Source organism: Bidens hawaiensis, unplaced genomic scaffold, assembly GCF_021521415.1.
Source record: "Bidens hawaiensis isolate Kalapana, Puna unplaced genomic scaffold, B.hawaiensis_p1.1 tig00004020_1, whole genome shotgun sequence".
NCBI classification, from domain to species: domain Eukaryota; kingdom Viridiplantae; phylum Streptophyta; class Magnoliopsida; order Asterales; family Asteraceae; genus Bidens; species Bidens hawaiensis.
In genome coordinates, this window is record NW_027491236.1 from 1,496,183 (window position 1) to 1,557,130 (window position 60,948).

Consider the following 60,948-nt stretch of genomic DNA (forward strand, 5'->3'; position numbering starts at 1 on the left):
AATGTGGGATTTAGTTTCCATTCCCATTCTTTCATTTAATGAAACGAACATATCAATTCATGGGATTTAAACTCCCATTCCTTAGAATTTCTTCCAAATCCTTGAAACGAACAGGACCTAAGTATTTGGAAGAGCACTTGTGCGGAAACCCATCTGCCATCCGGTTTAAGCGAATTCCACTAACTCAAACCTATTTATATGATACAAGATAGAAAAAAAAAGACATCCGCATAACAGTATCTGAGTTCCTAAGCATACTACATCTAATTTTAACATTCAGTTAAGTTCAGTTTCATTTAGAATGAGAAACCGACTCCTCAAACAGAAATATGATCAATGATGATTTGTAGTAATTTTATAAAAGCACATATACAACAAAATACACCATTCATTGAAAAACGGGTCAAGATGGAGATTAGACTTATGATATAGAAGACACAAAAGAACATAAATACAAACATCGGAGCTGCAGTATAGATATGAAACCTCACACTATTAATAAAAAAGTGGGTTATTTTAAGTCCACAAAGAAAACTTCTATACAGTTTAACTTGTTTCAACTTAAATTAGGCAACGAGGTTAAGATGGGCCATACAACTCATTTTAAACCGAACCAATTTCACATTTAGTAAAATGGCCTGATTTGACCTGAACTTACTTATGTCATAACCCATTTTAATGATAACCCTATTAATTGAGAACTCATTTTCTTTATATGAATTCATTTATTTATTTACTAGGTTAGAGCCCGTGTTTCAGACGGGTGAAAAATATAATAAAATAAAAAATTATTATATGTAATACATAAATTCAATTGTTTCATATAATAATTTTTATTTGTGACTTTTTTTATTAAGTTTTTGATATATTATGCACTATATGTAACATTTCGAATTTTTCTAAACCATATTCGTTTACTCATAATCCGACCAGGGAATATTTTAGATTATTATTTTTAATCAAGAATTAAATATTTAAGTTTCCTAATGTTCAAAATATGCCCTCCATGTTTTATTTATTTATTATTCTCTAATTCTAATATAAATAGTTCAATAAATAACCAATGTTCAAACTATAGGGACTAAATATGTCAACAACTGAAACCTGCCCCCTCTGGACGCCGGAGCGCCGCGCGGTGGCCGTGGTTCCTTCTGGCCGCGCATCGCGGTGGAGGGCCTGCACAGGTTCTTCGCGTAATCTAGTTTCCTAACTCGTTTTTGGTATAAAATCGATTATATTAGGCATATTTGAGATAAGTAAGGACCAAGTAATCATAATATAACTAAGATACAATTCCTAAATCGTTTATTATAGACCAAGATCAAATCTTTATGAATATTTCGATGATTATTTCCTTTAAATCACATATACTTGCTTAAACGAGTAAAAAAGCCCATAAATAGTTCGTTTTTGTAATCTCTATATAAACAACCCTTAATCTCCTGCCATAACACTTTACACAAGCCGTCATTAGCCTCTGCCCATCTCGTATCCTCTCGGTTTTTGCATATTTGTTGAAGATACAAGACTTGTTCGTTGACTTTGCTTGCTTTAGGACCTTTGACTTCCGTTTCTCATCAATCCTTTCACTTTCCGGGTGAGTTACTAATGTGTTAAAAAGTAGTTTAATATTATTAACTAAAATTACGCTAATCTAGACACTAAGTAATAAATTCTAGACTCTTAAACTTAACTAAACTACTAACCGGCAAGTGAACCGGTCGACTCTAGTACAGTTAAGTAAATCCGGATATCGAACCCACGAGACTCTTTTAATTACGTTTACTAGCTAATTAGACTCAACTACAGACACGACTTATTTAATTGTTATTTGTTTTAGGGGGGTTTTACTAATAAACTAATTTTAAACTAATTAAGAAAACTAAAGACGACTAAACTTAGAACTTGTACTTAATTCATATGATGATGAGATAACTACCTAGGTTAGAATCCCCTAAATTTCAGTTGTTAATTAACCGGGAAAATATTAAGTTATGGACTGGGATCTTAAAATAGACACTTAAGAGAAAACCCGAACATGACCCCTGACCCTTCTCAAGAGACACTGATGAGTTTCTAATAAGTTTTAACGCACACCGGTATTAAAAATCAAGTTTCCTTACGGTCACCTAATTATTTATGACTTAGTTCCTTATATATGAAATCCTACCTTACAGCGTGGAAATCAAAGACAGTTTAATATATTTAATTGATTCAATAGACAATAATTAAATAATCAAACCTAGACGGACTCTTTACGAAGAACTAAATCTAGCAAGATTAAATAATAAAGATTTATCAATAACCTATCACCTTACAAATTTAGGTTAGCAGTACACTTAGGTTTAATTAATTAATAATTATTATTATTATATATCCATATGCATCAATTTAATATGATTAAACTTTTTACTAAATCATAAAAACCATAACGATAACTAAATCCCAAATCAAAACACAACGTCAAAATAGTTTCATCATAAGCCTAGGCAGTCTATAATGTTTAGCCTAACATCATAAAATAAAAAAAAACAATAATAAAGGAATTCATGGCGGAAAACAAAACAAACAAAAGATTAAATGTGATAAAACCCGGGGTCTTCGTTCTTGATCGATACGCACGCCACCGTATGATTCCAGGCCTTCAAATCCTCCAAAATATCACCTCTTAAGCTCCCAAATTCGTCCAAGTTGGCTAGGGTATTCAGGTTATGATTAGGGTTAAGTTTATGGGTGTTTATATAGACTTTCAAGGCCCATAAACTTAAAATTAGTAGAAGATTCTTGAAATTTAAGCCCATAAACTTAAAATTAGTAGAATATTCTAGAAATCTGAGCCCATAGACTTAATATTTGTAGAAGATTCTAGAAAACTGAGCTCAAAGTGCCACGCGACGGGCCTTCTCCTGTTTTGCTTGTTTTCACCCTTTTTTCGACATGATTGAAACTCGAAACCTAAAATATTCAAATAAATTAGTAATATACAAATTCTAATAAAAATCAAACGAAAACTAATAAAATATTATATTAAATATGCAAGGGATTTATATATATTTAGCCTTATATTAGTTGTAAACATAGGAATCGTTCATATATATTCCTTAGTCAATAACCTTCAATCAATTTCGGTGGTTGAAGGGTGTTGACAGGTCAATTCATTTAAAACCCGTTTAAGGGCATAATAGTCAACAAGTTTGACTTTACGTTTTCTCATAGTTCTGGTCGGATTCAACGTTCGGTCCAAAAGACTTTTATTCTCGTAACGAAATTTTAAGGCTACTGACCAAAACCCGACTTCCGACTCGCTGTTCGGATTCTGGTCAGTACCAGCTCGCTTAAATCTTAAATATAACATAACTTGAGTTCTAAACGTCCGTTTGGATTGATTCCAGCGGCTACGAGTTCGTTTTCACTTATATTATCATATATCAAAGTTTCAGGTATTGATCATTAATCTCGTTCACGCGTAGTGGATGACTTGCTTAATCTTTAGTTCGTTTGTCTTAATTGTTAATCACTTGCCTTTAATCTAAGGTGAGTTTGATCATTCCCCTTTTTATACACTATTTTCAAACGTTTTAGGGACATATGCGTACCTACTCATATTTTCTATCCTATATATATACACAAACTCGCAAACATAATCATTGTGTGAATATCAGTTGAATGCTATTTGCAAATTGCTACATGTTTAATTGTTTATTTGACAACATTTGGAGAGGTCCAACATATCCCCTTTGTATAGGGTTCTCATTAGTATGATCATACGACCGTCTTAGTAACTGGAGCCTGATTCTCTTGGCGAAGGTAAACGACAATCTTAGTCATTGTAATCAATGCCCGAGTCGCTTGGCAATGATTCATTGGCACACTATCAAGTCTTTGGATGTGATTTGGTTATGTACATGGTTTGTTAAGGTTTGATTGATTATTGTAACATCTCGGATTTTTCGAACCCGTATTCATTTACCAACGAAACATTTTTAGATCTTTATTATTATTAAAAATCAAGTAATTATGAATATTTAAGTTTCTAATAATTCACTTTAGGCCCTTGTACTTCAATCAATGTTCAAAACCAATTTATATATACTAAAACTAGTTCAAGTAATGCCCAAATAACAAAGTATAGGGACTATTATTGCCAAAATTGCAAAACCCACCCTTGGTTCACTGGAGCGCCGCGCGACCGGCTTCCCACCTGCTGTCGCGCGCCGCCATGAGACACCTGCACAGATTCATTAACTTTAGTTCGTTCGTTAACTCGTTTAAGGCATAAAATCGTTTATTTTAAGCATGTTTGAGTGAATTAAGGACCAAGAAATCATAATATAACTAAAATACAACTTCTAGTTCGTTTACCCTTGCCCAAGATCAGATCTTTATGGATCTTTCGACGATTCTTTCCTTAAAACGTATTTACTTGCTTAAACGGGCCAAAAAGCCTATAATTAGTTCGTTTTATGTTTTCCTATATAAACAAGACACAACCATCTTCTGTAAACTTTAATCAAACCCTAAAGATCATACTCCAGCCGTCCTACCTTCTGCCCAGCTCGTAAACCCTTCGGTTTTTGCATGATCATTAAAGATTCAAGACTTGATCGTTGACTTTGCTTGCTTTAGGACCTTTGACTTCCGTTTCTCAACAATCATTTCACTTTCCGGGTAAGTTGTAAACTGTAAAATCGTTCATACATATTCTCTAGTCAATAACCTTCAATCAATTTCGGTGGTTGAAGGGTGTTGACTGGTCAATTGCTTTAAAACCCGTTAAAGGGCAAAACAGTCAACAAGTTTGACTTTGCGTTTTCTCATGCTTCTGGTCGGATTGAATGTTCGGTCCAGAAGACTTTTATTCTTGAAACGTGATTTTAAGGCTACTACCCAAAACCCGACATCCAACTCGCTGTTCGGATTCTGGTCAGTACCTGCTCGCTTAAATATTTAATTCAACATAACTAGAGTTTTACTCACCCGTTTGGATTGATTCCAGCGGTATTAAGTTTGTTTTTATTTATAGTTTCATATCACAAAGTTTTAGGTTCTGATTAGTTATCTCGTTTGACGCGTTAGTGGACGACTCGCTTAAACTTTACTCGTTTATTCGTAGTTATAATCGCTTGCCTTTAATCTAAGGTGAGTTTGATCATTTCCCTTTTTATACACTGTTTTCTAACATTTTTGGGACATATGCGTACTTACTCATATTTTCTATTTTATATATATACTCAAAATCGCAAACATAATTATTGTGTGAATATCAGTTGAATGCTATTTGCTAATTGCTACATGTTTAATTGTTTACTTGATAACATTTCGAAGAGGTCCAACATATCCCCTTGTATAGGGTTCTCATTAATATGATCATATGACCATCTTAGTAACCGGAGCCCGATTCGCTTGGCGAAGGTAAACCGACAATTTAGTCATTGTAATCAATGCCCGATTCGCTTTGCAAAGATTCATTGGCACACGAGTACAAATTGGTTTTGGTTTGTTAAGGTTTGATTGATTATTACCACATAGATTGGTTTGAGCATTTAAGAATTATTATTTATTATATAACTATTTGTTGTGTCAAAATTGGTGATCATCTCACTCAACATATTTGTTGACAAAACTCCATTTTCTAAGCATATACAGGTTGCCTGTGTTGAAGTGCGGACACTTAGAAAGACCATAGGGTTATATTGAAGACAAACTTAAATTTTATTGATTGTATTTATTTGTTTGAATTGTTGTTGTATTTGAATATTGTTTGTTATTTGAATTAAATAATTAATTAGATATTATCACATTTTATATATGATAGTATCTTCGAGCTGTGAGCAATCGGATCACGCCCCGGCATTTCCGCCTTAGGTTGGGGTGTGACAATTATTACCACATAGATTGGTTTGCGTATTTAACATTTATCATTTATCTATCATATATATATATATATATATATATATATATTGCTGTTGTGTCAAAATTTGGTGATCATCTCACTTAACATGTGTTGTTGACAAACTCTTTTATTTTCTACGCATATGCAGGTTGCTTTGTATTGAAGATTGAAGTTGGACACTTAGACAAGACTTTAGGATATAATCAAGATAATCGTTATTTGAGCTTCAATTTATGTATTTAAATTGTTTGTTATATTTGGATATTGTGTGTACACTTTCAATAAAATAATTAATTAGATATTGTCACATTTTATGTATGATAGTATCTTCGAGCTGTGAGCATTCGGATCACGTCTCGACATTTCCGCCTTAGGTTGGGGTGTGACACTATAATTTTAAGTTGAAAACCAAATCTTGATGTTTGATTTATTTCAAATAAAACATTCATACCGACATTGGTATATTAAATATTGCGTGTATAAAAATAATATTTATAACAAAATATTGTCACAGATTTGAAAACTAAATTTACAAAGATTAAGTTTGGTTGTAAAAGAAAAATAAATAAAAATAAATTATATTTTAAAATAAAGAGAGAAACAATGAACAATCTTAAATGGTTGTGTTAAAGAGATATGAGAATACAATGTCATATTGTGAATTATGAAAATGTTAACAATTAAATATAATTTTGGTTTTATACTTGAAGAGAAATCACATTTATATATGTTAAGTCAAGAAATCAAACACAATTACCATTTAGTGGAGTTGGTAACCACATTTGGTTTGAAACACGACATCTTGGGTTCGAAACCTGTATCACACAATAATATATTTTTCAAAATTTTATAAAGCTTTACAGGTCATGAGTTATAATAGGAAAACGGGTCTTGGGTCATTGATGACCGTCGTTCGAGCCATGCAAAAACCTAATTAACCTAAGTAGCTAGGGTAAGTCAGGTATCGTATCCACGAGGAGTATGTGGTCAGTGTAACATGTAATCAATTTCTAAAATTATGAAATAGCTATTAAGAGTGCTGATCACACTAGCAATGATTTAGTTTTAATGTCAAACAAGCAATTATTTTAAAGTTCAAACAATTCACAAAAGCACACCACACCCGGGGTTCAAGCATGTAACAAACAGCAATCTCATGTCATTTAACAGATTAATTATTAATAATCAACTATGGTTAATCAACTAGTTAAACCTTAGGCATCAACAATCGCTAACACACGGCACTGGTTATCAAACGGTCCCTGCCAGTGTGACTCAACTAAGGGCAATTGTATGCTTTATCACATTCAAACTAATTAATACAACCCTATGAACACGTATCACAGCAACTGGCAAACTAATCATTCTGATCAAAATAAACCTAAACCGACTGAGTGCACAATAATACCAAACATCAATTGTTCATAGATCGACAATCAATAATACAAATATTTAGTTAACAAAACATGAGAAAAATTGAACAAGTACAATATTCTACATCCCGGGTATGACTCGACGAGACTAGCCACTCATTGACATGTTGATTCTTGATTATGATGATGTGTACGGAAGCATCTCCAAGAAACTGTAGTCAAACAGCCATATGTCAACTTCCTTTACGCTGCCCTAGGTCGCTGTTTTTTTTTCTTTCTGGTCCTCCCCTCGTGCGTTGATCCCCCAATTTGATATATCTCAAGTTGTTGGGTTCCAACCCCCCTTTGTTTGTGGGCCGTTTACGGTTTTTATTTATTTTCACGGGGCCAATGAACTCTCAATTATGCATCTTACTTAGTTTAGTCCAATGGCCCATCTGACTAAAAATCCATCCATAGTCCGAAACATATGTGAAGAAAATAATTAAATGCACAGCATTCACTTCAATTCAATTCAATTTAATAATCACATACTTGACTCAAGCATATCTCACGTCAATCATCATCATCATCATCTTATTATTATTATTATTATTTTTATTATTATTATTATTATTATAACCCCGAATCACACGCGAATCGAACCCGGTCTTCCCGAGACTCCAAGCATGCTCGTAAATGTCTCAACTTAATATCTTTAATGCTCAATGACCTGAAACACACAAACACGTCTGAAGTACCATAATTCACACAATAAACTAAATAAAACTATACAATTAACATACTAATATATAAACATAATACCCGACCATCAGTCATGATATAATAGGAAATATTGACACGACATCTACTTGACATCCTATGTAGAGTGCCCAGTTAAATGGTGTACAAGTTGTGTTGTTTTAATAATATAATACTTAGATTAGATTAGATTGGATGATTATGATTGGTTAATGGTTACAAATGATTATATTCTTATTAAATGGCATTTAAATTACTTGTTATATATATCTTATATTAAACTAAAACAATATGCCTCCTTTTTATTGAATAACTTTCCTATTTTCTATAAATAACAATAGGGATGAGCTCGGTACCGTACTGGTACCGAAAATCCCGATCCCAAAAATCACAAAATTTTGGTACCGGCACCGAAAGTTTCGGTTTGGTACCGGTACCGCGATGGTACTCGTATTTAAGGTAAAATTCGGGAAATACGGTACCGTACCGATCCTGAAAACTCAAAACCTTGGTACCGGTACCAATCGGTACCATACCGAATTTTGGTCATCCCTAAATAACAAAGCATTTTATCAAACACATTAATGTGGTTAATTTTAGAATTTCTTTTAGAATTATTTTATTAGTTAGAAATTTTAAGAGACTTTGTTATTTATAGAAAATAGAAAAGTCATCTAATAGGAAGAGGGCATATTGTTTTTCTTTAATATAAGATATAGATTAGGGTAAAACATTAAATATACATATTTTTTTATAAAAAAATATATAAAAAAAAATATTTGTGCCCCCAAAAATTAAGTGGGCTGGTCGCCCACGTTGCCCTATGCCCGAGCCGGTCCTGGTCGCTTATCATCCAATCAAACTTGCCGAGCTAGCTTGCCTCCCATACGAACTTTTTAGAAATTAGAAGTAGCGGAGGTTTTAGAAGACATGTAGCGGGACCAGACTACAAGAGTGTACATGAGGTGATCCAGTAATTTCGTATTATCGACTAGCGTGTGAGGTCATGAAAATTGTAAATGAAACCTGGCCTATTAATAAAGTTATATGGCAGATTGAAAATTGTAGCTAAAAGATATTGGTACGTTGGAAGTACAACATAAATTATATATAAATTTCGCCTTAGTCCGTAAACTTATATATATGTATGATATCTCTAAAATCACTTATCATAATTAGCTAAAAGATTGTGAAGGTGAACTGTAACCAGCGGATTAAAACACCTGATCCTTATCTTCTTCTATATATTAATCATTATTATATTGCATGCTTTCTGCTGTACGATCTGTGAAATTTTAATGTTTGTTATATTCTTGTTTAAGTGACAGTATGGAAAAGCACATTTCACTGGTAAGAGCGAGAGAACTCCTGCATACTAATGTGTGTCATATGTGTCTAGAAGTAGTTCAAGATAATTAAAATTTGTATTTCATGGTCTTAATAGGGCCTTGTTCAGTTTTCGGTTCACGGGGTGCTTGGTGTCTCAATCTGGGTTAGGCAATTTGTGGGTCGTATTCGTGGCTAGTTAGTATGACTTGGAATATGCATAGGTGGTGGATGTTCGAAATCTAGTGCCGATATTGGGTTTGTTGGACTATAGTCGATATATGCTTGTTAATTTGTAGTATCTATTTGTTGTGTGGTTTGCAAGTTCTTAAATTAAAGGTGTGATTTTGTATGCCTACTTCTTTATAATCTTTTCTAAATAAATTTGAACATCAAAAGTCATTCCATGACAGTTATGTGCTACTAAGGGGTAATTGTATTTGATCGTGTCGTTTGGCTTTAGTGGCGTACTCATACTTTTAACCACGGATTCACAAAAGAAGTTGTTTTTACATTATGTTGAACTAATCAAACAAGAACACTACATGGGCCAGATTATCTATATATGTTGATAGAAAGCTTGGTCCAAAGAAAGGATATAACAGGCTTCCCTCTAATTAATTGTGGATGACTTAATTCCCTTCTAATTCTGTTCTTTGTTTGGGAGGCTAGGCAATTGACTTCTAGAGTATCAGTTGTAGACTTGTAGATGACTTTTAATTATAATGTTGTGCAACAGAAATAGTATAGTTTGCCGTATGATGCATGAGTTATGTAATTTTGTTTATAATATCATAATACTTTTAATTAGAGTGAACCGTGGTTTTCGTCCATGTGATTTGTCTAATATGCGGTTTTAGTCTAATAGTTTCAAATTTGTGATATTCGTTCATGTAGTTTCATTTCACTTGCAATTAAACCAGAATTCACTAGTCCTGTTAAGTCTAGTCATTAAATCTATCAACGCTTCATTCATGTGAGGGACAGTTTTGTCCTTTTTTTTCCCAAAATTCACCCCATCCCTTGTGAATTAGGGCCGGGGTTTATTTGGGGAGAAAATGACAAAACTGCCCTTACGTGAAGGACACACTGAGGGTTTAACGACCAGACTTAATGGGATTAGTGAATTCGATTTAATTGCAAAGAAATAAAATCACAATGACGAAAATCACAAATTTAAAACTATTAAACTAAAACCATAAATTTAGACAAATAGTATGGATAAAAACTACAGTTTAGTCTTTTTAATTAAGAGAATCATATTTCAATAGTGTACACTTTATGGCTATGCATGACTTTGTAATACGTGGTGAGGAAGGAAGTTGACCCCAATCTTAATCAAATAACTGGATATTAATTAAGGGTGGATATGCAATATTAATAAAAATACAAAAACCTTTAATTAAAAACAGGCTGTCTAACTTAGAAAATAATCAATAACTGAGATTTCGAATAAACGAATAAAATAATGAAAATAAGTTAGGTTCACCGGTTCAACAGTAGGACAGGATTCGACCGTTTTAAACAAACCGGTTCAAATTCGTTTAACTGGACCAACTATATTACTGGCGGTCCACACCAATACTGAAAACACTAGATGGATAAGAGAGAAACCTATACCTACCACACCTTAATTAATTTTGTAATATTATATGATCGATCATTATTAAATACTTATCATTTATAATTTGACATCACCTTTCACATGTAACAGGTGCAGTATTATTTGAAAATGACAATGGGGTAATTAGTCAACGTGTATGGCAGCCCATCTTCTTCTAAAAATCAAAGGCATCCCGTGTCTCCAAAAATACGAATATTCTAACGTTATAAGTGTAATTTCCATTAAAACGTGTACTTAATTAAAAAGTTATCGCTTTGCCTAGAAAAGATGTCAAAACCCCACTTAATCCTTATGTTTAAACGTGTAACCAACCCCCGAATTGACCGTATATCGCAATAACAGCACGACGATAAGGGTATTTTAGTCATTTTAGTTAAAACAAACACATACATGATGTGTATATATAAACCCCATATATTGCCATTTGCCAGCATATTATTATTATCTTATCTTTCTTCTTAAGCATTCCAATATATTATCGATGTTCATGGATCCAGAACATGTGATAAACCTCTTTGATTCCTACTGGTTCAGTTATGAAATTTTGAAGAGAAAACCGAATGATTGGCAGGCGAAAACATCGGATATATCAGAGCCTAAATTCTCAAGCTTGAGATCAATACTTGTAAGATCACAAAGTGAGGATATTGGAAGCAGCTTTAACTATGGTTTTAACTCCTTCTTCTCTCCCAACTCAATCCTCAAAACCATTCCTTCTGGGAAACTAGATTTCACAACACAAAAACAAGATCAAGACCAAGTAGTTGAAGAAGTTATACAACCAGAAACAGCAAAGGTTAATGATGATCATGAAATGGAAATAAAAAAGAAGAAGAAGAAGAAGAGAAGACATGGGATGAGCAAGAGCTTATCAGACCTTGAGTTTGAGGAGCTAAAAGGGTTCATGGATATGGGATTTGTGTTTTCTGAACAAGATTCTAAAGATTCAAGCTTGGTTGAGATCATTCCTGGCCTTCAAAGATTAGGAGAGGAGAGAGAAGTAAGAGAACAAGATGATGATGGTGATGATGATATTGATAATGAAAGGAGGCCTTATCTTTCAGAAGCATGGGAGGATTTGGATAGAAAGTTAAAGAAGAAAGAGGATAAAAGAGTTCCACAAATGATGATGAAGTGGGAGATTCCTGTTGCCAAAGATGAGATTGACATGAAAGATAATCTAAAGTTGTGGGCTCATACTGTTGCTTCAATTGTTAGATAACCATGCTTGTTTGTTTTTTGTTTTTTTTTTTTGGATCAAAATTCTTTCTTTTAATTTGTTAATATATAGTTGTAGTGATTTAGATGAGTTCTACATAGGTTAATATTTTTCTTGAATATGTAAATATAAAGTCAATTGTTTTCATCCTCTACAATATTGCTACATGATCTTAGTAACAAGCCTTGAAGAGTCATCTTGGCTTCTCTTAGTTTTCAATTTAGTATGATCAACCCCACCAATATTAATATTAATCTAATTCCGGAGATGGTGGTGGTAAATGTTATTATGGAAGTAATCATACTAGATCTCATGGTGGTGGTGAGGGTGTCATGTGGTAAACGTGACAACCAAGATGGATGGGAATAATGGAGGTCGTGCTATAAAAATGGAGACAATGTTCGTTATCAGATGTTTAAGATTCAAGGTCACTCAGATCTCCAAAGCCAACAAGGAATCATTGTCTTTGAGTTCCAGAAAATTCTAGGTTGCTCGTGAAAGACCAAAGCCCCACTAATTAAGCCTAGAACTCCCAAAATAAATCTTGACTAATTAAGGAAGGGTATTGAAATTGGCGGAATGCATTGGAAATGCGTGAGAACTTTCAAGGAAATTAATATCTGGAACCATGTACTTAAAGATTTTTCTATTTCTTAATAGCATTTTGAACTATAGTTAATACCCGACTGAATCTTTCTAAGATGGAATGCCAATAATTTATGCTGATTTTGACGCTTTAGGTCTGACTCATTCTGAAACACTAACAAGAAGGAAACTCATCATTAGAAAAACACTCTATTGAGTCATCTTTTGAACTTGAGACATTATAATTCTAAGACTTAATCATCTCCCTCGTACCATTTAACCAGAAGCCCAATTTCATTACACATAAAATTTCACCAAAATCTTATCTTTGAATAATTTCTAGTATCATATTTATAGAGAGCAAACATTGTACCATTAGATCACTATGTAATGGGTATACTTACAAGGATTTAAACATACTACTCTGCAACCTCTAACTGCTCTATTACTCATTTGTCGTTCAAAATAAAATGTACTTAGATATCAGTATATCTACGGACTCTAGAAATGTACACTCTATAATATGAGTTGTATAAATAGAGTATTGTCACAATATTTGTATGATTTCTAAAAAAATCACCTTTAAAAGCCACTTCAAAACCACCTTGTTAAAAGCTCTTGTAAAACCATTGCGGCACAATGTACGTGTTCTTTTACCACTAATCTTTGGATTCCGCCGCAAAGTCTTTTTGAATTGTTATAGACATTTGAATCGCAAAGTCTTTGGATTCCAGGGCCGGCCCGTAAGTATAGACAACCTAAGCTAGGGCTTCATGCCTCCAATTTTTTAAGACCCCCAATTTATAAAATATAAATACCCGACAATCTATTTTTTGTGATATCTATTTTTTTTACCTGAGCAATTTTAAGCCGACCCATTTTGAAAAAGGGCCCGAACTTTTAGTTCTCTCTGGGCCTAAAAAATGGTTGGGCTGACTCTGAGTATCACCCGTCTCAAAGTATTATGGAGCATATATTTAATGTTAGAAACTTGGGAACTATACTAGTAATTCGTAAAGACCAAATGAAGCACCTGACTAATTAAAGTCTATGTATGTGTTTATGGGTAAAGTTAAAATATAAAGTGAAACAAAAATAAGAAGTATGAGAATGATTTGTGACCACATAAAAACTCTTTAAAAATAGATTTAAAAAAATTATAACTAAAAATATAAATAAAAAACAAAAAAATTTAAAAAACTAAAATGTTTCCCCCATCATTCCCGTTTATAAAAAAAACCCCGACGAAAATACACAATGCCGAGATCAAAGACACAATGACGAAAATGAACAAAAGACACAATTATAACTAAAAAAAAAGGTACAATAGATCGCAAAATATAATACAACGCTGAACAAAATATAATACAACGCTAAACAAAATATAACACAATATTTAGTAATATAACACAGCATCAAGACAAAAAAATACCACAATGTCAAAGAAAAAAGACACAATCAATGACGAAAATAAACATAAAACATAATGATATTTTTCACTCAACACTGTTGTTCTTTTTTTTTTATAGAAAACGAGAAAGACGGTGGAAACATTTTTATGTTTTTATTTTTTTGTTTTTTTATTAAATTTTAAGTTATGTTTTTTTTATTAATTTTTTTAAAATTTTTTTAAAGAGCTTTTTATACAGCTAAAAATTATTCTCATCTTACTTATTTTTGTCCCTTTGTAAATATCTTAACTTGACCCAGTGTTTGATATAAAATAAAATAAATAAAAAATTATTAAGTACGTATTATTAATTTGGAATTAAAATTAAGTTAAAAATAAAAATAAAAATAAAAATAAAATATTATTACAAGAGAGGCTTAAGGATAAATTCCCGGGTAACGTGTGGCTGCATTATTAACTTCCGATATTCACACAAAAATGGAGTGGTGCTGTTACAGTGCTCCCACAAGAAACCCAACATTCTGCTCTTTCAAGCTCGTCACTTACGAGGTAACCAATAAACATAAAACCCTGATTTCAATTCTATGCTTCAAGTTCATTCATGATTCATGTTTAGTGATTACTTTAACTGATGCGTCTGTGTTTTCTAGTACTTCTGGATATCTAATTCCTGACACGATACGATCTAACACGAAATTTGTAGCTTTGAGTTTAATCTAAACGAGTTCGGTCCGTTTCAGGTCGAACACGTTTAGCTAAACAGGTTGAGTTTGGGTCGTTGGGCTCGTGATTGACTTGTGTAACCCGTTTATTGTTATAATTGTATTAATATGTGTTTTATGTATGAAATTGGATTATTTATGACTCTATGTTTACCTGATTATTTATACACATATGTTATCTTTTTTGCAAGCTTGTAGTTTTATAGATTACTAATATGCAAAATGAAATTTGATTAAATGGGTCATGTTTATGTCAACCTGCGAATACTCGTGTCATGTTCGCGTTCATGTGTAATGTTTGGGTTCATATAATCTTTTTAGGTTGGTGTCCGACTGTCGGTTCAACCTGCCAACATGTTTAACACCCATTTTGTAATTATGGCTTCAGCCCTAGCACATTAGAAGAGAAGCATATGAACTTTCATTAGTGGCTTGTTTTATAGTCACTAGGTATCGGGCTTCGGGCAATAGGAAACTCATAAGATATCATAAGCGCGTATATCCATTACTTGCAAGTCCAACGAGTATGGAACATGGTTTTAGAATCAGATATGTGACTGAGACTATCAAAACCGACCCGCTACCAGCCCTAAGCGTGTTCTTAACCATCAACCTATTGCATACAAGTGCTTTTGTCATGAAGCTATAACAGGCTCTGAAAATGGTTATTTGCAGACGGTTTCATCTTCAGTTGTTACTACAGGATTTTATAGGAGTCAGGTGTCACCGGCTGGACTTTGTAACCCATTTCTTAAAGCGAACGACCAACTTAAATCCGTCACTCGTCAACAACATACGTACAATCTGCGAACGTACAAACGGGCCGAAGTTAGGAACCAAGGTTGGGACTTTGGCAGATTTGTGAAGACATTGTTCTTCTTTAATGGACCTCCATCACCTCTTAAGGTTGGACTTTTAGTATACGGGCCGGGTCACGTCAGAGCGGGTCAAAACGGGTTCTGACCAAAGTTTTTCGTTTAACAGATCTTTGAAAGCCTAATTGCAAATATTTCATCTTCCGAACCTGAACCCAACAAGTCTATGGAAGCTTCCGGAATAGTTTTAGTGGCGGGTGCCACCGGGGGCGTTGGCAGACGAGTAGTGGACGTCTTGCGAAACAAAGGGTTGCCCGTTAGAGTACTCGTATGTCGATTATATATTTATATATAGTTTATATATAAATCGATCGTGTTTATTCTTTAATTGTTATAAATATCTATCTTGTTTTTCACAGGTCAGAAATGAAGAGAAAGCAAGAAAAATGTTAGGCCCAGATGTTGACTTGGTAAGTACAAATATTTTGCAACGCTTGGCCCAGGCCAGCAGCCCGTTGACTGCGTATTAACTTTCCATAAAACAACTTCAGGTTGTTGGAGATATCACTAAAGCAAGCACTCTACTTCCTGATTACTTTAAGGGAGTTAAGAAAGTGATTAATGCAGTTTCAGTTATTGTTGGTCCAAAAGAAGGCGATACTCCTGATCGGGCCAAATACAGTCAAGTATTTTCCAAGTCTGCTGACTTAATTTGTATTTTCTGGTTAATGTCACACACTAATGACAAAAAATGTTGCTTTTCTTGCAGGGGATCAAGTTCTTTGAACCCGAGGTGAAGAACACATTGCATAGAAACACAAATATTTGGAGTTAATATTTATTTGATATTTTGATATGATCCTTTTTGTTAATGCAAGCAGATTAAAGGTGATTCACCTGAACTGGTGGAGTATATTGGAATGCAAAATCTTATTAAGACTTTAAAGGATAATCTTGGATTAAAAAGTGGAAAATTAGTCTTTGGATTTGAAGGTATTTGTTAATAATCTCTCCATATTGGCAAGAACTGTTGTTTGACTTTGACCTTAAAAGTCAAAGTGAGTAATATTAATGATTTTACTTATTTTCAGATGGTTCATCCCGAGACCTGCCTTGGGGCCCGTTAGATGACGTTGTGATGGGCGGAGTTAGTGAAAGTCAGTTCCGAATAGTCCCAAATGGTGGTGAAACCGGTGGACCGACGGGTCTCTTTACAGGTTTGTTAAAAAGCTTGTAATTTTTGTGACCTCAAGCTTAAATTTTCATTTATTTTTTAAAAATGGTAGGTACTGTTTCTACTACAAACAATGGAGGTTTTACTAGTATCAGAACAAAGGTATTTCCCATATTGTTTTACAATGAGTTAATAAATGAAGCAGTTGGTTTGTTTAATCGTGTTTTGTTTCTAGAACTTTGATGTTGCGGAGAATCTGTCTGCATATGATGGTTTGGAGTTGCGCGTAAAAGGAGATGGGCGTCGTTATAAGCTTATTGTTCGGACTAGCCGTGACTGGGATACTGTTGGTTATACTGTTGGTTTTGACACCATCAAAGACCAATGGCAATCAGTAAGTGGCAACACACTTAAATCTTGTAACTTGAACACAACCTGTTTAACCCATTTATCTAAACGAGTCAAACAGGTTGGTTGGTTGTAAATGTGTTGTAATCAAATTGTAAACAGGTAATGAATGGGTTGACGGGTTGTAAGAAACGGGTAAAATAGGTTGACTTCCATAATTAAACGGGCTGATGGTTGCCATGTTTTAACTTTTAAGTAAACAAGTTACACAGGTCAACCCAAACTGGCCCATTTAATTAAACGGGTCAATCACTCAATTGGAACACGACCGGTTTAACCCATCATGTAAACGAGTCAAACGAGCTGGTGAGTTGTAAATTTGTCATAATCAAGTTGTAAATTAGCTAAACCAGTCATAGATGGGTTAGACAGGTCAAAATGTTTGATTAAACGGGTTATATTTAATTAAACATGTTGAATAGGTTAACCCAAACACGACCCGTTTAACCCATTATCTAAATACGTTAAACGGGTTGGATGGTTATAAATGTGCTGTAATCAACTAGTAAACGTGGTAAACCAGTAATAAATATAGAAAATGGTTTCTTATTGATTTCATCAAGGTGAATTACATCATAAATAAGAGAAAGGATTCCATAAACAAGGAAGGGATTACATATTAATAATAGAGAATCAACCAAATAATAAGCAATATCCTATAGAATCAATTAATAATAAGCAATATCCTATATTCCTCCTCAAGATGGAGCATGTAAGTTTGCAATGCCAATCTTGTCAAGAAGAAAATGAAGTTGTTGTGACGAGAGACCCTTGGTGAGGAGATCAGCGACTTGCATTTTGCTGCCAATGTTCATCGGAATTATCTGTTTAAAAGTAACCCGTTCACGAATGAAATAACAATCCATTTCCACATGCTTGGTACGTTCGTGAAAGACCGGATTATTAGCAATATGGCGTGCAGCCTGATTGTCACAAAATAAGGCCGTAGGAGAGGACACGGGAACCTTGAGTTCTGTAAGCAACCAACGGACCCATATTATTTCACTAACGGTAGAGGCCATGGCTCTGTATTCTGCTTCAGCAGACGAGCGTGAAACAACAGATTGCTTTTTTGTTTTCCAAGAAATAGGTGACCTACCCAATAAAAGAATATATCCGGTACGTGAGCGTCTAGTGTAGGGGCAACCTAGCCAATCAGAATCACAGTAGGCTGTTAAGACAGGATCCCCTGCACGAGAGAGCAGAATGCCTTGTCCGGGTGTTGTCACACCTCGCCTTCGGGCCTAGGTGTGTGACTCACAGTTGGTACCACTTTTGTCAATTTATCAAGGTTTGCAGCGGAAAATGTTATTTTAAAATATTTTCTTTCATAACATAGGGAATTAAATACCCTTGTTTGTTTTACAAAATTAGTTGTTTTAAAACAAGTTTAATATATATATATGCCTCAAAACAAAATTAGCTGAGCCACCAGCTGTAAACTAGGCCTAGTGTTCTTCTATCTCCACTGGCATATCCATCATTATTCCTTACTCCTGGTTACCTGAAAACAGTTTCAAAATACGTCAGCTATATGCTGGTGAATACGCTGACTCGATAAAACATTTTCACAGTTCGTAATCACACAACACCAATAGTGTTCAACGACTCAGTGGGTCTCAATCCCATCTCATCGGAACTAAACATACGCACAAACCACATAATCGGACTTCACTCACCCTAGAAGTAGTCACTTGCCTCATGGTCAGTATGTCTGTAGTGTGCCCACTACAATACATATATGTAAGGATCCAGACACATGTGTATTTTAGTCTGAGTGTTTAGTACTACCTTGTATCAAAATGTTTTAGAGGATTTGAACCAACCCTCATGCAAATACTTTCATAACTCTTTACATATGGATAACAGTCCATAGTTTATAAGAGTAAATATCTTTTTTTTTAAAAAAAAAATACAGTACATAGACATATTCACGTCATAAAACATTTCACACTATAAAAAGGTTGGACGTATTCACCTTTTGTTGATTTCAAGATTTCTCACCAACAGATGTCTGATCTTTATCTCGGACCTATAGTACGAGAATAACGTTCTATAAATAACTAGATCTATGATCTAGCTTTAGACCTTAAGTCTATTTGCATAATCTTTACCTTGATATTCATTTCATTTTATAAAACATTTATATACTACGTTTCTTTATCATGAAGAAACGTATATATATTTCATTTCTTCATCCATAAGATATATCTTTATAATAAAGAATAATATTTTATTCATAATCTTATCTTATGAAAGCTACATTTCACTTATTATTTGATCAAGGTATAGATTATACCCCCGAGAAGGGTCTAAGCCATATATAATAAAATAATCATGCAGAACCCCTACCTTGTATTGGCTTATCTATGAAATGCTTAAACTTCACGTGGGCAACGCTCCTACTTGCACGTTCTTTTATACAACGAGCGTATCGGGAATGACGGGATTTTGGCACGAAAACCGAGGATAAATGTGTGTGAGTTGAGGTGTGAGGGTGGATGAGGAACACCCCATGGCCGATCTATTTGTAGGAAATTTTCTGCAACTTCGCGATACGCGAAGCATCTTCACGATACGCGAAGATGCACTAGGCTCGCTGAGTCACCATGTAGGCTTGCCACGTGTCACCTCGGCCTGCCACGTGTCACCACGTGTCGATTGTCGATGGCTTGCAACTTCGCGATACGCGAAGATGCAAGACCAGATTCCGCGAAGATGAAAATTTTCAAATCTTTCATTTTTAGTCCCTGATCTTTTGGTAACTTGCCATATCTTGATTTTGTCTCATCATCCAAAAATACAAAGGCGGCTCTTAAGCGGCTCGCGGCGATGCGAGCGTGCGCTATCAAAGCGCCACATTGCGCCTATCGCCCTTCACCCGTACGTGTGCGCGTCGGGTGCTTCGCACCCTCCGCTAGGACTAGTGAAAGTGGTTAGCCATACAAGAACATTATTATGGAAAACTCCTTTCTTATAAAGTGATTTCATTTCTTTCCCACTTTCCATGTGGGATGGAGTTTTCCTTACTTATTCCCTTAGCATAAAAATGCTTTCTTTTCTTTACCATACATTTCCCATTACTTATCTCATGCATATTTTAGTCCTTTAACTTTATAAACTTGTCAAATTTGTACCAAAATTTTGTGGATGTTACAGGTGTGGTCTTCAAGTATCTGAGAACCCGATGAGCAGCTTCTAAGTGATTAACTCTGGGATCGGTTACAAACTGACTCAAGATATTTACTGAGTACGTGATATCGGGTCTGATAGCCTGGAGATAGAGAAGTCGTCCAACCCAACGACGATATTGGTTTGCATCTACCTTCGGATGGCTCTCATCTTTATCCAATTTCAAGCCTTGTTCGATAGGAAAGGAACATGGTTTGCAATTCAAATTCCCACTATCCTTTAAAATATCCAAGGTGTATTTTCGTTGACTAAGAACGAGACCTTCATTTGTTTTAGCCACCTCGATGCCAAGGAAGTACTTTAGCTGACCCAGATCCTTGACGCTAAATTCCTTGTCAAGTTTTTCTTTGATTTCTTTAATCTTCTTTAGACAATTTCCAGTAATAATGTCATCAACATAAATCAAAACGACCACCGTGATGCCATCGACCTCAAGGGAGAACAAAGAGTGATCAGCATGAGACTGTTTGAAACTCAAGGTCAAGAGAAACGCGGCGAATTTGTGATACCAGTTGCGTGACGCTTGCTTCAATCCGTATAGCGACTTTCTCAAACGACAAACTCGGGTTTCATTTTCTTTGGAGAAGCCTTGAGAAATCTTCATGTATACCTCCTCGTCAAGATCTCCATGCAAGAATGCATTGTTGACGTCAAGTTGATGAATTATCCAGTTCCTTTTCACCGCCACGGCTAACAATGTTCTGACCGTAACCAATTTAGCTACGGGTGCAAAAGTATCATGATAATCAACTCCTTCCATTTGGGTGAATCCTTTCGCAACCAATCTAGCTTTAAACCTTTCAACTTCACCATTTGGTTTGAATTTGATTTTGTAGACCCACTTCGAGTCTATGGCTTTCTTTCCTTTTGGTAGTTGTTCCAAGGTCCAAGTACCATTTTTCTCTAAGGCTTTAATCTCCAATCTCCCTTTGCATAGCTTCACACCAACGAGGATCCTGTGCAGCTTGCTTAAAGTATTTAGGCTCATCATTCTTAGTGATAGCCGTTAAGAAAGCCTTATGATTAGTGGAAAATTTATCATAAGAAATGAAGTTCGAGATCGGGTAGTTTACCTTGGAGGCACCTTGATTGGATGTGGATGTCTGGTGTTTGATCGAGGGGGGGACTTGTAGGATGAAGTCTGTGAATTTGGATGGTTGAGTCTTCATTCGGTTAGGTCTAGTGTTGGTTTGGACTTCCGTTTCTTCATCGGGACCAGGACTTTGTTGATTTTCTTCACTTTCTTGATCCGTCTCATTTTTGATAGGATCTTCATGTGTAGTGTTTGATTCAACAATATCGGGTTGAGGTATTGGGGTTTCATTTGGGTCAGATCCCTGGTTCGAATGGGTTACGGTTTGGCCCAATTCAGTACTATCTACCTGGGCCTTTGTTTGGTCCACGGTATTTGGGTTGGTTTGCACCGTGGGTTGTGTGCAAGTTTGTTCTTCAAAACAATGGCATTCATGAACAATAGTTGGTTCATCAATTTCACAATCATCTATATTATAGGTACTCTTAAAAGGAAAAATTTCTTCATGAAAACGAACATCTCTACTTATTATAACTTTCTTGGTTTCAAGATCAAGGATTATGTAACCTTTCGTCCCAACCGGGTATCCAAGAAAGACCCCTGGTTTTCCCATGTCTTCAAATTTATCTCCTTTCGTGTTGGTGTTTTTGAAATAAGCAAGACACCCGAAGACCCTTAGAAAATCATAATCCGGTTTTTTATTCCAAATTGTTTCAAAAGGGGTTTTATCTTTTATGACTTTGGAAGGAAGCGGTTAATAACGTATGTCGCGGTTAAAATACATTCGCCCCAAAATCTTTTAGGAAGATTTGCACCAACTCTCAAGGCGCGTGCCGTATCAAGTAGGTGCCTATGCTTCCGTTCAACAACTCCATTTTGTTGAGCGGTATGAGGACAAGAGGTTTCTAACAAAATTCCCTTTTCACAATAAAATTCTAACATATCGTTAGAAGTGAATTCCCCACCATTGTCACATCTTACCCTCTTGATTTGTTTTTCGAATTGAACTTCAACCATTTTATGAAAACGTTTGATACATTGGTTAGCTTCACTTTTATGTTTGAGAAGAAAAGTCCACACCGCCCTACTAAAATCATCAACGATGGTAAGGAAATAGCTAGCCTTTGTGTATGATGGTACCCGATAGCCTCCCCAAATATCACAATGAATTAGTTCAAAACAAGCAGTGTTCTTAACAAAACTGGAAGGGAAAGGCAATCTAGTGTGTTTTGCTCTAGAACAAGAGTCACAAAAATTACTAAAATCAAACGTACTACTTTTGAGAAAATGTATTCTAGCAAGTTTTCCTTTTGAAGCGTGACCAAGTCTTCTATGCCATGTCTCAACCGTGGTAGCCATAGCCTTTCTCTCTTGAATCATCTTCATCCGGTACAACCCCCCTTCGCATCTACCCGCTCCAATCAAGTTCCTCCTCTGGAGACCCGGCATAATACAAAAGTTAGGAAAGAAAGATATGCAACATTGAAGGTCGCGGCTAAGACGACTAACAGAAAGAAGGTTGCATTTAAAATCTGGAATATAAAGAACCCCTTTCACTTTGGCTCCTCCCGGAAGAACATATTCCCCTTTCCCTTTAACAGGAACAGAATCACCGTTTGGAATGATAACGGGCGGCTCAAGGGGAGTGTCCCTTTGATTAGTGAGAATATTTGATAAATAGGTAATATACTCGGTGCAACCCGAATCAAAGATCCACTCACCTTCCTCGTCTTCTTTATGAGCTATATTGGCAACCGGTTTTGTATCTTCAGTCTTACCTTCTCCACTAAAATGCCTTAGGAATAGTTGGAAGTCTTTGTTACTCAAACCTGGAATCGGACTAGAATCGGTTTCGACACATGCAGCTTTAGACTTTGGTTTTTCTCCTTTCTTCCCAGGCCACCATTCCGGATATCTGACCAATTTAAAGCAACCCTCACGTTTATGACCATCTTTATCACAAAAAGTGCAATGTTCATTCATTTCCTTTGATGTCTTCATGTCCTCCTTTTCTTTATTCCGACCGTATGGAGTTTCTGAGTGGAGGCCGACCCACCCTTCTTCACATGAGTTTGAAACGCAGCGGAGTCTACACCTGTTCTTTTGCCCATGGAGACGGCCCTTTGTTGTTTGTCATCTGATACGAGACGGAATGTTTCTCCCAAGGTGGGAGTTGGTTTCATGGCCAAGATCGGAGTTCGGATTGTTGAAAACTCATTGTCAAGCCTGAGAAGAAATTCATACAGTTTCTCTTTGTCCTTCTGATCCGAAAACCGCTTACTCATATCTCACACACAACCGTTGCATGAACATATGGGTGTAGTAGAGAAAACAGAACTCATCTCATCTCATAACGTCCTCAACCATGTGTAGTATGACGAGACTGAGGCACCGTTTTGCCTTGTGTTGGACAGCAGTTGCTTTACCTCATATGCTCTCGGTGCATTCTCTTTTCTGAAACGTTCTCGAAGATCGTTCCATATTTCTTGTGCGGAGTGGGCATATTTTACGGACACCCGAATCTCCTTTTCCATGGCTGCAGTTGCCAACCTTTGATCATCGCGTCGCACCTCAACCACGCCATGTGATTCGGGTGTGACCTTTCTGGTTTTTCAAGGGTTCCGTCAACAAACCCGATCTTGTTTTTGGCGAACAGGAAGTTTTCCATCTCCTGTAACCAATCGGGATAGTTGCCATCATTCAGAACGTCATTGGCATGGACTTGTCGTGGGTAGTCGGATGGGTGAAGATAGTAAGGGGAGGTATGGTCATTTGTTTCGTTGTTTGTTTTGGTGTTTTGATTGACGGGTTCGTCGCCGGCCATGGTAAAGGAAGATGGCGGCGGCTGGTTTAGGGTTAGAGTAATGGATCGAGCAACCGCTCTGATACCATATAGAAAATGGTTTCTTATTGATTTCATCAAGGTGAATTACATCATAAATAAGAGAAAGGATCCCTTAAACAAGGAAGGGATTACATATTAATAATAGAGAATCAACCAAATAATAAGCAATATCCTATAGAATCAACTAATAATAAGCAATATCCTATAATAAATGGGTTAGACATGTAGAGTTGTTTAATTAAGCAGGTTGGTAGGTCGACATGTTTAGTTAAACATGCCAACCCAAACACGGTCCTTTTAGTTAAGCAGGTCAACCGAAACACGATCCGTTTAATTAAAGGGGCAGCCTGAACAGTTTCCGTTTAACCCATTATTTAGAGGAGTCAAGCGAGTTGGCCAGTTGTAAATGTGCTGTAATTAAGATGTAAATGTGTTAACCCGTCATAAATGGGTTGACGGGTTGTGTTAAATGTAGACAAGTTGACTTGTTTAATTAAGTGGGTTGGCAGGTCGACATGCTTAATTAAACAAGTTAAACATGCCATCCCAAACACGGCCCGTTTAATTACATGGGACAACCTGAATTACTTTGTCCTACTAGTGAACTTTTAGATATTTATTTATTTTGGTAACTAATCTGAATTACTAATTGAATATTTATAATATGGTAGGTACGATTACCATTTTCTTCGTTGAGACCAATCTTTCGGGCAAAAACAGTTGCTGATGCACAGCCCTTTGACCCAAGTCAGATCATATCATTGCAGGCATGCCTCCATAACATGTTTTTATTTTCATCTCAAATGATTCTTTTGATCCATATAATCTTATTTCGCTTAAAAAAATATTCCTTTTGTGTTTTTGTTCATTCATTCTTTTCCAGATAATGTTCAGCAAATTTGAATATGACGGGAAATTGAATCCAACATTTGTAGAAGGTCCCTTTCAGCTTCCGGTATCAAGTATACGCGCATATATAGCAGAATCCATCCTTCCAAGGTTTAATAATATTTATTTTTGTAATGTTGTGTTTGGATAGAAACTAGAAAGTTAGTTACTAACCAACGGCGGGCTGTTGATGACTGCACAGATTCGTGCACGTGGGGTCCGCTGGAGTCACCAGACCTGAAAGACCTGGACTTGATCTCAGTAAACAACCACCTGCTGTCAGATTGAACAAAGAACTTGGATCGATTCTAACATTTAAGTTGAAGGTAGAATTTATTTATGCCAAGTATTCACACATTTGGATCTTGATTTTCAAAAATTGTGCCTTGTCTCTCAGGCCCGCTTTTTAAAACCAAGACATTTTAGATTGAACAAATAACCTGTGATTATTATTAACATGCATGGTTGGTCGATTTTTTAACAGGGTGAGGATTTGATAAGGGAAAGCGGAATTCCATATACGATAGTTAGGCCTTGCGCTCTAACAGAGGAACCTGCAGGAGCAGACCTTATTTTTGATCAAGGAGACAATATAACTGTAGTTTTCTATGAACCACCTCTTTACACACACATATCAAAGTTATTGCTAAAACAAAAAAGAAATCTAAACCATTAAATTTTTATCAATGGTTTATATTTTTTTAATGATGTGCTTATTGCATATAAGTGCGTAGCTTAGTACATAAAAACTCATCAAAGTAATGTGGTCATTTTTTTTAATTAATTTTGTACCGTTTAGTTACACATTTGTATGTTTTATTACCTACATAAGTGTATATACATAAACAAACAAGCAAATAGATTTGCTCATGCACGCACACACACACATGTGTGTGTATAAATTTCTTAAAGGCCCGAAGCATTAAGAATGTAGTTTTTTAAAGTACATGTGGTTATCGATTATGCAGGGAAAAATATCGAGGGAAGAGGTTGCTAAAATTTGCGTTGCTGCTCTGGAAAGCCCGTACGCGTGTGACAAGACCTTTGAGGTTGTATATCTCCTATCATCTTTAGTTCTCATCCTATTTGACTTTTACAGTCAAGCATGCCATTTTTCAAATCCAATATTCACTTGAATTTTGTATTATCTCAAGATTTAAAACTTTTCTCACTGTTAATGTTTTTAAATGATTCAACTTGCCACCTTCTTTGTTCGTTAGTTCGTAGTAAACCAGTATCATTTTTGGATTTGAAATGTGCTACCTTTGACCAAAAAGTCAAAATGTATTACATGTGTGTTCATGTGTCAAGACATCATATTTTGGCTGCAGGTGAAATGTGTGGTTCCATTTAGTGAGCAATACACAGTGGATCCTGAAAATCCTCCTCCTGAGAAAGACTACAACGAATACTTCAAGACTTTAAAAGAAGGCGTTACAGGGAAAGATTACTTGGAGAAAACATATGCTTCTGTCTAAAAGATGTTGATAAATAGATGATATGATATGGTATTTAATATTTATCTCTATGGGCATACACCATATACAAACAAATAGCTACGTTGAAACTTTACGCTACCCTGTTAATCTAGGGACGAAGGCTGTATCATAAAGTTTTATAATTACTTGTGATGATTTTGATAAATGTGTGCATGCCGGACTTCTTCTTGATCTTGTTATCAGTAAAATGACATTGTGAAATGAACCAAACTTTGAATATCGAGTTGAGTCGTGCATGACTTTATATGATTTGAAGTGCTAAAGACCAAATTTATATGGAAAGAATAGAAGATTAATACAAGATATAAGATCATTAAACACGATGAAATTGATAGAAACAAATCAAATAATTTTTTAAATTTTTTATAAAGCTGATTAAAAGTGTAAATAAAGTTTATGCTTTTATAAAATAATTAAAAACAATTTACATTGGAAATTTGGAAATTGGAAGTAATAACTAGAAGAAAATTTCTGCCAACATGTAATAGAGTCATAAAATTATCATCAAATACATTTTTAGGAAAACTGGATTTTAATAATCCAAACTTTCTATTATTGGCCGATAATAATTCCAACTTAGTTTATTCCCATCAGTTGTTCCATATCTAAAAATGTTGGCTCTCAATGGTCCTCCGTTAAAAAAACCTAACGGTGTTAAGTTTTTTCCGAATTTTAAACTGATTTTTTAGGCTTTTGATCGAAAAGAGGATACGAGTCGATTAACGTAAAACTTAACTCGAAATGATGCTTCAAATGGCTTGATTAGTGCTTCAAATCGGGTGTTTGAACTTCAAATTAACAAAAATTCAGTTGTTTGGAGTACCGTTTCGAGTTAAGTTTTACATCAATCAACTAGTATCCTTCTTCCGATCAAAAGCCCTTAAAAATCAGTTTGAAATTAAAAAAAAACTTAACGCCGATAGTTTTTTTTTAACAGGAGGACCATTGAGAGCCAATTTTTTTAAATTTGGGACCACAAATAAACTAAGTTGGAATTATTATCGGTCAATAATAGAAAGTTGGGATTATTAAAATCCAATTTTCCACATTTTATTGTATCTCAACCAATGGCAATTGAGAATTTGATGTAGCAAATACACTTTGGTGTAAGTCTCAAAACCATCTGAGAACTTTACATAAAGCTTTTATTTGAAAACATGTCCAAAATGTTTGAAAAAGGCTTGATAAATTAAAGTGGTCACTTTTTGCTTTCTAACATGTCAATTCTCATCAAACGGTTTTTTAGGATAATGATTGAAAGTTAAAAACCGCCAAAATTTTAGAAAAATGTCAACAAGTTTGGTTTGGACTATGGATGTGTCGTGGAGGGCATGCACGCTTTTTTGAAAGGTTATATTTATTTTGACATGAAAAAAAATGCATATTTCTTTCCATTAAAAGAGTGATATTAAACTTTCTTCATCTTCCAAGATTAATATCAAGATCCAAATACTTATATGCCATTCAATGTAAATTATGTGAACACCTCTTTATGTGTGGTATTGTTAAATAACAACACAAATCACCTTGTTAATCCATATATGTTGTTAAGTGTAATTAATACCTTAGGCAAATGGAGTTTGGCTATATTAGACCTACTACTATATATAACGTGAACTAAAATCTAAATTGGTAACCAACACACCATGAATATAGTTTGTTAGACCAACTCAAACACAGTTACATGTCGAGGCCCCTTGCTTGTTATGTAAGAAAGATAAATATTAGATGAATTTGTGAGTAGATGAGAGAAGAGTGCCGCCTGTGAAAAAAGAGAGGATAGAGATGGTCTCCCAGTGTGGAGGCATGCAAAATGCATGAATGCATTGTAGTAGGAGATAAAGAAATGAGAGGTTTATCAATTGCAAGTCTACACTCGTTTAACAATGAACTGCAAAACATGACCAATGTAATAAATGCCATACAAGGCTTATGACCATCTTACAAATGATAGCATTGAAACCGTCTTGGAAAAGAAAAATTATATAAATATATATACAAAATAAATAAGTAAAGAAATAACATTTATCATCCCCACTCGTGGCCTAATGGCAGGAGGCTTGAGTTCTTCAATGAAGACCCAACTTTGATCCTCAATTGTAGGGCTGTTCAAAAAGACCGCGACTTGCTTGAATAGCCCAAAAAAAGCTCGATTCTAAATGAGCTCGGCTCGATTTCTAAACGAGCCAAGCTTGAGCCAGGGTCAGCTCGCCTCGTTGCTCGGTCTTGGCTCAACTCGTTAGCTTGGCTCGTTGGCCTATTTAGATCAAACCTAAATTTTAATATCTATATATACTAATAGCATACCAAGAAATAAATAAATAAAAACTATGCATATATTATATCACTCTATCCCTAAAATCTTATAAAAAAATAACAAAAAAGTAAAACATATTAAGTTATAAATTCTCTAGTTTATAAGTTTTATACAATATGTATGCTCAAATTATACCTTTTGCTTTTATATATCAAAATTTGTAAAATAAAAAATAATAAATAACAAATAAAAAATTAAAGGAGCCCGGCTTGACTCGAGCTTTAAACGAGCCAAGCTCGAGCTTGGTTTTTCAGCTCGATAAAGAAAACGAGCCAAGCTCGAGCACACCCTGGCTCGGCTCAGCTCGATTACAGCCCTACTCAATTGTGTCACTTTGGGTGGATATTGATAAGGAAGGATTTAAACTAGGCCGTGCGATGTTGTCAGTTCGAATCCCAAGCCCACCCGAGTTTTAATCCTACAGTGCATTACACCATAGAGTTATTCTCTTGTACTGGCATAACGACTATTAAGTGGCAGCTGTTTCTCCTCATGGGACCTGCCAAACCAAACCTTAAAGTCAGCATGCGACCTAACACACAAGAAAATCGTAGCAAGTTTGTCACTTTGTAATAAAGAATCAAAACATAAAGTGAATTTAAGTTTGAAGATATTAAACAGCATCACATGAAACCAAAAATCAAACAAAATGAGTAGGCGTGGGCTTCCATCCTTTGTTTCTTCACAACACATGATTAGATGAGATGCTATGAACCGATTATGATGATGCTGATGATGACTACCTGCCATAACATTAACACCCTTTATCTCTATCTCTATATCTATATATAGACACAAGTTCACAACATACAAATGGCCTCCTTGCTTCATTACAATCACACCACACCTCCGATTATTTTTCTTCGAAGACACGCTAATTTAGGATCCAACCCGAACCCCAACCCGAATCCGAACCCGTGCTCCTCGTCCTCCTGTTGCCACGGATTTTCCTGGGCTTTCTCAAATTGTTTTGGTTTGTTCTTCGGTTTGTCTTATGATTAGTTTAGTTTATTCAAATGGGTGGTGTTTTATTTTTGTTTTCTTGATTTTATTGCTCAAGAGGAAAGATGTTGGCAATCTTTTCATGAGAATTATTGAGGGTATCTGTTAATTTTGTGTTTTCCCCCATTTGTATTATTATTATTATTATTATTATTATTATTATTATTATTATTATTATTATTATTATTATTATTATTATTACCATGTTCTTGTCTCATAAAGCTTCAAACTTTATTGTATTCTTTTTGGGATTATTAAATAGTATGTGCCCTGTGTTTAGAAACCAACATTTATTCACTTTAATTATGCCCTAGTTCTTAAATGGAAGTGATCAGGTGAAAATATAATAATTACTAGGATTTTAATGTTCAAACGAGTGTAACCGGTAAAATCCCAAGGGTGTTTTTACCGAAATCCGTGTATCAAAAATCCTTTTTTTTGCGGGATATAATAATATTTCGTCTATAGTGATTTTTGTGTTCTAGAACTCTATTTGTTGTTTATAATTTGTGGGTTTGAATTTTTGTAGGTGTAAATAATATTTGGAAGAATCAAAGTCTGAAAGCTCACGCGATGAGCTCAACTCGAACTCATGGGAGCTTCATATCACCAAGTGCTGCCAATGGGGTGAAAGATGAAGAACAGGATCATCTTCTTGTTCTTGTTCATGGAATATATGCAAGGTAATGTGTTAATTATTATTACAATAATGCTCCAAATCTTTAAATAGTTGTAGACGTTGTCGTTTTTCTGTTTATAATTTGAGATGTTTGGGTCAACTTTATGTTCCTTGACATCTTTACTCAGTAACATATTAATACAGTTCCAGTTCTTGCTAATGCAATATTCTTTGATAGACACCGGTTGATATATTAGTATTTGGTTATTGTCTTTTAGATTGTAAATGAGCATCTGTGTTCATGTTTGATACCAACATGAACAATACTGTAAATCACTTTATGCAGCTCGAGTGACTGGAGATATGTAGAAGCAGAGCTCAAAAGACGATTGGGGCGACACTTTTTGATATACGGTATGACTTCCTCATATTTTCATTTATTTCATTTATGGTCATCGCTTGTTTGTTTTTTACATTTTAATGGATTGCATTCTCTTCTTTTGAAGAACTACACATAGTGTCAAACTGTCATTATACTTTTAAAATCTGGTATTTAGGTTATTTTGATGGATGATGTGGCTAAATGTCTATGCTTATATATGTATGTATATATGTGTGTGTGTGCGTGCGTGCACGTATGTACTTATTGGCATGGTTCTATACCAATTTTAAGCAGAGAACCATGAAAACCGTCTTATGTATCACATTTAAAGTATTAGGTACACGTGGTTATGTGGTTTTCACGGTTACTCTACTTATAATTGGTTTTGTATTGAGGGAACTCTCTCTCTCTCTCTCTCTCCTATATATATGATATTTTATTTTATCCCAATATCCCATCACAGCAAGTTCTTGTAACGCTTACTCTAAAACCTTTGCTGGAATTGACGGGGCTGGAAAAAGGTTAGCAGATGAAGTAAGTATCCAAATCTCTTCCGTGTGCTTATTGCATTATATCTCATGTATGATACTTGATCACGAACATACATACAGGTGAAGCAAGTTGTGAAGAGTAGAGAAAACCTTAAAAGAATATCTTTTTTAGCCCACTCGCTCGGTGGTCTAATTGCACGATATGCAATAGGTGCTCTTTATACCCGTATTGATGATAAATCAGCCGGTCAGATTGCCGGGTTGGAGGCCATTAGTTTTATAACCCTAGCAACACCGCACCTCGGTGTTAGAGGCAACAAGCAGGTTTGGCTTTCTTAATATTTGAAATCGATTCAATTGATTGTAGGACTTCAATTTGTAACATTATGTTTTTTTATTTATTATTCAGCTTCCGTTTCTTCTTGGTGTTCCCATGTTAGAAAAAATTGCAGCTCCAATGGCTCCTATTTTTGTGGGACGGACAGGTAGTCAACTGTTTTAACCGATGGTAAACCCGACCGACCGCCTCTGCTTTTGAGGATGACAACAGATGCTGAAGAAGCCGATTTTATGTAAGTCTAAACAACTAAATATGGAAATCTTCATTAAAAGAAATAGTGAAATTAAAATGCTTATTGTTTGAGTTGCAGATCGGCTCTCGGTGCGTTTAAATATCGTGTTTTGTATGCCAATGCCGCCTATGATCGTATCCTACATGCATTTAATTTGTTGCTCTTCATGCTTTTCTTTCGTTTTGTTTGTTTCAACTTAACATTTACTACTAGATATGGTTGATCGGCGTACATCCTCAATCAGAAGGGAGTCCGAGCTTGTTAAGGTACATTATGTGTGTGTGTGTGTGTGTGTAGGAATGTTTTCATATGGGAAACTATATATTTGAGAATCATTTTATTAACTTATTAGCTAGTCAACATGAATCATCAGAATTTATATTGTATTTATCGATGAATACATTCACCAGTAAATACACTATTTGTAGAGGCATTAATATTTTATCAAAGTTGCAAGTTCACACCAAAACGTGAAATAATTTTATATTCTGTTTTATATTAGATATATATAGTTTAAATTTTTATGCCCGGTCCTGTTATGAAAACAAAACATCGAATATTCATATAATATTTCTAGACCACATGAAATATAATCGGAATGTACATTTATATGCTTAAATTCTCAGCCTCCTTTCAAATCTTTGGATGTTTATAAACACGTCGTTGATGTGGAGTATTGCCCACCCGTAGAATCCCAAGGCTCAAATTTTCCTCCCGAAGCGGCAAGAGCAAAAGAAGCAGCCCAAAATGTCCCCACTACTCAAAATACCCTCGAATACCGCGAGATCATGGAAGGTAGACTCATTAACCTTTCAATTTAAGTCATCCAATAACTAAACAAACCTCCACTAATTACAGAGGAAATGATCCGCGGGTTACAACAATTGGGATGGAAAAAAGTTGATGTCAGTTTCCACTCTTCACTTTGGCCGTTCTTCGCACATAACAATATTCATGTACGTTATTTGTTTAATCATCATTTTGTGTGTAAAGAACAAACTTTTAAACTCGGTTTTTGTGTAATTTTCAGGTGAAAGATGAATGGTTTCATAAAGCGGGAGCTGGAGTGGTCGCGCATGTTGCTGATACTATAAATCAGCAAGAAAAGCAACACCAAACTTCTTCATTCATCACTGCTAGTTTGTAGTTATGGCATGTGCTTCAAATAATGACAAGACTTGGGCCATTTTACTAACCAAATTCATATATATAAGTATATTTATGTACCATGTATACGCATGTACAAGTACATGTATATGGGGTAGTGGTCCGGTGACAAACCGGGCAGCTTGAGTGAGAAGTTGAATAAAGTATAGGTTTAGTTTTGGAAAGGACATATATTGAATGTTTGCCTGTTTGATGTATGTATGTATGTATAAGTGTTCACAAAATAATGTAAAGAAATATATTTCAAGTTTTGTTTGTGTTTAGTTATTGGTATGAGGGTTTGAAATTAATGTTAATAAGAGTTAGAAAATAGAATCATATCTATGAAAATAGGGAACTATCAAATAAGCCACATTTTTTTAGAATGATAACAAAAAGACTCTTCACACACATAAGAACAGTATATTACTAAATTATTTAGATCATGAATTCATGATGCATGAGCATATCCCACAGAGTTTTGTAATAAGGTTTCAAATTCATGGATTACATATATCCTTAAGATCATTAAAAAAGGTAGGTAAGAATATTACTTAAGGCCTCATCTGCAACGATCTTATACATCTTTTCCGTCGGATGAACTGCGTCCCAAAACAAAAATCTATCTCGATTGGCACATGTACCCCAAGCCTTGACAAGTAACACCATATTCAATCGTTCCAGTCCCACAACACCCCTTTGTAGTATCTATAAACCCTGTACATGATATAATTTCATTCAAAATTAAAATAGAATGCAGTTATATAATGCATACATGCAGTTCTTGAAGCAAGAACTGACCGTATTTATTAGGGTTCTGAATTGCCCTTTGAACGAGACCATAAATGTCGACGTAGGCCGTTTTCATCCCTAAAGTTGTTTTTAATGTAAGCAATGCGTTTTTTATCTTCGAGTTGAATGAAATAGCTACGTTGTTGTATTCATCGTCACATTTGGATGCACCCTTCAATGTCTTGACCAAAGGCATGCATCCAAAAGGAGGAGCCCCAACAATCACCAATCTTCTTGCTCCCATGGAATGCATTTTCTACATCAATTCATACTCATCATATGTCAATGATGTCATTATGCTTATCTTATACTCCAATTCATATATTCATAGAAATTACATATGTTAATGTTTAACTTTTGAGAAAATAAAAACGATCACTTTTTATATGTTTTATACCACTGACATGAGACGTGAATTTGTTCCCAAATGTCTGAGGTATTAAACACATAGCAAAGTAGCTATTTACATTATTTTGTCACGTTTTCTTCATTCAAAAAGTGAGTACCTTGACGTAACCACGAAAAAGAGAGATCAAGTAATCTCCATATTGATCGACAGTGTATTGGGCACGTCGTGTGAACTCCACGTAATAGTTTTGTAGAAAATCGTTTGTTCCCATGCTTAATATAAACACAGCGTTCTTGATAGATTCATGAGCCTTCTGCGGTCCTACCTTCATGCTAAAGTTTCTTTTATAATGCACAAAATACTTAAATTGGTGCGACAAGGACAACACATTCTTCACATCAATAAAATAAACTTGATCTTAGCATGACAAACTAAAAATCAGTCAATGATAAAACTTAAAAAGAATATTTGCATTAAGTTTGAAAATTAATTATATAAGGTTGAATTATTTTTAAGATATTGTATACATACGTAGACTATAAATTAACATGCAAGCATAAATTACTATTTTTAAATTTTTGTTCCAATCTCAAGCCCATATATTTGGTGAGGCATTGTTATCTTACCATGCATATCATGATACGACATAGTTGTACCATTTTAAAGAAAGTACATTAGCTAGGGCCAGAAATAGATTCAAAAAGTTAGCCGATTTTCCTTATATAACTTATAAAGCACATACCGATACTTGAGCAGTAAGGTTATCATAGCCTGAACCGCTAGAAGCAAAACTAACACCATGGGAGAGATCAAAGGGCCTCGCCGGTCCTTGGTCGAGATATGGTCGAATCTCCTTCGTATAACCCAATGCCTCGGCTGAATGATATAAAATCAATATTTATTATTACTTTTTGTTTTTGTACTCATGACATCATAAATTGTTACAACTTTGATAATGATTAAATTATATTTAATTCATAAATAAATATAACATAGATGTACAAGTTAGCATTTCAATGCAATAAAATGAATGCGACGCGTTCTAGTGCTTTTTTGCACTTAATGCTACATTTGCCGATCTGTAGTGGAACATACCCAAGAAATTAAAAAATTAAAATCAAGAATTATGTAAATCAAATAAATAATGAAACTTAATCTAATTAATCTCATATAATAATACCTTTTAATTTAAAACTACACTCTTATTTAAATCTTCTCCATTAGATTTTTATAAAAATGTCTCCCTCTTTAAAACGCACACTCTCTCTCAATAAAAACAATATATTAGCGATTATATTTACAAATCGGTAGTTTTATTTTTCATTAACTTAACCTAGTTAAAAATGTTATTAATTAACCACATGTTAATGTTGGAAGTTGGAAGCTTTGTTTGTGAAGAGTTTGGCAGTAATACTAATCTTATATATGTACTTTAAGAAAATAATGTTGAACAACAAGGCATAAGAAGCTTTTTTATACCGGCTAACTCACACATTCTAAAACTATTTTATAAGTACGCATCTTTATCCTTTATGGTACTAAAATGCAACCATCCGGGCTGTTAACAACGATACATCTAGACTACAAACTCTTTTGTATATAGGATTTTACTCATCACGTTTGTACATAAAATAGCACAATTAAAGTAAATTTATTTCAGTTTAAAACGAAAAAAAATTGTTTTATTAACAGTTGTTATGTTCGGTTTATAGAGTTTATGTACATCAGCTTTTATTGAGTTTATGTATCAAAGTTTATGAGTACCTATGAAGTCAGTGGCAAGCCTTCCATTACTAAACCTCCCGGTGGGTCGACCACCAAAGAAGTCCACCCCGTACGGTGGAAAGTTACTCTTATCATCCGTAATAAGGCGGCTGTTATTCCCCGGATCAACACTTGAATCGCCAAACACGAACAGACCGGTTATATTATTCTTGGCTGCAATCTGCCTTATTTGAGAAATAGAGATGGCATGGGCTTGTGGAACTAAGGTTACAACAACAAACATCACCACCACTAGCATGATGTTCATCATAAGTAACCTGGTCATATTTGTTTACTTGTAAATGTTTCAAGTTAATGGAGACCTCTCCTTTGAGCTCACACTTGATGAAAATGACCAAAGCTTCTATATGCCATAAATAGACATTCAACAGTAGGTCATTAAAAGATATGTTTGGTTTGGAAGATTAACATTTATTTTGCTTTTATCTAACGCTTGATGAAAATGACCAAAACCTCTATATATATATAGCCATAAAGACTTTTGGTTGCTGTACGTGTTGCACCTTGTATTTGTACAATTGTGCTATTTGTTTAGTATACAGGAAAGGACCAACAATTTATTCAAATTATTTATCACAAATAAAATGGTTACCAATAAAACACAAAAACATTCAATAGGAAATTTTTTCTGTAAGTATATTTAACTATATGATATGTATCAATATACAATTTGTAACTTTCAAGGAACTAAAAGAATAATATCCATATCTATACTATATATAATACATGAGACAAGGGTAAATTAAGACACTTAATTTTAAAAGTTTTACAAATGCTAATGCATAAAGTACATGTGTAAAAAAAGGTAAACTTGTCTTTTAAACACAATTCACATAACTTACAAGTTTGCTCCTCTTATTTTTAACCATATTATGTTTTTAATTTTAATCTTAAAATAACTCCCCACTATAATTTTTAAACGACCATAATTTTTTGTATGCTAACATTTTTGAAAAAAAAGTGCACCATAAAATCGATTAATTTATTCTCTTCAATTTGAGTAGATATTGTTATAATTCTTTTGAATTTTTAAAAAATTAATATGTTGCGTAGGGGTGCTCAATGCCGGTTTTTTTATGGTTTGTAAGTTAAACTTGTGAGCCCAACCATTGGTATCGATTTTTCATCGTCCAAAACCATAATTGAATCATTGAAAATTGAAACCGAAACATTACCAACTCTCTTATATATAACAAAAGAGGAAAAATGATAATTTTAGCAACATAAATGGTAAAGATTAATGGAATGCCTAGGATGCGAAATTATAAAAGAACGAAGATTACAAAAAATCATGATGGAATTAGGTTAATTTAAAGTTGTAATAATCTTGTTTACTTGTATTAAAAAAGACTTTGTTTAATTATATCTTAACTATATCTAATATATATAACAAACCTTGTCAAATACTAAATAATAAAGGAGATTGAAATGTATGCAACATTTAAAGTTTGATTTGGTTTCATTTGGCCGGTTTTCAGTATAAGCCGCGAACCAAACTGTTCGCTACGGTTTTCGAAAATTTTTAAATCAACCAACCGAGTGAAAGTAAAAAAAAATAACGACCATGAAACCAAACTAATGAACGGTTTAAAAGGTCTAAAGGTTTTAAGCTGAACCATGAACACTCTTAATTGTTACGTGATTCACAGGGTGCGTTCGGACACCCGCCGCATCGCGCAGGCAACAGCCTAGTTATATATAATACATAAGACAAGGGTAAATTAAGACACTTGATTTTAAGAGTTTTACAAATTCTAATGCATAAAGTACATGTGTTAATAGGGGTAAACTTGTCTTTTAAACATAACATAATTTATCCAACTTACAAGTTTGCCCACTCATCTTTAATCATATTATGTATTTAATTCAATTTTAAACTAACTTTCTACCCATGATTTTTAAACGACAATAACTTTTTCATACGCTAATATTTTTGTAGAAAAATTACACCATAAAAACGAACATTTTATTCTCTTCAATTTGAATATGATGTTATAATTTTTAAAATTTAAACAAATTAATATGTTACGTAGGGGCGTTCAATGCCGATTCTGATGGTTTTTAAGTTAAGCTTGTGAGCCTAACGTTAGTATCATTTTTTGTCATCCAAATCCAAAACTCAACCATTGAAAATTGAAACCAAATTGTTACGATATGGTTCCGGTTTGGTTTCACAGTTTAAGCTATGGTAATAATGTTGTTTAAAATAATTATTAATTTAACTGTACCATCAATCCTAACTAAGCATCAACAAAATATGATACCTTAGAGGATCATAATATGAAGAATGATAATTTTAAGTTTTAACCACATAAATGGAAGACCTAAGACGCGAAATAATAACAAGAACAAAGATTACTACAAATCATACTGGAATTAGATTAAAATAAAGTTGTTATATCCAAGTTCACCTATATTTAAAAAGACTTTGTTCAATTGTATTTTAACTATATCTAATATATATAACAAAACATATATAATACTAAATAATAAAAGAAATAAAATGCATTCAACATTTACAGTCTGGTCAGGTTTCATATAGCCGATTTTTGGTATAAACCGCGAACCAAACCATTGACTTCGGTTTGAAAATTTTGAAACAGACCTACGACCAATAGTAAAAATATCAATTGTGAAACTACACCGATATCCGGTTTAAACTGTTTCACGGTTTTAAACCAAGCGATAACCATGAACACTCATAAGTGTTACGTGATTTACAGGATTTGCGTTCAAACACCCGCCGCATCGCGCGGGCACCTTTCTAGTATATATATACATCTACATAATTTTGATTGTTTAACCCATAAGTGAATCACATTTGTTTGTAATGTTTCGGGTATTCCTTGGTGGTTTGGGTTGTAGTTAGTTGGTTTTTCTTTTTTAATATATTTAGACTTTAAAAAGAAGACACATGTAAACAGATATATTAAAATGAATATGAAAAGAAAATACAGTTGTATATATTTATAGCACTTTTAATGAGTCGAATATAAAATGACACACAACTATATCTCTATTTCATTTGAATGATTTCTTTTCAAAGATACAAGTTGGCCTTTAAACTGTTTTGTATTGCTTTTACTATATATAATATAAACTATCATCATTTATGTAAATGTTTTGAAAATAGTAAAGTTAAACATAGAAAATGCACTTTTGAATTTCTATAAAACTTATATTAAATTCGTTTTTATTTTAAATTATCTACTTCACGAAGTCCATATAAAACATTGACGAGTTATATCAGTTTATTAATTGTATTCTTTCATGAAATGATACTAACTTATTATAACAAAACCAATAATAAAAAAAATGGTAGTCATATTAGTAGTAATAATAATATAATAACTGTAATAATAAAACATGGGTTAACTATAATTTTTAAAAGATTAAGATAGTAACATGGTCAAAATGTAAGAACATATAAATCTAGCCTGAGCAAAATGCTTTTTATGAAAGCAAAGTAGGTGATCGGAGAAAATCCATGTAGTATACTCTTAATAAAATTTTAAAAGGTTTAATAAAATAAAACAGGGATAAAAGATTAAAAAGAGAAAGACAAAAGTAAGAAAAATTAAAAAATTGTGAAAGTTACACTTGCTGCCTTTTATGTGTAAGAGAATTAATGTAAGATTTATTTATTTATTTATTTATTTGTAACGAGCTTAAAGCAATTTACAAGTAGATATGGAATATACATAAAAGGCAAATTTTTACTCGGAATGTTGTGAGATGATTTAAGAAGTGAATGATATTTGATGGGAAAACACTTTAAAAATTTGTTTACAAGTAAAATTTAAGTTAACAACCACAACAACAATAATAATAATAGTACTACTACTACTACTAATACTAATAATAATAATAATAATAATAACAACAACGTGTGGTTTGTTGGAGGAGACAGCCGAGCACATCTTTGTTTTGTGCAGTTTACCCAATTGGTTTGGCTTGCCATCTCCAATTGGTGTCCGTGATATTGTCGAATTATACAAACATACCAAGTTTCCAAAGAGAAAGGCAAAAGTGTTTGATGCGGTATGTCTCGTCACGTTTGGTGTTTATGGAATGCTAGAAACGATATGGTGCACAATGGCTCGATAGGGACGGTTGGTAGCATTGTGGATGAGGTTAAAATCCTTAGTTTTCTTTGGGTTAAAAATAGGATGAATGGGTTATTGACTATCATTCTCGTGGGCGGATTAGGGAAAATTTGTAATATATTAGGTTGAGTCTGTAACTTGTAGTTCCTGGTGTTGTTGTATTGTGGGCCAGGTCGAGCTGCTTGCTTGGCCGGTTCAGTTGTACCTTGGTTTTATATAATATGTTTTCGTTGGCCTTTCAAAAAAAATAATAATAAAAGGACCTTATCTCGAAAAAATTATTGAGGACTGGTAAGTAGTTGCATTGAAGCATGCCATAAATTTTGTTGCACGAACATGTGCGAGTCTGCGAGAACATTTAACTTCATTTCTATTTTGAGAAAATCTTCAACACGGTTTATAAATATTCATTTGAACTGTAAGGAAAAATGGTATGTGTTTATAAGAATGTTAATGCTATAAAAATGGAATAAGAAAACTAAATGATAATTAACTTAAAAAAAAACCAAAGAAAATAGTTTACAGATCAAAATATTATACAAATAATGACACGATTAAATAGAAAATAGAAAATAGCTTTACAACATATACACAAATGCAGTGTGCTTATTTTCCATTAACTCTCACATAATCTGAAAATTTTAATCATCATGTTTCGGTCTTGGTGTTTGCATCTTCAACTTTTGTGGCTGACCCAAACGATAGCTTCCGGTTTCTCAAAGGTTTGTTTGGCGAACTTTTATGGGCTTTTTTTGCAGGGCTGTTGACTTTTTTTGGAGTCAACTCAACCAGGACTCTGTTTTCCCATGGCTGAGCAACAACCCATCTATCCACCCAACTCCAATCCCAATTTGCAGTGGCCAGTTTTGAATCCTTTGGGCCTAAACTTGATTTTGAATTGGGCCTCCACTGCAGATTCATGTTAAAATTGAGTGAATTTTCTGACATAAAACAGAACCTAATGTGATTTTTTGCGGGCATGGGTTTAGTCTAAGCGGGTCCGGGTGAACCCGAGAAGATGTTTAGCTAAATGGGCCTAGTTTGTGTCACCACTTTGACCCATTTGTTTATTTTTTATTTATTATAAAATGTGTTTATATAGCTTAAACTATTTCAGCAGTTTATCCCAAAGTTTAAAAATAATTTGGGATGTTTTAAACATAATTGCTTCAAGAAAAAATAAAAATAATAAGTAATTTAATATTTTAAAGTATTAATATGCAAGTAAAAACTAAATAAAGTTCTTTTTTCTGTTTAAACAAGTCGTGTTTGTGTTCATGTTGGTGTGACACGATTTTCGGGTCCGTGTCGTGTCTGGGTCGAGTTTGACTCATCAACCAGCAAGCACAACCCAATTTATCAGCTCTATAATCACCATTACTTGGCTCATTTCTATCGATGCTTTCTTTATAAAAAAGAAAACGCAAACAAATTGTTATGATGTTATGATTCGAATGAGATTGTGACCTGATGAGAGAATGCGTATGCCATAGCGCGTTCACGCTTTACTGCTGCTTCTTCTCTCTGTTGTATCCTTGCAAGAGTCTCATCCTTCGTATCAGAACCACCACTCCACTCCACCTGAAATGTGATTATTAGAACATGTAAATAAAACTGAATCAATATGAATAATTTAACGTAAACAGAATAAACTACTTTTTGAAGCTGAAAATGATAATATTCAAATGAGAAGATATGTTTCACCTCTAGATCATGGAGCTTAGTCTCAAGTTTCAACTGATTTTCTAACTTCTTTTGTCTGATTCCTCCATCTTCAACCATGTTTTTTCTGCGCGTTTTTATCTGGGCTTGAATCTTGGTCCATGTTTGAAGATTGGTTAATGTGTTTGATGCCTGTTTCTTGCCAAGCTCACCTCGTGTAAGCGTTTGCAATCTTAATACTCCTTTCAAATTCCTTAAAACCTTTCTTGCCTGGTAAGAATAATTGTTTCAAAAGTTAGTTTCTTTTTCTTCCACATATGTAAATATAAAATAGTTAAAATAATCGATCGTTCATTCATGTACCTTAAACACCCTGAATGCAGTTTGGATCCGAGTTGCAGCTGTATTCTCGTTGATACTAGTTTTTGCTTTTTCTTGAGGTTGGGGTTCCAAACTATATGAATTTGGTGCTGAAAAATCCTGTTCCAAAAACAACAAATTAATTTATAAAAAAGGTTACGAATTTAATTATTGATCTACATATGTTGATATTGGTTTGCGAAAGGTGAAAGCTTGAAAGTTGAAACCGAAGTTGTCCGTTTCATTCACAAGATTATGAAAACAATTCTTGTAAACAAATAGTGCGCGTACCTTCGTCTTGTTTGATCTTGATTTACTCAAGTTGATTATAATCTTGAACCAATGTTTAGATCCCATTGTTGATGCTACACTTTCTTTATGCTGCTAGATAACAAATAAGCATGTAGATACATTTGAGAAAAGATTCAATACATTTGGAACCAGAAAAAACAACAATATTCATGAATATAGTTGAACCATCTTCATCAAACAAAGTTTAATAACCTTCTTGATTTTTTTTATTTTTGCTGTTTTTATATCCTCATTAGTTTAGAGTTGGAGAGCTACCCCTTTGACTTTCAAAAGTCAATACATTTCTTTATGGAACACTTGTGCAATAAACTAAAATAGATACTTGTTACATGATCATCTAATATGCTAACATTGTCATAATATGCCAAATTTCCCTTGATTATGTATGGATATTTTTTGGGTGTTATTGCAGGTAGCCAAGTACACCATCTGATATTATACGCACCGACACACGAAAAATGGTCATACGGGCCGTATGGCTGTCAGCGACCTGCACTGTCGCATCAGCCACTTTTGCTAGCGTCAATATAACATATCATAAGTCCCGTATGAATTGAACGAACATCAACTCATACATCCCGTAAAAACATTATGGCCCGTATGACATGTCAGTATAGTATAGCGCGCCATACGACCTGTACAACCAGTTTTCGCTTGTCATACGGCCGTATAACACATCATAGTTCTTAAAACTTAAACTATCAGAATACTACATAAACCTGTTTGGTTAAAAAATGAAAAATATAGCTGAAACCATAAATCCAATTTGGGGAATTATGCAAAGATAATCATGGGTGTTCATCAAAATACAGAAACAATAACAGTGAGCAATCAAAATAGCCAAAATACATGAAACCCTAATCAAGATTCAGTAAAAAGATAAACTTTGACACATGGGTTTAATGAAAAACAGTAATCACATACCAAAACTCAAGATTTCCCAAATTCTTGAATGCCCACAAAATAACTGAAAGAAGTTAAAACCAGAGCAAAAATGGTGTGATAACATTTTGGGAAAGGTGTGTGTTGTGTAGATATTTGAGCCAATTGGGCATGGCCCATTACTGCTTACCAACCAGCTCACTTATTTCATGAAGGTACAACAGGATGACAAATTATTGCAATGATTGAGATGTAGTTTAATGTGTCTCAGCAGGAATCTTTATTATGATTGTATTTGGTGAACATAATAAATTAACCAAATTGGTATAAATTTTATGATTGTGGTTGGTGCCTTGGTGGGTTGGACAGAAACATTATAAATTGGAAATCTTGTTTGTTAAATCATCAAAATTAGATTATGCAAAATCAGGGTGGTGGTTGTAACAAAAAGATTCTTAATATGGGCTGGTTTTGAAAGTTAATCCATTTGTTTTTGTGATTTTTTAAATGGTTTCACACTTATACGAAGCTAACATATAAGCGGAAGATCCAACCCGACACGAACCCAAACCTGAAAATCGTGTAAGACACGTGAACCCTAATATGACCTGTTTACCCAAAAGTTTTTTAATTTTTATTGTCTTCACGTATTAATACTTTAAATTTATATTTTTACAACAAAAAAATCATGTTTGTACAAAGGAATTACATTTTAATTATAAAGTATTATGCCAATTTCCTTTATTATGTTTAAAAATTGGCATAAGAATCTTGACCCGTTTAATTTATTATATAAAACACATTTAAAAAATGGTTAAACATGTCAACCCGTAGACCCGTCAAGTTGACCTGAACCCGGCCCGTTTACCTTAATAGATTCACGGGTATATGGTCGGGTATGGGACACATATTTTCAATAATATGAGATCTGAGATTAATAATACTCGTCCTGTTGCCAGTTTGTCATCCCTACATAGAAGAGGCATATATAGTCAAGATGGAAAGACTAAGATTAACAATACTCGTCCTATTATCATCCCTGCATAGAAGAGACATGTGTAGTCAAGATGAAAAAGGCATACCATGCTCAAACTAAGTTGATAGAATCAATTGCGCTTGTTTAATCACTTTGCATATTGATTTGAGTTACAAATGTGTGGGGACACTATCTGAGATTGATCATGATCCAGTCAATGAGATGCTAGATAAACAAGGATAAGCATTAACTAATTTTACACAATTATTTTGAAGCATATGAATGGTGATGTGGATGACATTTCTTTCGAGTTTCTATGTTAGCAGGAATAGTGATATGTTGCTAGACAAGTAGACGTTGTCCATTATCTGAATGCAATCCGGATATCGTTCGATATATATGACACAAGATACAACTTCGAGCCCCTCCAACGCCAATTTCATGATAAAAATAGGCGCTTAGGCTGATGCCAGTTTTTGAGATGCCATTAAAAATCATGTCCGTATAAACATTTGTCTGGGAGTAGCCTCTCTATTGCCTATATTATAGGCAAAGTTTACCATCATCTCACTCTTTCTGTGACATAGGGATATGAGCAAGCCATTTGTTTGTTTGTTAAAAAAAGGATAGAAATTATACATATAGTTACCATAGAGTGGGATTTGAAACTGACCCTTGGATCAAAATCCAAGATTTAATATTAACCGTCCGATAAGAAGATTGAATATTAACCGTCCGATAAGAAGATTGAATATTGACCGTTTGATACTCTTTTCCACACATGTTCATTTGTTGTATACAAAACCATTTCATCCTCTTCTTCTTCCTTAATAAACCAAAACACCAAAAATTGTTATCGCAAGGACGACAAACCCAAACATTGATATCACAATTCGCAAGGACGACGAACCAGAACTTTCCCCTAATCTGAGCCCCCTTAATTTCATTTCACTTACGCCATCCGGCTCACAGCTCGCGGTGTGTCGGCCTGAGATGGATGACATCTCGCTTCTCACGGTTAATAATAGTCGGTAAGTTGTTGATTTGACTGGTTTATGTTTGATTTGGGTGAATTTGGTTTGAATATGTGTTGAGGAAATTAGGGCTAACTGGTTTTCTGTAAAATTTAAATAATTTTGATAAAAAGTTGTTCTGGTCAACCCAACCTAGCACGTTTCAATCTGGGTACATAGCTGTTTTGACCTGCTATCCTAAGTTATTAGTAACATTCAATCCATTTTTGCCATTTTTACATTTTTTGTTTGTTAATTTGTGCTTTATTTCTCATTAACTTGGTGTCAGGGAACAAAGAAAACTTTGATTTTGAGGGAAATACCCGAAGATGCTATTGGAAAATTGCTCGTCAATAAGGATGCTTTGACAGCCTGTGACATTGCAGTCTTTATCCATGACAGGTAACTAACTGCTGTCACTATCCTTTAAATATGGTAGTTTGAGTCTTTGAGGCTTATTCATTTATTTATTTATTATCTTAAATTTGTAGCTCAAACGCGTCTTCATGGACAAGAGCAACATAGTTACTAAACGAACCGAAATGGGGGCATTTAAGGAATTTACATGCATAAAGATACAGAGAATCCCTATGGCATAAAGATTTCTCTCTTACTTACTGATGATCATGATATACGAAGACTGCTATCCCAAAGGTTTTGTACCCTTGATTGTGAAATTACGGTGACTTTGAATCTTGTGATTTATGTGAAAATAGTTATATATAGCAATTTCTGTAAGTTTAAAAAACCTTGTAAGGCACTGGATCCTCAAAAAAAAATCAGGGACATGCACCCTCAACCGAAGTCTTGAAAAGACAAAAAGGAAATTATGCATGAAAGTGTGCAGTTTACGTGTCCTGTATACAAATTAGTAATTCAAATGCCCCTAAATCATATGAAGTGTTCCTTTACATAAGTGAGCAGGTATCATAAATTTATATGAAGTCGATTACCTTTTTGATGATTGACTAGGCTGAAATGAAGTGTATATTAAAAAAAATTAATTTTCATAATTTGGAGAACAAACACATAGTGTTGATAAGTATATGGTAGAATTGTGTTTAAATCTTATATTACACTTGGGCCTTGATTGGACTTTTAAGAAAAACATGAAATTAAGGGCTTATTGGATACATGTTTAAAAAAAATTAAAGTGTTTCACATGTTAATTTATTCAGTTGCTTTTGACAGATTCAATCTTATTTCTTGAGATGCCTGTTGCACTGCGGTTGTCCAGTCATCTTTTGCTCGGTGTGGTTAGGATTTACTCAAAAAAGGTCAGTTACCTTTTTGATGACTGTAGTGAGGCTTTGCTTGAAGTCAAACAAGCTTTTGTATTATTGTGAAAACAGAAATAAAAAACGTAGACTGATTGAATAATATTTAAATATGCTTGTTGTTATTTAAGTTTTAATTAAAAACATTTGGTTTTGAAGATGTTTATTAGTAACGTGCTTTATAAATGGTTAGTGAGAAATATAAGGTGATCATGGGTAGTGGTAAGTTACCACTAACTTAGTTGTATACCCTTTTTTAGGTGGTTCATTTTGATTTAATTTTATAGTTTTACTTTCATTATTTGCATTTAGGAGGGAAATTTAAACCTTTTTTATAAATGGTTATGAGATACATAATTTTCAATGGTTATGAAATTTAAATATATAATAATAATAATATGAATAACGATAATAATATTTTTTTAACAGTATGATTTAATTATGGATTTGGTCCTAATTTGAAACGGTTAGTCAAACAAAGTAATTACTAGCTTTTATAATTTTATGTTATTTTATAATCATATGGATCCGGTAAAATCCTAAATATATGCATTACCATTAATTATATGATAAGTTATGTTGCAACTAATAATTGTTTAATGAATAGTAAGGTGACTTAGGGTATAGCAACTCAAAATTTTTGGTTCATTTGCAAGTAACATTTACGTATTAACACATTTTATTTATTGTGAAGATTTAATCTAAATTTGTTTCAAAACTATGTTGCAAAGTTAAGGGGTGGTTATTGTCCACTAAAGATATAACACTTGAGGATGTGGGTTAGTGGGGTTGTGGTTTATGAGAGGCAACAAGTTTTTAAACAACGTTTTCAAAATTTATACTACTTATAATTGCTTTATTTTCAATTATATATAAGGTAGTAAACTATTCTTTTACACATATTTTCAACACAAACAAACATACAGAAAACCATGGAAGACATCTTAATCTCAAGAGATTTCCTTCATGACAATGTAAATGTATGAATGTTTCATTTTTCCCTTATAGTTTCTATACTACCATTCTTATTAAAAGATATCAATATCTTTAATTGTATAACATGTTCAACCGAAAATTATGCCAGCTACTGATAAACCACAGGTTTTTTCATCTATACATTATCCTAAATTCGTCACTACAAACTTTTATTACCAAATCATAGCTAATATTATAAATTTTGTACTTACAACTTAGACAGTAAACTTAAATACCAAACATGATGAAACTGAGTATGAGAAAACACCACTTTTTCTTGATGACAGCAAGGTATCTATAACTTAAGTCAATTTCAATCAAATCAATTGTTTATTAGTTTAAAATACACTAATCCTATTACATTTGTTAATATCAGGAAAATAGTGACAGTGTTCAGATTATTGACTTCAGTCCACACTTTAGTCCATACAAATCTCAACTTCAACGTGAATTCAGCAAAGATGTACGTTCATATTTTTGTCTTAAATTTAATGTTCTTCACTAGACTTATTTATTTTTTTAATAGGATCGCGAATTTGAAAAACAAAGCAAAAGGAGAAGAGCACTTATTCAATGGAAATGGGATGAGGTAATTGATGTTTCGAGTTCCGAGGATGAAAACCAGCACGAGATAATTGAAGTGCCTAGCGATGACGAGGAGAATGAAGAAGATGATACCGGAGACTCGTATTCAAGTTCCCCTCCAAATTCCAATATTCCAAGAATTAGGGTCCTCAGCCGCAACTGAGTTGTTCGGGTTTGACTGGTTTTTATAATAAGTCGTAGAACGCATGCATGTTTTGATTAAGTCTATGCTACGCTTTTTAAGTTTTTTATTTCAAATCTATGTTACGCTTTTTATGTTTGTTATTTCAAGTTTTATCTAAATGTGTGTTACAATTGTTTTGATATATATATATATATATATATATATATATATATATATATTAAGGTTTAAACATGTTACGAGTAGTTAAACGAGTGTATTAATTTCGTGTCATATACTAATGTAAAATATATTTATGCGTATTTACATGAATCTCTTAATGTGAAACATAGGTTGACAAATGTCTAATTAAATCGGTGTATCAAAAAATGTGGGCGCTCTTTTGTTCCAACACATAAATATATACATAGGCATGAAGTAATACACTTCTATTTGAAAGTCCTGTGAATACGTATATCTCAAAATGTATTGTACCACAACCAAACCGTTGCATATGTTATTGACTTAATATTAGTATCATATTACTGTGTTTATATTCCCGTCCACCAGACGGGTAAACTGCTAGTTGGAATGAATACCACTACAAGTGTGTGTTATAAAGAAAATAATGAAAGCATGGTACTAGATTCCACAAACCATGGCCTACTAGGCTCATTTAGTCTCTCATCTCTCTAATATAAATGGAACAACATATTTTAAAATAAGTGTCAATATAATTCATTTTAATTTTAATAGATAAATCAGATATTCCATCAACACATTCAACCTTTAAGACCATTTTAACTTATACTTTAAAACAGTATTATGATTGTAGAGTAAAAATGTTTATAACATTTATGGAAGGATAGGTTTTTTAATAATGATGAGCACAAGTCATAAAATAAACCCAGCCATGTTTAGGCGCGCCACCCAACCTGCACGGCCTACTCATCTAACAAACTCTACATATAACTAAGTCTTAACAATGTGTCACCTGTTTTAATATTTTGAAGCAAAATTATGTAGTCATTAGCATGAAAACACATTAAAACCCAGGTTGCTAAAGAACAAGCGGTCACCCAAACCAAAACCGATCCTCGAAGCACATTTGACCTCACAAAAAGTACAACGCCATAACCGCGCTTAACATATTTACCGCTTTTCCACGTCATCGACAATAACCAATGCTTTTGATTGGGGCGGCTCGCTTTCTTCTGAAGCATTTGTCCCATCTTGTTTCTGCCATAAATATTAAAGGATACGCTCAAATTTCATTATAAATTCTAATATGAAAAGCTTGCAAATTTAATGATTAGCTGCAGTGATTTGTGGTCATTAATGTTACCTTCTTGGTTAGATCTTTAGTTTCCATGAGATGATAAAATGTTTTCATTAACATTTCTTCCTCTACCTACAAAATTGTTAAAAGATGATTAATACTTTGGTAAGAAAGTACAAATAATCAAATATATATAGCAAAAACATTACCTGAAGTTTATGCAATTCATGTGACATTGATCTATAAGCGTCCATGAGGAGTTCATCTTGCTTCTCCAAGTGTCTACCATTAAAAGATGAATATCATTAGATGCTCATAAATGTATCGAACACTAAAAAAAATAAAATTCAACAAAGATTACCTTAACACGTCTCCGGTGTGTTTAGAATCCATTGCTTTCGGAAAAACGAGCTTCCAGTCTTAGTCAGCTGTCGAGTCAATTGCGGGTTCTGCAAGTAACAAGCAGCCTTGAAACATTGTAAGTCAAGTCATTTTAAACTGTTGACTATAACAAAAGTGAAAAATGTTTTTGGTAAAATCCTAATACCCATTCATATTAATAGCTATCAGTGGTTTCAAATATGCAATTGACAATACCAGTACGCATACTGCATGGATTCAATCAACTAGATCCAATAAACATCAGTAAATGATGAATCAACAAGTGAATTGTTTAGGTTGTCTAACCCTAATTGTTGATTTTAGGAGTACGTCAATTTTGTAACATAACTACAAGAATTGGAAGCCAGTTATTTATTAATTACCTGAAAATCGAGCAGATCGGAAATCGTGGAAGTGCAGGGCAGGCGGAAGGAATGCTGAACTAAAAGAACCTTTTTAAGGAGGTCGCAATGGATTGGGAAGCAAGTCATTCGATTCGGGTTATGGGTTAAAATGGGTTTGTTTAAAGCTTCATCCTATTTTATTTCAAACAAAACTCACGAAACCGAGTAGAAACCGAGAAGTCGAAAACGAAGATAAACCGAAACATCGAAGCCAAAACCGGCCAAAATGAAAAAAGAACCAAAGCCGAACCGAAAAAAACACGAAAAAACCAAACCTGAACCAAGACAAAACCGGATTTTTTTATTATTTTTTTAACGAACGAGGACGATGTGGGGAACATTTTAGTTGTTTTACCTTTTTTGTTTTTAATTTATATTTTAAGTTATTCTTTTTTTTACTGATTTTTTTGGTGGTTTTTTAAGCCTTTTATATTATAGCATTTACTTGGATCAAGATAAGTTAGTTTTACACATCTTAATCCATACTTATCCTAACATTTTCTTTTAAAAAAACTCATTATGGCCCATACTCATCCTGATCCAAACTAATTCCGGCCCATCATCCAATCCAACCCGACCTATTCATATGCCATCTCTAGTCATAACTCATATCAAATTAAATTTTTACCTTTTGTTTTTTGTCCTAATTTGAGTAAACTTCAATTTTTCGTCAATGAGGTTGCCTTAAAAAATTAAACTTGTATTATGTATTCATCATTTGGGTTATTATTGTTTGAATTTTTAGCAATTTTCGTCCCTTAATATTAGCCATTATAATGATTTCATCAAGTATTTGTCACGTAAAGAATATTATCGTCTTTTAACCCTGTATCATTAAGAATTATGCAAATACATAAAAATAATACATGTATGAAAGGGTTGAAAATATATGAGGACTAAAATTTGTGATAAACAGTTAAACACCACATAAACTAGTAAACTGAAATATTTAGAAAAAAAATGACACGCATAAATACTAGAGAAATAAATTATTTAAAACAAACAAACAAGTGAAGCTTGGTATATACTAAGCTCAAGGGTTGACTCAAGTTGGTATCTATAGTTAGTAGTCAAATCAATACATTCAAGCTTAGATCTAGTTCATTTAGGCGTAGCTTGAGTCGAATTTTAGCGAGTCGAGTTTGACTAACTCACTAATATCCATAGGTTTCAAAGAAACTCGATTGGTCTGGATATCTCTTGTGAATCATGTACATAACACTTTTTGAAATGTTTTATTAGTATACTCACAAAAATTCAATCAAATAACTGAACAAGAATAATAGTTAGCTGTTATAGTTGAGTGGGTGTGAATAGTGGGACATTGATTTATAGCGTTGTCAACTGTGATTAGAGTCCAAAGTGTATCGGATTTAGAAAAGTATTTTATAACACAATAAATATATTAATAATAGATATCCAAATTTTAATATACTCAACGTTGTCAAACTAATGAAGTTTGATACATATACCAACTTCACATCATCACTCAACCAATTGATGCATACACCAACTTTGTTAAATACAACCTGTAAATGGTGATAATTTTAAGATATTTGAAAAGGTTTATTACTATATTTATAACTTGCTTGAGAATCATACACTTTATATTACTTGTACGTAAATAATTTAACCAGAGATGCAAATGAAGAAAAAGAATCTCCAAAGTGAAATAATACTAAAAAGCAAATGCACCTATAAATTTAATTTTCGTTTTTAGTTTATTTAATAATTAATTAAGAAAGACCGAATAATAATAATAATAATAAAGCAAGTACTCTAGTTGGATTATGATTGGGGAGAAACAAAGTGGACTCCCATCTTGCATCTCTTTTTTTTTTTTTTTTCCATCTTCACAACTCTTTTACAGTTTACACCAATCAATCATTGATTCATTATTATTTCATTAAAACTTTAAAACCAAACCAAACCCATCTTAAAACAGCTCCGGCCACCGGCTATATCATCACCGGAGCAGTCCAGTCGGCATGGGTTGTAATGGGTCAACGAGTGCCAAAACAGACGGTATGTACTCTTATTTAAAATATGTTTTGGTAATCGTGATATGTGTTTTATGTTAGCTGTTGAAGCATATTAATTAGATGTTGAAGAACATGTTTGTGTAATTTGATCTGGTTGGATAATAGGGTTTTAATATGTTCTTGTGTGTGACTAAAGAATGTTGTTAGATTTGCGGTAGATCTAGAGGTGCTAATCATACTCAGTTAACCGAACCAAAACTGGAAACTGAACCAAACTGAAACTTGAAACTGGTTAACCGAAGCTTGTTTTTTTACTATGGTTAATATAATAACGGGTTATTATCGTTAAAAATCAAATCTAGCCGTTTATAGCCTTTGGGAATGATCATGTTAGTATAAATAATCAGTGGGTGTTAAGGTTTAATTACACAACTTCTAAAGCTCTCAAAAACCCTTCTTATGCTCGAAAAACGCATAAACGCTCTGAAATCTCAAACAAAGGATCTAAAACAAGCGCGACCAAATCGCTTTATTATATTTTAATTGAATTACTGTAAGGAGATTTACGTTTTGTTAGTTTTAAAACTTTAAACATAGATTAAAAAAACGTATTTATTGAGTATATTTAGCATTTTTATTACTTAATTCATTTTTTCCTATTCCTTTTTAAGTTTTTTATTAGAAGCTGGTTAATTTAACCATTTATAGGTTCACTGGTTCTGTTACTAACCTAACCGATTTTGATGAATATATGCTTTAGACTTATAGAAACTAGTTACAAACCTTAACAGGTTATTGGCAAAAATTGTTTTGACCATTTGAACAAAAACCGGTTTTAGTATTTGCATCTTACCTATTTGATTATTAACCCATGAGACCTATGATTTAGTTGTATGGTGTCCCTACGAAAATGAGGTGACGAGTACATATCTTTGCAAGTGCAAAATTTGAGGGATTTTAGTTTTAGGTGAAAATTTTTGTTGTCATAATAAGTATTGGAATATGAAGGGTTTATGGCACATAATTCGAACCCATATAAATATAATCTCTTCCTCTTCTGCCTTCAAGCCCTGTGTCATCATGCACACAGTTGTTCAAAAATGTTTCAGTAGGTATCAAGTTTGGTAGCTTTGAAACAGGGATGGTTCGCCATGCCTTTTTGGAAGGCAGCCTTGAAGTAAATGTGAATAAGGTACCCCAATCTTGATGGCTCAGCCCATGACTATGCTCGGTCTCTCCACCGGAAAGATTAACTCAGCCCCGTCAAGCTACGATGGGATCAGCAAGACCTATCTCATTAAAGACGGCCTGCTTCAGATGCCAGCTATGGAGTCTGACCTCCCTATGTTTTCGGAGAATGGCATCACCATTGACCGCAACCAATGGTGGGGTGACTACCCGGCTACTAGCACATGGGAGGCCAACACGTGGCCCAGAGGCATTGACAAGGCTGGATATCCTACAGTGGAGCGACTTACTGACTCTGACCCCGCCAGGGGTATACCGGCACTTGATCTTCGGGGTCTAACCGGTGACCAAGCCCGCTTCATGCTCCACATGCTGGGTAAGTGGGAGAGACGTTCCCGCATGCGTCTAGACTTTGAGCTAAGGCAGCTCGCTAGCGCTGTCTACTACATGTCTGATACAGATATTCCAGGGCTGGCTGGGTGGATAGCTAAGGGGAAGAAAGATGAGGTGGTACCTGACGCTGAGGCACCGGCTGCACCGACTTCAAAGTTGGCTTGGAGCGCGCTGCTGAGATATGTAACTGTAAACAGATTGTATAATCAGTTTTCTGTTGCGTTACATATTATATGCACCCTTACATACCAATTTCTGCCTGTCACAGCGGACGGGCAGATCTGGCTTTCGTTTAATTGGAACGCCAACTTACCTGTCTTCACGTTTCTTTAACGAAGGCGAGCCTGCCTTCATCAGTCAAAAGGCGCTTGGGGAGTGGAAGTTTCTTGGCAACAAGCTCGAGAAACTAAACCTCATGGCTCTTGTCTGGATACAAGCAGTCCAGACAGGAATGGCGATTCGTTCAGTCCGTCATGGGCTGGAGTCATCTCCAGAAGATCTTTACTCTACTTACCACGATTTTTACAAGCCGACATATATGATTAGCGCAGCAGCTGCTGAAGCTTTACGACACCCAGCACCACAGCATCAGATGGCCGGCGTCTTTGTTGATCCTGATGTCAACTTTGATGTCATCCACCGTGACAGGTACATTGAACTCTCTGATGACATTGACTACAAGGTCGTAATGAAGGTGTGTGACATGGAAAAGGGGGTTTTCACGCCTGGCAGCAAAAACGGGGCCGCCAAGAAGACACGTGTCACTGCACATAAACTAATGGTGCCATGGACAACTTTCACCGGTATGCCAACTTTGATAATGCCGATTAACCCGTTTCCATATAACTCTCCCTTGTCACTCCAAGGGCAAGTGGACAGCCAAAGCGGCATTGTCGAGGCACGTGGCCTGAGGGTCACATCCCACACTGCTTGGCTTATTGTCGCTGTGTATCGATGGGCGAACTACACAGTCAACGGTCGATACCTAGGCCAGACGGCAGGGCAGTCAACGTGGGTAGCACCTGACCCTGTCAACTTCACCTGGCCCGTGTTGTTCCAATAGTTTGAGTACGAAGTCATGGTATTGCTGAACAAACAAGTTATACCACCGGCAAGAATGGCCATGCCCAACCTCACGAACGCTTACTTCAAAGGGCAAGAAGTTAAGTTTGCTGTCCACGTCATGTCATGAGGCATGTGTGACAGCACTGGAGGGGACGTGGATGATATTAAGGACCTCGGAAACTGAAGAGAAGTTAAATGTATTTGAGGTGTTTGATGTTCTTATTGATGTTTGAGGTGTTTAATGTTGAATAGAATTTTAGTTGCACAAAAGGGTACGGTTAATAGCGCCTGAATTAAAATGTCATCTGATTTATATGATTATCATTTAAACATGGGATAAATTCATGAAATAATAACTGGGATTCACACACTTGTTTCTAACAACAATAAACACTCAAGTTTTATTAGTGTTAAATATTTACAAAGTTAAGTGACTTAAATGGAAGATGCGTTAACTTTGGCTAGTAAATAGTGCTTATTTTTTTCAAGCTGACTTAATGGAACAATCATGAAACTTGATACCATGGTGAAACCTGAGTGCTTTTTTTTTTTCTGTTCAAAAAAAGTGTGAAGTGACTTTACTGTTATAGTATTAAAACTTGGTTACTATTAGGTGAAATATGCATAATTTATATCCTTAAGGAATTGCAGGAAATTGAAGTTATTTGTGTTTAACATATATGAAAATGAAATTTAAATACTGGATATTGTCTAAATCTCTCTTCATTCACTAATATAGTAACACTAATAAGTAATAATAACAATAGTAATGATCTCTTATGTTGCAGAACCTGTTAAGAAAATAACCAAACCGAAAGCATGGAAGCATTCTGAACCAGTAACCGGGGAGCAACTTAAGCAGATGCGTGAGGAGTTTTGGGACACTGCTCCACATTATGGTGGCCGAAAAGGTGACTCTTGTTATTAAAATAATAAACCTTTACCTCATTTGATTATGAATGGGTCAATTTGTAAAAATAATGTCTTCTCCCAAACGGGTCAAACCCAACTTGTTTGTGTAATCAGAGATCTGGGATGCACTTCGGGCAGCTGCTGAAGCTGACCTGTCACTTGCACAAACAATAGTCGACAGTGCTGGTATTATTGTTCAAAAAGCGGATTTAACCGTTTGTTATGATGAAAGAGGTACATTCAGTTTACATTTTCATCATTTAAATCGCATGTTTACCCTTTCTTACCAATGACCTCATGTCCCAGGTGCAAAATACGAGTTGCCAAAGTATGTCCTGAGCGACCCCACGAATCTGGTTCGTTGAAGTTTAGAGCCAAGAAGATACGAACGGACCCTTCTTTTGTTTCTAGTTTCATGACCAAAAACTGTATATTTTCATGTCTTTATTTCAATTATTTGTGACGCCACAGTAGCTTCAGCTTCTACATGATGTTGATACTCCGAGTGGAAGTGATGTAGCAATTGTTTACCACTAATATATATCACACCCTTTCGTGCTATAAATTGTCAGCCCTAAGAAAACATGCTAGTAGTGTTTTCAAGTTACAATTTTTCTTAGCTCTTAGAACCATTTGTACCAAAAGTACATTCTAAAACAACTATTTACAAATATATGTATGCACTGAATGTTAAAGAACATCAACATCCACATCATCTATTTCATCCTCATTGGTTGGAGAATCTAATCCTATGTTGTTTGATATCCCAGATTCAAACATATGTCTTCTTTGAACGGCAGCCTCTACCCTTTGTCGAAACTCATCATTCGTGCTCGATAGCATGTACCGAAGCTTGAAATTTACACGATTATCCATCATAATCTTGTGGCGCGGTATGATTCTTTCTTCAAGTGAATAACTAAAGAAACTGCAAATGTAATAATAGTTTGAAATTGTCACATGTACAAAGCAATGTAACTAGGGGCCTAAAACATTATTATGATTTAGAATATACCGTGGGAACTCGATGAGGTCGTCTAGAGGGCGGATCATGGTTCTCCTTAAATACCTATATTTTGGGCGAAGAATTTCGATATTGTACCGAAGCAGCATCGGGAAATCAGCAATCATTTCACCCAAAGTTTTAAGATCAATGCCAAGAGACATAAAGTATTTAACATTAGGGTCTAACTTTTTTGATATACTACACCCCAATAGCTCGGGACCCAACCCTATCACCTTTCCAATATCTGTTCGTGAAACTCCTGCTTTCGTCAACAAAAATATTACCTGCAATAATTACAAAATTATATTATTTTAGTAATAAGAATATAATTTTTATAAAAAAATATATGGGTTTTGTTTGATATATACCACGGGCCTTATCTTCTTGTGTAGGCTGTATGTTAGTAAAGATGGAAACCGGACAAGCATACTTGCGATTCCCTTTTCTTGAACGCCAATGTCACGAAAGAATTGTACCTTTAAATACGAAGTTTATAATGTCAATGTAACTATTGAAACAGAAACCTTGTGACTTTGACCAAAAAAGTCAACTTCTGATTGTATATCACAGGTGTGGAGACTAATCTATATTAAGAACAAGTGCAAAAGAAGACACCTTTTGAACAATATTGGCCTCCAAGTCGAAACAAAAAACCATGGGTTTAACGGTAAGAATTCTCCTCATACCATCTCGTGAAATCCCGAGATAATAAAGGTACTTAACGAGAGGCTTCCATCTTTCCTCAATGCTACATCCCATTAATTGTGGTCTAAATGCTAGTAATCTCCCCACATCTTCATCACCAAGACCAAACTCCTTTAAATATGCAACCTAAACAACACATAGGTTTCATTATTCCTTTTTGCCATACACCCTAAATTGATTTGTTAGCTTAACTACACGACTGCGGTGTAATTGAGCCCAAACCGCTCGCAAGCTACTCAAGATCGGCTCGCAAATAAGCTCGGATCGAGCCAAGCTTAAATGAGCCCGAGCTCAAGCCTAGAAATAACCTTGTTTAATAAATGATCCAGAGCTTGACCTTCACTTATTGAGCTCGAGCCAGCTCATGAGCCTATTATTTATAAAATTTCTGTATGATAAATTTAATGTGTATTTAATAATAATTGTTATTACATATAAAATTATAAGAAAAATAAGTAAAAAATATGTATAATTATAAGTATATAAAATATTTATTAAAACATAAATGAGCCAAGCTCAAGCTTTGGAAATAGAGCTCAAAACGAGCTAAGCTCAAGCTCTTTGTAAGTTAAACGGAGCTTGGCTCGGCTAGTTTACACCCCTACACACAACTTAATATGAACAACACAAAAAGGTTGCATATGAATCAATATGGGTTACGTATTTATCTTTAACATGTTGAGCTAATAGAGTATTTACTAAAGGGAAACGGGCCAATGGGTTGACTCAATATTAAAAAAAGAAACAAACTTTGTATACCTTTTGGCTCATTTCCTCGAGTGAATAGAACCCAAGCACTTTGGGAAAGTCAAAAACCATAGTCCCAAAATCTTTGTCATTCATACCCATATCAAAGTAAAACTTCATGCGGGTCTGGAGTTCTTCCATGCTAAAAGTCAACAACTCAGGGCACCTGCTAACAATATAACCCATCCATTCCCTTTTAACTCCATTTTGCTCCAAATACCAAACAGTTTCATCCAATTCTTCAGTGTTGCGTTCTAGTACACACTCTCCACCTCTAATTAACGCGACCCCGATAAACCTTCCGCTGACATGAATTGACTTGAGCCAGTCAGCAGTTGTCCTGATTGATTCAATATTCCCTTTTGAGTTGCAAATTAGCTTCCCGATTTGAGGATATGATAGCCCGTTGTGTTTTAGCCACCTAGAAAAACACAAATCTCTGAAGGCATAAGGTTTTGATCAAATGAAATCATAACTTATTAAAAACAATATCATTCATAATAGCAATTTTATTAGATCATAAGCTTTTAATAAACAAGATGGTGAATATCATTCTTTTGTATAGATAGTTTACAATAGCAACTGCATATTAACATTGAGATTGAAAAACAACATAAAAACAAAAAATAATAAATAAAAATTGACTTTGAAAAATCAAAATGCACCACTTTCTTGACAAGATAAGAGCTTTATCTATGTATTACCATAGTTATTAAAAGCCCTAGCTTCTTGTGCCTAGGCCCATTTTTCAGGCAAGGCTCAATAAATGCGCTTCTAGTTCCTAAGCGAGCGCTTCGGCATCGTCTATGCCAAGAACATGAGAAGATAAAAGCCGAGCAAAAGAAACACAAGGAGTGCTATTAAAACTTAAATCTAGGAGATGTCAAAGGCATTGTATTGATACATTTTGTAATTCAAGTTTCAGAATTACATTTGAATCTTAACTGTATTAGAACTTTTGGTACTAATTAGATGATATTAAATGTTATATAATAGCTTATGTTTATTTAATTTGAAGAATAGTATTACTTTTCATATACAAAATGTATTTTTAAATTTTTATTTAAGTGCGCTTGTTTTCCTTAGGCCCTTTGCGCCTTGCGCCTAGGCCCCAGGCGAGGCCCATGCGCCTTAAGTGCACTTAGCGCATTTGATAACTATGTGTATTACATAGGAAAATAAGTATTCTATTTAACAATTTGATGGGATCATAAGTTTTTGATAAACAAGATGGTAAATATCATTCTTTTTAGTAGATAGCTTACAACAACTATTGTATATTAACATTGAGATTGAAAAACAATGTAAAAACAAAAAAAGATTAAAACATGACTACCGAAAATCAAGCATTGAAATAATATACCTGATTAAAGGAACCACATTGGAGTCTTCTAAGAAAGCTTTAGCCCGAACATTAAACGTCGAACTAGCATACTCGGGCAGCTGTTTCATCGAGGCGGCTTGGATCATAACATAATCAATAAAGTGAGGAAACAATCTTGAAGCCAAATTAGTGGAATAGGTAATCCCAAATCTCCCTTTCCTCATAGCTTCTTTAAAAATCTCCAATGTGACTTCTCTCCTAATCTCAAGTGCCCGCATAATCACTTCATAATCATAATCAGAATCATGGGTAAACACTAGGTCTTTAATTGGTGGTAAAGATGAGTCAACAGCGATGTCTGCTGGTGATTGGACGTAGATTGAGCCGGGAAATTGAGGGGTTCGTTTTTTAGCCATTGAGAGTTCTAAAAGCTTCAAGATTTCATCGTGTTCGTACCCGTTTAGGGTTTGTGGGGTTTTGTGGGTTTGGAAGAGGATGGATGTGGACTTTGCGTTGTGGGTTCGGAGGATTTTGTTATCTTGGTTGGTTGTTGAAGTGGTGGGGTTTTGAATGATGGGTGGTTCATCATGGGATGCAGATATGGGTGGTGGGTGGCGGCGGGTGAAGGCGGCGGTGGCGGTGGTGGGGATTGGGAAGCGGAGGATGGGGAGGTGGTGGTGGTAGTTGTGCTGGTAAGTGAGCATTTTCTTTTTAGAGTAACACATTTTCTGTTTCCATTGAAAAGATTATATTGAGTTGAAAGAATTACAAAACTGTAGTTTATTTTTCACCCGTTATCAATCATTTTTAAAATTGATCCTTTTTGTTTTTTTCGTTTTAAAATCCGACACTCTTTGTCCTTTTCGTCTAACATGGTTAGATTTTCTTGTAAACTCATGTCAGCTGCTACTCACGTGAGGGCAATTAGGTCATTTCAGCTACCCTTCAAATTTTCCCCAATATATACCCACCCTAACCCCCTGACCGATCACTTACTCACCTTCAACAATCCCTAGGTTCTCTCTGCAATCCAGAAACGTTCTGACCATGGTTCTCTACAATTGTGGGAAAATGGGGGATCATCCTCACG

General features: G+C 34.4%; 5 protein-coding genes, 1 long non-coding RNA gene and 2 pseudogenes across 8 annotated transcripts; 4 read left to right on the forward strand and 4 right to left on the reverse strand.

The window, feature by feature from the left end:
* Positions 1-11,420: 11,420 nt before the first annotated feature.
* LOC143625115 (uncharacterized) lies at positions 11,421-12,179 on the forward strand. The gene has a single exon (XM_077095562.1). The coding sequence runs from the start codon at positions 11,439-11,441 to the stop codon at positions 12,177-12,179; it is 741 nt and encodes a 246-aa protein (XP_076951677.1). The 5' UTR covers positions 11,421-11,438.
* A 2,470-nt stretch (positions 12,180-14,649) lies between these two features.
* Positions 14,650-26,750, forward strand: LOC143625118 (protein HIGH CHLOROPHYLL FLUORESCENCE PHENOTYPE 173, chloroplastic-like). Its single transcript, XM_077095563.1, has 16 exons — positions 14,650-14,721; positions 15,570-15,800; positions 15,879-16,037; positions 16,129-16,179; positions 16,261-16,395; positions 16,479-16,502; positions 16,591-16,702; positions 16,801-16,926; positions 16,996-17,045; positions 17,119-17,277; positions 25,033-25,128; positions 25,245-25,360; positions 25,452-25,575; positions 25,734-25,847; positions 26,218-26,298; positions 26,581-26,750. Exons 1-16 carry the CDS (start codon positions 14,650-14,652, stop codon positions 26,725-26,727), a joined length of 1,797 nt encoding a protein of 598 aa, XP_076951678.1. The 3' UTR covers positions 26,728-26,750.
* Positions 26,751-30,594: 3,844 nt separating this feature from the next.
* On the forward strand, positions 30,595-33,467 carry LOC143625119 (lipid droplet phospholipase 1-like; annotated as a pseudogene). The gene is made up of 10 exons (XR_013152218.1): positions 30,595-30,750; positions 31,033-31,100; positions 31,532-31,602; positions 31,680-31,883; positions 31,969-32,131; positions 32,210-32,265; positions 32,345-32,397; positions 32,758-32,926; positions 32,990-33,087; positions 33,162-33,467. The product of XR_013152218.1 is annotated as a lipid droplet phospholipase 1-like (transcript).
* Positions 33,468-33,805: 338 nt separating this feature from the next.
* Positions 33,806-36,479, reverse strand: LOC143625120 (GDSL esterase/lipase At5g45950-like; annotated as a pseudogene). Its single transcript, XR_013152219.1, has 5 exons — positions 36,183-36,479; positions 35,161-35,294; positions 34,576-34,809; positions 34,079-34,325; positions 33,806-33,994 (listed from the first exon to the last, which is right to left on the reverse strand). The product of XR_013152219.1 is annotated as a GDSL esterase/lipase At5g45950-like (transcript).
* Positions 36,480-40,933: 4,454 nt separating this feature from the next.
* Positions 40,934-43,798, reverse strand: LOC143625121 (protein IQ-DOMAIN 9-like). The gene is made up of 6 exons (XM_077095565.1): positions 43,564-43,798; positions 42,623-42,712; positions 42,335-42,451; positions 42,014-42,241; positions 41,777-41,890; positions 40,934-41,218 (listed from the first exon to the last, which is right to left on the reverse strand). Exons 2-6 carry the CDS (start codon positions 42,686-42,688, stop codon positions 40,958-40,960), a joined length of 786 nt encoding a protein of 261 aa, XP_076951680.1. The 5' UTR covers positions 42,689-42,712; positions 43,564-43,798; the 3' UTR covers positions 40,934-40,957.
* Positions 43,799-49,562: 5,764 nt separating this feature from the next.
* LOC143625124 (uncharacterized) lies at positions 49,563-50,203 on the reverse strand. Its single transcript, XR_013152220.1, has 4 exons — positions 50,113-50,203; positions 49,961-50,033; positions 49,818-49,883; positions 49,563-49,711 (listed from the first exon to the last, which is right to left on the reverse strand). It is a non-coding gene; the product is annotated as an uncharacterized LOC143625124 (long non-coding RNA).
* Positions 50,204-52,458: 2,255 nt separating this feature from the next.
* On the forward strand, positions 52,459-56,509 carry LOC143625122 (uncharacterized). Its single transcript, XM_077095566.1, has 4 exons — positions 52,459-52,561; positions 55,953-56,075; positions 56,191-56,310; positions 56,383-56,509. Exons 1-4 carry the CDS (start codon positions 52,525-52,527, stop codon positions 56,439-56,441), a joined length of 339 nt encoding a protein of 112 aa, XP_076951681.1. The 5' UTR covers positions 52,459-52,524; the 3' UTR covers positions 56,442-56,509.
* Positions 56,510-56,751: 242 nt separating this feature from the next.
* Positions 56,752-60,562, reverse strand: LOC143625123 (transcription termination factor MTERF2, chloroplastic-like). Its single transcript, XM_077095567.1, has 6 exons — positions 59,898-60,562; positions 58,547-58,955; positions 57,698-57,913; positions 57,451-57,558; positions 57,092-57,366; positions 56,752-57,004 (listed from the first exon to the last, which is right to left on the reverse strand). The coding sequence occupies exons 1-6, from the start codon at positions 60,560-60,562 to the stop codon at positions 56,767-56,769; spliced, it is 1,911 nt and encodes a 636-aa protein (XP_076951682.1). The 3' UTR covers positions 56,752-56,766.
* Between the last annotated feature and the right edge of the window lie 386 nt (positions 60,563-60,948).

Bases quoted from the DNA above. Each gene is read 5' to 3' on its own strand.
- LOC143625115 (XM_077095562.1), top strand. From the start codon at position 11,439: ATGTTCATGGATCCAGAACATGTGATAAACCTCTTTGATTCCTACTGG.
- LOC143625118 (XM_077095563.1), top strand. From the start codon at position 14,650: ATGGAGTGGTGCTGTTACAGTGCTCCCACAAGAAACCCAACATTCTGC. The intron at 16,503-16,590 runs GTGAAGAACACA...TAATGCAAGCAG, and splicing joins TCAAGTTCTTTGAACCCGAG to ATTAAAGGTGATTCACCTGA. The intron at 26,299-26,580 runs GTTGTATATCTC...TTTTGGCTGCAG, and splicing joins CGTGTGACAAGACCTTTGAG to GTGAAATGTGTGGTTCCATT.
- LOC143625121 (XM_077095565.1), bottom strand. From the start codon at position 42,688: ATGGGATCTAAACATTGGTTCAAGATTATAATCAACTTGAGTAAATCA. The intron at 42,242-42,334 runs GTACATGAATGA...TATTCTTACCAG, and splicing joins CTGCATTCAGGGTGTTTAAG to GCAAGAAAGGTTTTAAGGAA. The intron at 41,219-41,776 runs GTCACAATCTCA...ATGAATCTGCAG, and splicing joins CATACGCATTCTCTCATCAG to TGGAGGCCCAATTCAAAATC.
- LOC143625122 (XM_077095566.1), top strand. From the start codon at position 52,525: ATGGGTTGTAATGGGTCAACGAGTGCCAAAACAGACG. The intron at 56,076-56,190 runs GTGACTCTTGTT...TTGTGTAATCAG, and splicing joins ACATTATGGTGGCCGAAAAG to AGATCTGGGATGCACTTCGG. The intron at 56,311-56,382 runs GTACATTCAGTT...CTCATGTCCCAG, and splicing joins CGTTTGTTATGATGAAAGAG to GTGCAAAATACGAGTTGCCA.
- LOC143625123 (XM_077095567.1), bottom strand. From the start codon at position 60,562: ATGCTCACTTACCAGCACAACTACCACCACCACCTCCCCATCCTCCGC. The intron at 58,956-59,897 runs GTATATTATTTC...GTGTTTTTCTAG, and splicing joins AATGTGGTTCCTTTAATCAG to GTGGCTAAAACACAACGGGC. The intron at 57,005-57,091 runs GTATATTCTAAA...TTACATTTGCAG, and splicing joins GACCTCATCGAGTTCCCACG to TTTCTTTAGTTATTCACTTG.